General features: G+C 38.7%; 4 protein-coding genes and 1 pseudogene across 4 annotated transcripts; 3 read left to right on the top strand and 2 right to left on the bottom strand.

The window, feature by feature from the left end:
- Window positions 1-12,130: 12,130 nt before the first annotated feature.
- LOC121990396 (transmembrane emp24 domain-containing protein p24delta3-like) lies at window positions 12,131-14,169 on the top strand. Its single transcript, XM_042544533.1, has 4 exons — window positions 12,131-12,375; window positions 13,536-13,748; window positions 13,831-13,907; window positions 13,980-14,169. The coding sequence occupies exons 1-4, from the start codon at window positions 12,151-12,153 to the stop codon at window positions 14,122-14,124; spliced, it is 660 nt and encodes a 219-aa protein (XP_042400467.1). The 5' UTR covers window positions 12,131-12,150; the 3' UTR covers window positions 14,125-14,169.
- Window positions 14,170-15,114: 945 nt separating this feature from the next.
- LOC121992988 (probable BOI-related E3 ubiquitin-protein ligase 2) lies at window positions 15,115-18,638 on the top strand. Its single transcript, XM_042547651.1, has 4 exons — window positions 15,115-15,305; window positions 15,379-15,461; window positions 15,553-15,854; window positions 17,900-18,638. The coding sequence occupies exons 1-4, from the start codon at window positions 15,220-15,222 to the stop codon at window positions 18,419-18,421; spliced, it is 993 nt and encodes a 330-aa protein (XP_042403585.1). The 5' UTR covers window positions 15,115-15,219; the 3' UTR covers window positions 18,422-18,638.
- A 2,461-nt stretch (window positions 18,639-21,099) lies between these two features.
- On the bottom strand, window positions 21,100-23,936 carry LOC121992989 (uncharacterized TPR repeat-containing protein At1g05150-like). The gene has a single exon (XM_042547652.1). It carries the CDS (start codon window positions 23,881-23,883, stop codon window positions 21,361-21,363), a length of 2,523 nt encoding a protein of 840 aa, XP_042403586.1. The 5' UTR covers window positions 23,884-23,936; the 3' UTR covers window positions 21,100-21,360.
- A 1,355-nt stretch (window positions 23,937-25,291) lies between these two features.
- LOC121991215 lies at window positions 25,292-31,716 on the bottom strand (annotated as a pseudogene).
- Window positions 31,717-35,481: 3,765 nt separating this feature from the next.
- Window positions 35,482-39,686, top strand: LOC121992990 (cold-regulated protein 27-like). The gene is made up of 5 exons (XM_042547653.1): window positions 35,482-35,774; window positions 37,096-37,305; window positions 37,405-37,603; window positions 38,978-39,093; window positions 39,197-39,686. The coding sequence occupies exons 1-5, from the start codon at window positions 35,676-35,678 to the stop codon at window positions 39,359-39,361; spliced, it is 789 nt and encodes a 262-aa protein (XP_042403587.1). The 5' UTR covers window positions 35,482-35,675; the 3' UTR covers window positions 39,362-39,686.
- Window positions 39,687-72,089: the final 32,403 nt, after the last annotated feature.

Consider the following 72,089-nt stretch of genomic DNA (forward strand, 5'->3'; position numbering starts at 1 on the left):
CGATCGAATAGGTCCCGATCGGTCCCCGATCCGATTCAGTAACCGCCGCCGCAACGCCAGATTTCTTCCGTTTTCTTCGCCGCTATGAAAGGGCTGCGAGCCAAACGGTTTTTTACTGCTCTTCTTCTGCTGAATCTTTTCTGCTTCCTGCTGAGCTTTGGTTGAGCTCTCATTGTGCTGAGTTCTGTTGAACTCGTCGAAGCTCTGCGTGAGTTTCCTGCTGGTGTTCTAGCTGCTGGATCCGAGAAGCTGCTGCTTCATCAAGGTTCCAGTCGACAACAAGAGGCAAGCAAGTGTATTACAATTTCTATTGTTCTTGTTTGTTTTCTCCATTGTTGTACTCCTTTGTTTGCTGTTGCAAAAGAGTGTGGCGAGGTTTCTCCACCCATAAGGAGTTTATATTAGCCGGTTCTCCGGGGACTCATCCACCGACGGATTGACCGGACTCGTCCACCTTACGGACACGCCGAGGAGTAGGAGCCCTAATCTCCGAACCTCGTTACATCCATCGAGTTTGAGGTTTGATTTCTTTCTTTGTCGCTTCTATTGTTTTATTTCCGCTGCGCTAACTCGACATTGTAGAAAGAATCGAACGAATTGGGGTCGGCTATTCACACCCCCCTCTCTAGCCGTACGAAAGATCCTAACACACGCGACGAGCTATTCACCCCCCCCCCCCCCTCTAGCTACATTTCGGTCCCAACAATTGGTATCAGACCGAGGTCGCTCTTCACCGGAACATCGCCGGAAGGGGCAAACAAAACAAGCAAAGCTAGAGGGTGAAAAAGTTGGAGCAAATTAATCAAAGTCAAAGAATTCAAGAAGCTCAACTTCAAGATGCAATTCCAAGATGGACTTAGATTTGACACACGGGTGGCTCCACCATACGTTTCAACAAGCTTCGATCTTTGGAAATCAAGAATCGAGAATTTCTTAATGGTGGAGATAGAGCAATGGTTTGCTCTCATGGAAGGTTTCGAAGCTCTAAGAAATTCAAAGGGCAAAGTTCTCAAGAGGAGCAAGTGGAGCCAAGAACAAATCCAAAGATGTGAGGCCAATGACAAAGGGACCAAGCTTTTGGTCAATTTATTGCCGAGCAACATCTTGGAGCAAATTGGAGAGTTTGAAGATGCCAAGGAGCTATGGAGCAAATTGGCAAAGATTCATGAGATCCCCTCCACTGTACCAAACCAAGAAGAATCCAAAGAGGGTGACTCATTGGATCAAGATCAAGAGGAAGAGGACTCCGAAGTTGAGAGATGCTCAACTTCCGAAGAAGAGGAAGACCAAGAAGCTTCATCTTCAGAGGAATGTAATGAAGAGGGCAAGGAGGGAGCATATTCCTTGTTCCATGTACAAGATGATGAAGCATCCACCTCTATGATTGAGGGGGAGTGTAGATCATTAACCCCGGAGCAAGAAGAAGTTTCTACATCCGGATCAAATGGAGAAGAAGAGAATGAAGTAGCTTCCACCTCCACAAGTCAAGACAAATCAATAGGAGGGAAATCAATTTTGGATCAAGGGGAAGCCTCTACCTCCGGATCCAAAGGAGAAAGTGCCAATCCTACACATGAAGGTATAAATATTTCAATTAATAATAAAAATCATATCATTTGCTTTGAGTGTAGGGAAAAATGGCATTACAAAAGTAAATGCCCTAAATTGGCCAAGAAGAAGGGCCAAGTAGCACAAAAGGGCAAGGAGAAGCCCAAGGAGACCGCTCCCGAAACAAAGAAGAGCAAGGAGCACATTGTGTGCTTCTCTTGCAATCAAAAGGGACATTACCGGAGCCAATGTCCTAAGGGGAAGAAAGCAGTCAAGGCTCTTGGAGGAAGCACAAATCAAGGGGGAGCTTCCAAGGTAAAAAGAAAGATATCATTCTAGGTATTTGCCTAAGAAGAAGAAAAATTAAGGTTTTAGTGAAAAACCTAAGGTTGAAGAATTATGGAGGGAAAATCAAGTCTTGAGGTCAAGACTTGACAAATTAGAGAGGACTCTTACAAAAATCACAAATATGACACAAGGGTCCAAGAGTCAAAATCTAGGTCTAGAAGTATCAAAGTCATCCAATGGTCATAAGGGTTTGGGATACAAATCTAAAACAAAGAAGGATGTAATTTCTTACCATAGGGTTCCATATAGCTATAGAACCAACCCTAGGCCTAGTGGGCAAGCCAAAAATACTAGGGAGGTCATCCCTAAGAGTATTTTTGCAACAAATATGACTAAGACTTCTAAGAAGTCTAAGAAAGTCACTAAGAAGGTCACAAGGGAAGTAATCCCTAGGGTTGACCTAGAAAAGGTGACCAAGGCTTCTAAGAAGCCAAACAAGGTCACTAGGAAGGTATCTAGGGAAGTTATCCCTAGTGAATACCTAGAGCATCCAAGGAGCACCAATAGGTTTTGGGTTCCTAGGAGCATTTTCTCTACCCTATAGATGGGTTAGAGAGTGTCAACTCTAAGAAGAAGGGTGGTTAACCCAAATTTGAAGAAATTGACACTCAAGGAGCATTTTCAAGGTTATTATTAACCTTTGAAAATGAAATAGATTTATCATTTACTCTTTGGAAGAGTAAAATGTGCCTGATTCCGGAGATATTGATTTTAATCTTAATTGGCACAAATTTGGGAAAATATAAGAAATACCAAGTTGGGACTTTGGTATTTTCTTAGTAATTTAAGGCAAATCTAAGCCTTAATTTAAAAGTGCTACTCTTGTGGAAAAATAAAATATGTCAACACTTGAGGAATATGCTTAAATTCAATTGACATAAATTAATCAAGAGAATTAGAAATGTCAATTCAATTGGCACTTTCTTGAAGCACTTTGGACAAATCTAGGTTAGATTTTAAGTTAGCTAAGATTAAGGATACTTAGATAGGTAATCTAGGTATTTTATTTATGCTAGTTTGCCATGTTTTGCTTGCCTATCGAATGTCATGACATCATATTTATTTATTTGTGTTTGCACTCATACCTTATTATGAAAAATACAAAAATATCATGTCATGTCATACATACATCATATAGTCATAGGAAATTTTCTTTTGAAAATTATTTTTCTTTTTGATGTATGTCATAACATCATCATGCATCATTTTAATTCCTTGTTTATTAAGGACAAATGATATTAATTAACAAGTAACATCCTTGGTGGATGTTCATAACCTCTAAAATACATAGATAGATATGCATGATCCCTAGATTAGGGCAAAACCAAACTTTACATCTCACAAAAGAAATATAAGGTGACTTGTATGTATTTTAGTACACATTAGATACAAGTGAGATGTTAGGATGATGAACAAAACTCAAGATATTGATTTAGTACATTCTTTTGAATTTTAAATTCATCAAAACACATAGTTATGTGTTTTCCCATCATTGGGAAAGTTAATATACAAGTCATGTGCATTAAGCCCAAGGAACATGGTGGGATATTGATTTTGAAAATCATTTTAAAATGCTTTTGGAAAACCTTGGTGAAGGCTATCTTTTGATAGTAATCATTATTGAAAAGTTAGACACAAACTAGAAGAAAACACTAAAGTTTTTACAAGTTCTCTAGTTTGTGTCAATCTTTGAAAATATGATGTATTTTCTTAGAAAACTAATTTTTCATAATAAAGTATACCCTAAATAATGTCTACACAAATTTTTATGATTTTTAAAATTTTGTAGATTTTTCTAGGGGTTTCTGAAATTCACTGAAAGTGAATTTCAGAACTATCAGGCCTTCAATCGATCACCCGATCGATTGAAGGGTCTCAATCGATCGGGCGATCGATTGAGAGCAGGCTTCTCGCGAACAGAAGCCTTCTGGATCGATCCACTGATCGATCCAGCCCACCTGAATCGATCAGTGAATCGATCCAAGCTGGTTCAATCGATTGGAACCTAACTCCAATCGATTGAAGATGCTGATTTTGGCTGGGAAAGCTTATTTTCAGCATTTTGAACCTATTTTAGTCTAGGGAACCATTCCTAACCCCTCAAAATACATTTCTATACATAAAAAGGGTGTTTTCATGTTGAAAATAAGGATGGATTGGTTGAGAAAGACTAAATTGAAGTTTAGGTTGAGATTTGGTTTCAATATTGAATTTATGAACCTCAAAACTTCTAAATTTGGGTTTCATAAAGGTTTAGGGATTCCAAGTCATTGTTGGTGCAATGACAAAAGGTACGACCATGTCTTTAGGGGGAGGTACTCTTTAAAGACATGAAAATTATTTTTCATACACCTTGGAAGGTGGTTAACCTTCTGTCGTGAAAATGCTCAAGGTTGGGCATTTGTCTAGATTGGGGGAGAATGTAGGGTTAAGGATAAATGAAAGGTATGTGACTTTCATTATCGTGTTGATCACAATGAGTGAAGTTGTGAGCAGCGATGAACAACTCTTCAGGTGGAGAGTCTCAAAGGGGAGAGTTTTCAACAAGTGAATTTGTTGATGTGTGCCAATAGGGGGAGAATGAAAGGGTGTAAGTTAGGCTTTCATTATCTAAGAGGGAGTTTGCCCTCTTACCCTCTGTTTGGGAGGAGGTGAGTAAAGGGGAGGGAAAGGTAAGCTAGGGTAAAAAGAATTTTTACACTTGTTTGGGAGAGAGTGAGCCATGAAGGGGAAGGGGAAAGAAGGGTAAAGCTTCCCCTTGCATGCTCGGGAATCAGCGAAATTCCTTACACCCCAAATTGGGGTGTAAGGAAGGGTAAGGAAAAATTATCCCAATTTTATCCTTATTTATATTTTCACATGTAGATTTATTAAAAAAATAAGAGGATATTTTAGTAAATTTGTATATTTAACCTTCATTTCCATCCCTTTGAACTTTTCCTCCCTTCCAAACAAGGGTAAGATAAATATATTACTTCCCCTCCCTTCCCCTCCCTTCCCTTTCCATCCCCTTCCATTAATGAACCTTACCTCACCCCATCCAAACAGAGGGTTAGGGGGAGAATGAAGGGTTTAACTTATGTATTCATTACCTAGTGGCATGAAGAAGGTTTAGTCTATGAGATTAGCCTAACTTACAAATGGTATTGTCAAACATCAAAAAGGGGGAGATTGTTGGTGCAATATCCCTCGGGTCAAGGTTGACCTGGTTGACTAAGCTTGAGTCTTGGTTTGAGTTTCGATGTTTGACAATACAAGACTTCGATGATATGGACAAGTGTAGGTGCAGTTGTTCATTTGGGGAGATTGTTTGGTGCAATTCCCCTCTGATCAGGATCTGATCAGATTGGTTGAAGAAGAGTCAAGTAGGTCAAGGTTGACAGGATACTTGACTGGGAAAGTCCTAACTGGGATGTAAGGCAGAAGAAAATCCCGGTGAGTAAAGTCAGGTGAAAATCCTAGTGAGTGAAGCTAGGTGAAAGTCCTGGTGAGTGAAGCCAGGCAGAAGAAAATCCTAGTGAGTGAAGCCAAGTGAAAATCCTAGTCAGTGAAGCTAGGTGAAAGACCTGGTGAGTGAAGTCAGGCAGAAGAGAAGTCCTAGTGAGTGAAACTAGGCAGAAGGGAAGTCCTGGTGAGTGAAGCCAGGCACAGGGAAATCCAGATGGGTCAAGGTTGATCAGACATCTGGTGAAAATCCAAGTAGGTCTAGGGAGTGAACGGATACTTGGCATGATGAAGAAAAGTCCAAGTGGGTCAAAGAGATTGACCGGACACTTGGCGAGGGAGTCCTAGCAGGTCAAGGGTGACCGGATGCTAGGCATGATGAACCAACAGGTCATGGATTGACCGGATGTTGGTTTGGGGGTTTGGGACTTGGTTTTGGGCAAAAACCAATGTCTGGATCGATCAGCCGATCGATTGGCTGATGCCCAATCGATCAGCCGATCGATTGGGAAGGTCCCTACGACAAGCCTCGAGTGGGCAAGTCGCAGAGCGCACAGAACGCCTCTGGATCGATCAGCCGATCGATCCAGAGCTCCAAATCGATCAGTGGATCGATTGGGAGATGGCGATGTCGTGCGATAAGCCCTGGATCGATCAGTCGATTGATCCAGGTGTATTCCTGAGAGCACAGAGGTGCTCTGGATCGATCAACCGATCGATCCAAAGCCTCCCAGATCGATTGGGAGCAATTTAATCGATCGGGATCCGACCCTTGGAGCAGATAAAGGCCATTGGCGTGCGTCTTCTTCGACAGAGCTCGCATAGTTCATCTTAGATCATCTCAGCAACTCCACAGCTTCTCCACAAAGTTCAGATCGCCAGTTTTTGAAGGTTCTTGGAGGTTTTCCTAGTCAAGAGGCGGATCTACAGCTGAAGAAGAAAGCTAGGGTTAGGGTTGTAACACCCACGAATTTTTATAAATACATGAGTATTATTCTCATTAAGAGCATGGAAATAAATAAAAAGAATAAGAGAAAAAGAAGAGTAAGAAACAAAATAAAAATAAGAGGTAGGAGGGCCTCCCCGATCGATCCAAAGCCTCCCCGATCGATTGGGAGCAATCTAATCGATCGGGATCCGACCCTTGGCTCAGATAAAGGTCATTGGCGTGCGTCTTCTTCGGCAGAGCTCGCATAGTTCATCTTAGATCATCTCAGCAACTCCACAGCTTCTCCACAAAGTTCAGATCGCCAGTTTTTGAAGGTTCTTGGAGGTTTTCCTAGTCAAGAGGCGGATCTACAACTGAAGAAGAAAGCTAGGGTTAGGGTTGTAACACCCACGAATTTTTATAAATACATGAGTATTATTCTCATTAAGAGCATGGAAATAAATAAAAAGAATAAGAGAAAAAGAAGAGTAAGAAACAAAATAAAAATAAGAGGTAGGAGGTGGAGGCCAAGGATTGAACCTTGAACCTCCCACCAATAATGGGGAAAGATTAATGGCATGATCACCACTAGGATAGAGAGTAACATATGCATAGGAAGGAATAAAAATGTTAGTTAAATGAGAGAAGAAAAAAATAAAGCAAAGAGCAAGAGAAAACCAAATTGCTCACCTCTTCTCCCTCTTGGTTAAGAGAAGGAACAAGAAGAAGGCAAGTTGTCTTCCTCACCCTTCCCTCTCCTCATTTTCACGGGAATCAAGAGAGGAGTAATGGATGAATTAAGGGAAAGATTAATGAAGGCATAAATTCCTCTCATGATGAATAAATAGAAAAATGAGAAGTAAATCTCTCATTTTCCTCATTCTTCCTCCTCCTTCCTCCTTTTCTTTTCTTCACCGAGACTAGGAGATCCTCCCACTCTTTGGTCCGAGCACTAAGTCAAGTTCTTCTCCAAGGAAGCTAATTTCCAAGAATAAATCTTCAAATTCTAGCCCTCCCAAGCAAAGGAAATCAAAGGAGGCACAAGAAGAAGAACCTTCTTCCTTCCTTAACAACTAGAACACTTTCCTCCTTAAGAAAAACCATAAGCGAAAGGATGTAAGTTCCCCTCACCTATGGTACAATAGCTATGTGATTGTTATGTAAAAATATTGCTTAAAAACCTAGGGTTGTTTCATGAGGATTTCGGCCAAACAAAAAGAAAGAGTTTAAAGAACCTTGAAAACCAACTAAGATATGTTCATGATGTTGCTTATGTTATGTACCTTATGGTAGGAGGGTTAAACTAATATTTTCATGCTAGAATGTTTGGTTAGAACATAAATTTATGAACTTAGATTTTCGGCATAGAATGAACAAAAGAACTAGAAGAGCTCTAAACCTAAACCAAGCATGCTCCCTTGTTCTTATGATGTGTACCTCATGATAAATGGTGTTGTTAATGTTTTTCCCCCTTGTATGTCAACTTAAACTTGATTCCATATTCATGTACATTCGGCCATGATAGAGTTGAGGGCATAGAAGGGCTTTAACCTAAAAATTTAAGCATGCTATGATTCTCATAAGACAAGATATGAAGTTAATATGACATGCCATGATCTTAGGTTAAGTTGAACAATATTTCTTATGTATATGATGATTCGGCCATTTTAAGACTTGAACCCTAGGAAAGTTTAAAGCAAGTCTAAGATACTTATGATCTACTTGATGAAGAGATATGAAATAAATTAATGTTCACATGTTGCTTGAAACTTGAATCCTTGTTCTTTAGCATTCGGCCACAATTATTTTTAAGACCTAGGATGCTTAAATTTCTAAACTAAGTGGTCCATGTTATTCTTCGAAATGAATGCTAGGAAAGTTCTTATGGTCTTCATGCTAATATGCCACTAGAAACTTAATTCCCATGCTTACAAGATTCGGCCACATTAGGTTAAAAGGCTTGAGAAGCTTGAAACTTAGACTAAAAGTACTTATGGTGATTCTCATGATATGTATTGATATGTTAGTATGAAGATCAACCTTTTCATGTTGCTTGTAACCTAGAAACATGTTGCTAGGGTTTCGGCCATGTTAGGGTTAAAGGCTTAGAGAACTTAGAACCTAAATCAAATATGCTCAAATGGTTGCTTATGGAATATGATATGAAAATTGTTAGGGTTGTTCATGCTTGTATGTTGTTAATAACCCAAAAGGAGGCTTAATGAGTTTCGGCCAGGTTATGAAAAGGGACCTAGAAAGCTTGGAACCTATACCTAACATGCTTAAGATGCCTCTTATGTCATAAGAAATGATAGATGTTTAGGGTTCACATGTTCTTTTGTTGCTTGATAACTTAAACCATCTCTACATTTTCGGCCACCACTTGTTACTAGGGTTAGAGACCTAATTGTGTTCCTCCATGAACTTCACATGCAATGCTTTATGATATGTGGAGAGTATGACATGCTGTGATGTTCATTTATATATGTTAGGTCCTATTCATGACATGCTGTGTGCTTGATTTCATGATATGTTATGTGCTCATTTTCATGATATGCTGTGTGTGCTAAATTTCATAATATGCTATGTGCTTATTTTATGATATGCTGTGTACTTGATTTCATGATATGTTATGTGCTTATTTTCATGATATGCTATGTGCTCAAATTCATGATATGCTATGTGCCTAAACTCATGATATGCTATGTGCTCAAATTCATGATATGTTGTGTGCTTAAACTCATGATACGTTGTATGCTTAATTATACATGTGTTCATGATATGCTGTGTGCTCAAAATCATGATATGTTGTGTGCTCAAATATACATGCTTTAAGTTATGCCTAAAAGAGTTGCTTCCCTATAAGTGGGATCAAGAGCACTCTTCATGATATGAATATGACATGAGTGATATGGACTATGTAAATATGACATGCTATTTTACTTTTAAGGCTTGTACCAAGGGTGGGCTCCATAAGCGCCCCGGGGTCGATGGACTAAGAAACGGACCTCGTTAGGGATGAGCTCCTAAGTGCCCCTAGGTCGATGGACTAAGAAACGGGCCTAGTATATGCCTTGTAGGGTTCAAGACTTCCTACCTTGGACCTACTAGGACGCGCGCATTTATGTACGTGGTACAAGCCGGGATCCCCTCTTATGTTGAGATTATGTTTAAGTATCTATACTATACGTTTTAACAAGACATGATGCATGTTTTAAAAGTTCACCTTGCATATACTTTTTGAATATGCCATGATGAGTATGATGTTCATGTTATGATATGCCATGCTACCTTGTGTTTATGCCATGATTATGCCATGATATCTATGATTGTGCTCATGATACGTATGATGATCATGTATGATATGCTATGATACTTTATGCTTTGATATATGCTTTGTGATTGTTGACATGCTATACGGATTTTGTGAGTAGGAAAGGAAACTTACTGAGTCATGAGTGCTCACAGCTTACTTTCTTGTACCACAGATAAGGGCAAAGGTTGGATGAACTAGGGGAGCAGCAGGAGGGGCTAGCAGGATGTGTGTGGTAGTGACTGGCTAAAGAAGAAAAGACCTGCTTTCATTAAATATGAATTGTGCTTAGTTGATATTTATTTTTATGATTGTAACTCCATGACATTTTATCATGTTAATTCCTATATGTCTTGAAATAATGTAAAGTATGACATATGGATTCTATGTTTCAAAAATTTACAAGTAAGACTTCCGCTGTAATAAATTAATAAGTTATTAAGTAGGGTAAAGTAACCCCCGTGGCCTTAGCAGGAGGGGCGGGGCGTTACAAGGGTTTCCCTGTAAGCTTGTGTTGTATTTTGTTTCCCTTTCCCTTTCTTCTTGTAGTGTAAACTTGTAGGGCTTCTCCGCCTTCGGTAGTTACCGAAAAAGAGTGTTTATTAGTGGAGGTGTGTATGTGTGGATCCTTGGACTAGTCACCTCTTGTGAGGTGAATACCAAGTAAAATCCATTTGTTAGCATTGTTGTAGTTGTTTCTTGTTTATTTCCGCTGCACATCTTTGAAGAAACAAGCAACGTCGACCACGAGCACGCGACGAGCTATTCACCCCCCCCTCTAGCCACATTTCAATCCCAACAGGTCGCACAAACGATCCTTGTTGCATGATTAGGTTACAATTAGTGTCACGTGTTGCAAGACTAAGAAGATGGTCGAAGAAGAAGATTATGATTACCTCTTGTTCCGTGGATCCGTACCTTGGTAGAAAGAACGCCAAAGAAGAAATCACGTGCAAAGAAGAGCAACACCAGAGAAGAAATTACGTGCAAAGAAGAGTCATGCGTCGATGTGTGCCTTGGAACCGTGAGAATAGATTTAATGGTCATTTAGGGTCCATGTCTCTTATTTTTTTAATATAATTAAAAAAAATGAGCCTTTCATTGGGCTGGGTCATGAGACGGTTACCTCTCTGACCTTATGAAAGTTACGGCTCTGTTGATAAATATTTTGTATAGAATAAGTGAGATTGAAATATATGGATATATAATTTAAAAAAAAAATTAATTAAGAAAAAACATGTGAGCAGCGCCTTGTTCTTTGCCAATTTCAAATCTCCATCCATATAAATAACAACTTAAAGATCGTGAAGTTAATATTAGCTTTTAGCTTGAATGAATTATTTATCTTAATTTAACTTCACTATTTATCTTAATTTCTTCAAGACATAGAATTGCTTAGTTTTTACTAAATAATGGAGCAAGTTGATGTAGGTGATAATTTCTTATTCGGATTGAACTAAGTGACTTTTAACCTATTAAGTTGAAATTTATTCAAATATTTATAATTGATTATTAGGTAAAACTGTAACAGCTCAGCCTTAGAAAAAAATATATCATTTAATTTTTTTTCGGAGGTCTGAAATAATTTTAGTCTTTTGATTATCTTTTATTTAAGAGTATTTTCATCTTTTATATAGTTAAGGTTTAAGCCTGTTTAAATATATATATTTAGTTGATTTTTTTAGTTTTTTTTATCAATAAGAATTTGACCTTCTTTGTTTTTTCTAAAATTTTAGATGTCCATTCCCTTGTATACTTTTAAATCAACGTATTTTTAATATTCATATTAAATAAATGTAGTCAATAATTTATGTTGCGTTACTAAATCGCTTAGTTTATTATGATCCTACAAGTCATTCGAGTTGGTATGTGATAGAATGCTTGACACATGAGATCGCGGGGTCGAAACTCAGGGTAGTCAGGGCGTAAATCCCCGGTCCCTGTGCAACTCACCCCACCTACCACATGCTAGCTCAGGATGCTGTGATTTACCTCCCTCGTGATGATCTTGAGTCGGGTACAACGAAAATGTTAGGAGCGAACGATTTCACCTTTTACCACATTATGAACCAATCTCAATCATATAATCTCTCCGCTATCCTTATGATGCCTCTTTTTTTTTTTTTCCAATAACAACGAAGACAAACGACGTCACAACAACAACGGTATAGTCCCAAGATGATTCATTATACACTAAAAAGTTATTATTTTAGTGTTTAATGATTTGATTAATAAATACAATTATCGTTTAAATATAATTTAATGTTGAGTGTGTTATTGAAGAAAGGGTAGTGCAATACGCATGGTTCATGATATGCACCAAAATGGAATTATTCTAACATTTTAATTCATTAATAGTTCGATAACCACTATGCAAAATATCATAAAACATTTGAAAATGTAATAGGCCAACAAGTAGTAAAGCCGCCAACAAGTAGTAAAGCCCAATTGTTCAACACTATGTATTATAATCAGCCCGGCCCGATTAACATTTCCGGACTCCCCGTACGCACATAAAGGAGCGTGCGGTCGAAACAAATATCGCTGCCGAGGAGAGCGCGCGAGAGAGATGGGGACGAGAGGCAAGGCGATTCCGCCGACCGCCGCGATGCTGCTATGCTCAGTCTTGATCCTAATCGAATGGTCGCAATCCGCCGCAGCGCTGTGGCTGAGCCTGCCGCCGCATGCGATGAAATGCGTGTCGGAGGAAATCCACGCCGGCGTCGTCGCCTTGGCGGACTACGCCATCGTCCACGAGGGCGATCCGCAGATGGCGCCCTCCGTCACCGTCAAGGTGCTTCCCTCTCGGCTCCCTTTTGATCATCGCCCCTTATTTGTGGGAAATCTTTGATTTTGATGCCTCTAAACTCGTAGCCAATTTGTTCGTCGCTCAGTCGTTTTTAGGGTATTATCTTGATGGAACACGAATTAGTCGCTCATAGCGAGACAGGACGGCATAGGGTTTGCTTCATACTATCAACTGGTTGAGATTTTAGATTGTCTTACATTTAGGTTTCTCACAGTTTTATGACACACATATAAGATAATGAGTGCGTGATTATGGAACTCGATTAACTATCTACACAACTTGGATCACATTTTCTACCTCTTTCCCAGAATATGGTCAAGATTCATTTTAGGTAATCATGTGAAAGTTTAATCTGTTAGGAAATGGCAATCACATATTATCATTTAACAATTAATACAATATGACTAAACACTCAATTTTGATGTGCATTTTCGTAATTGGACAGAGTGTTGGATGCGAGTACATTGAGGGTAGATGAAGAGTCCAACTATCTCTATCTGATAAGAATTGCAGCTGGTGATTTGGATGTTGAAATTTCTTTCTTATATGATAAGAATCACGACATTGCTTTTCATGGAAGAACACTGTATTACACCTATCTGCATTGTTCTATCCTAATCAGAAAAATAAGGAGGCTCAAATTAGTCACACTTCCTGACATGAAACTGGCAGAGTGAATTACAAGTTTGAGATCAAGCCTTGGTTCCTCAGAAACAGAGTTTGCTAACTTACTCTTGCTAGTTGCTATGCTATCCATTTTTCTTGTTTTCCTACATTACTTCTGAATTAATAGCTATGTTTGATAGTTATCCATTTGTAACTATTTCTTACTTTTGATTCATTGGCTACTGATTAGTAAATTGAATATGGGATTCAATGGTGGAATTTCCCTACAAGTTCTTTTAGTGGCATTACCATGTAATTCTTATAATTCAGCCTTCAGTTACTCATGGAAAGATTGTTTGCAGTTGCTCATTGGGCAAGTCTTCACAGATTAATAGAAACTGAACAAAACTGCTTCTCCATGTATCGCAGTTGCAAATGTTGTGGACTTCACCATTCTAGTATATGAACATTTGAAGCCTCAATTACCTGCAAATCAGATAATCATCGATATCAACAGATTTGCCTTTTTTTCATTTCAGGTAACTTCCCCGAACGGAGATATACTTCATCACAAGGAAAATGTTACAGCAGGTCACTTTGGCTTCACTGCCGATGACCCGGGCAACTATCCGGCATGTTTCTGGCTTGATCCTCATCACAGTGGAAGAACTGGAGCAAGCGTTAGCATCAACTGGAAAATCGGCATTGCAGCAAAGGACTGGGGAAACATTGCTAAGATAGAAAAAATTGAGGTCTGAGTTAACCGATAAACTGCTACTACGAACTGTCCTGTAGAAAAACTTCATTTTGAATAGTTCCACTTATTTTCCCCAGGGTGTTGAGCTTGAGCTGAGGAAGCTAGAGGAAGCCGTGGAGGTGATTCATGAAAATTTGTTGTATCTCAGAAAGAGGTAAACTCTGGGCCTTGAACTCATGAATTCTCTCTATTGTTGCATACAAAATCATGATTTTTTGTTTTTCAGAGAAGCAAGCATGAGGGATCTGAGCGAGAAAACAAATAATCGAGTTGCAACGTTCAGTATTTTGTCCCTTGGCGTTTGTATAGTTGTTTCTACATTGCAGTTGTGGCATCTGAAAGGTTTCTTTCTTAAAAAGAAGCTCATCTAATTATTTCTTTAAGCTCCATTCCATGTCGAAAAATAAAAAAAAAAAAATTTCATTTTGTTGGTTTCAGTATTGTTAATTTTAATCTTAACTTTTGTTTTGTCTATAATATGGCCTTGGAACACGCAATCACTGAGGTGTCCAAGTCCTGGGAAAACTGGCAGTAAACAATATATTGCGCATCGTTTGTCTCTTTCTGGGAATCTGGTTCTGTTTCTGGGACATGAAGTCTCTGTATTTCAGGAAATTAGTTGAATAAATTCAATGTCTATATTCTGAATTTATTCGATCAGGGAAAATTACAATAGATTCTTTTTTGGGATACGGGAGCCGGACTACAGATCTACCCACTCAAATATTTGGATTATTAAAAAAAAATAAAAGAACGAAGCTCCCGTAGATGCCATGAAATGATAAAGTATTTAAGGGAATAATTAAGAGGATTATAGTTTGATTCCAATAGGAAGGAATATTTTGAAGGTGAGCGAGTTTCGAGTATTTATATAAATTTGCTGAACTGAGAGTATCTCTCCACCGTCTGGCGCTGTGAGAGAGGGTTATTTTTTTTAATCCTCCAGGATATATTAGTGGCTAATGTGTAAGATTGTATTATTATAAAATTTAGGGGTCATAGTAGTCAGATTACCGCCCTCCTCTATGTATTAGTCATTGTTTGAGCTATTAGTTATCTGTGATTTATCTTCTCCTGGTTTAGGGACGAATTGACGGGAATGTTATCTTCTCCTGGTTTAGGGACGGAATGACGGGGATGTTGGAATGAGTCAATCACCTTTTGCCACGATATGAGAGGGATTTTTTTAATTTTTAATTTTTGAATTTAAATAAATTATTTTGGGTCGTCGTTTGGGCGAAGCAGTTTTGTTGGAGCAGATTGGGCCGGCCCGAAACGGGTCCGTGAGCTAGCAGCTTGACGCGTTATGCCGAGAGAATCCTGTTTGCTGTCCAACGCCGCACATCCTTGGTCATTCGCATTCATTCCCGTCCCCAACAATCGTTTCTTTCCTCTTTCTCTCCTCTCTCTCTTTTTCTCGTCGTTGTCGTCGTCTTCCTTTTCCTGCCCAATCGCTTGGCGTGCTCATGGCCTTCTTCTCCCACCACCACCTTCAACAGCCGCAGCCTCCGGCGCAGCAGCAGCAGCAGCAACAGCTGGGAATCCCATTCAGGTGTCCCACTTTTCCTTTCTTACTTTCATTTTTTCCTCATCGGCAACTCCAAGGATCAACCTGAAAATTTCAGGAATTTCGTGCCGATCAATGGCCAAATCTCCGCTCCTGTCGATTTCAGCTCCGCTGCCTTAGCCGATCCTACCCATCACGCTGGTACTCACGTTTCCTCTTTCCGATTACTAGGGTTTCATTATGGTTCATCCAGTGTTAAAAATCCTTCCTTTTCTGGGTTCTGCTTTGTCAGTCGGCCGTGTTATGGGCCTCGCCCCAGGCGCTGGGACGGTGGTGGATGGAGGATCGAACGGCTGGGAGCCCATGAGGAAGCGGATCAAGGAGCAGGATCTTCTGGAGAACTCCCAGATATCATCCATTGATTTCCTTCATACCGGGTCGGTGTCCACGGGATTAGGTCTCTCGCTTGATGATCGGAGAATTGCGGCTTCGTCTGGGGAGTCACAGCTTCTACTTCTCCCGACCTTCGACCAGGACATCAATCGCGAGATGCAAAGAATGGATGCAGATATGGATCAGTTCATCAAGCTTGAGGTCAGTATGTTTCATTGCCTGCTTCTATGAGTTTAGTACTATTTATGGTTCCAGTGGTTCATATTCATTTTCTCCTATATTTTCGTGGATTTTTTTTTTGAGCAATCTAATTGACTATTTGACTGCTCACTAGAGCCTGGTTGATGGAAAAGTTTTTTTATTCATATGATTCTGCACGAGCAACTTTATGTGACTTGATTGACTTAATGTTTTTCTTCAGCGCTGCACTTCACTGGCTGTTCCAATTAGAATTTATGGCTTATAGTTTCTTTAAATTAGAAATCTTAGTTTGTGAAGTTTGTACTGAGTAACTTGAAAGACGACCCAATAATTCAAGTTGCTAATTAATTCACTGAGTTGTTGCTATCATGATTCATTGTGAAGTACTTCTTTCTATTTTGTTTTTTTACTTTCATTTTGGTCTGATGGAAAAGCATATGGACATGTAATCTTTTCAAATCCAGCACTCGGAGGAGCTTATTAAGAGGTCATGAAAAAATTTCCTGATGAAGGAAACAAACTCTGACTGATATGCTTTTGATATTTCAATGAAAGGGAAATCCCTTTAGATGTCTGAAGTAGGAAATCTTCTACCGTGTAATAATTTTGTTGGCATGCGGCAAGTACCAGATTTTACTTGATCCAGTATTTGATTGTGAATCATGGAGTAACAGGTGATATTGGTGTTGTTGCTTTGATTTACAATCGGCTAATTTCTAATTGCATTTTGGATGCTTTCAGTTACAATTTCATCTGATTCCATAGGATAAGTTAATTATCAATAGATTTGATTGGAGATACTGTCCTCGAAATAATTTTGAAACGGAATGTGTTATACACCTTGACAGTTATTCCTCTCCAAAAGAAATTCAACGTAAGTCAATACTCGAAAAAGAGCTGATGGGTCATTGGTGAAATTGCCAATCCATATTGTAATCAGCTTTCCGGCCTTTGATTCTTCTATTTCTAGCTTGGCAAACTATAAACTCCTTGTTCATCTCTGTTTCTAGTTCACTTATTATTTTGTAATTTATAATAGTTTATCTTCTGGTGTATCATTGCATCATCAACTCAACTATTTAGGGTTGGCTTAATCAATTTTTCCCTCCATTGAGCTTTATGGAAGGCTATATCACTGGTAATATTCAGTTTAATAATTTTTTCATTACATCAATTAATATTTTCTTAGGCCTCCCTCTCCCCCTTGCACTTTTCTTACTGCCATTCTAATAGATTCAAACTCCTCAAACAATAAAAGCTATTTGTTATCTTTGAGCATATCAAAACAATCTCAATCTATTTTTTCTCATTTTATCATCTATTGGAATTATGCTTAATCTTCTCGTGTGTGTGTGTGTGTATATATATATATATATATATATATATATATATATATATTGGAATTCGCTTATGAGCATTTTTTTTGTTTGAAAATTTTTTAGACTCAATATCTTAACTCATAAACCCTAAAGCCAAACCCCAAATGTTGTGCACCGCACATGCACACACTTCGAGGTGCGCAGCATAGAATCGGGGTGCTCGGACCTGTGAGGGTTGCCCATGGGTGTGCAGGGTATATATATATATTACTCTAGCTTTTCTAGTATCTTCATGCGTATGCTTTCAGTATTCTCATATTTGTTATATAACTTGTTGTATGTGTTATTTTCTTTCAGTCCATAAGTATAGATGGTTGTACAACAACGTTTAATTTTTTTTCACTTAAGATTCATCTAGTGAGATAAGGCTTGGTTGTTGTTCTCGTAAGATTCATTAAGCCCTTTTCCATTTCGACCTTGCATTCTTTATCTTATTAACAATATCTTCATTAATATCGGTTCTTGTTGAATAATAGATTCAATTAATATTGCAGTACATATATCTGGCAAATTGCTAAGCTTGAAATTGAACAACTCAGTTCAATATAAGTGTTTTTACATTTCATACCCTCTTTAATCTGCAAAACTGCAGTTTTTAAGCAGCAACATTTGCATTCAGAACTGTCATTTGTAAGAATCCACTTGTACACCTGTCAAAATGTGCAGGGTGAGCGTCTGAAGAAATCAATAATGGAGAAGCTTCAGATGAAACAATTTCAAACTCTAGCTTCATTGGAGGAGAAGATCCGGAGGAAGGTAAGAGAGAAAGAATCAGAAATGGACGGCATAAACAAGAGGAACGCAGAGCTCGAGGAACAGTTGAAGCAGTTGGCCCTGGAAGCAAGCACATGGCAGCAAAGGGCAAAGTACAATGAGAGCTTGATAAATTCCCTCAAATATAATCTCGAGCAACTATACGCTCAGAGAAAAGACACAAAGGAAGGGTGTGGAGATAGCGAGGTCGATGATGCAGCCTCGTGTTGCAACGGGGACATGGGTTTGCAATTGATGTTGAAGCAGGACAACGATATGGAGTCTAAGGTGTGTAAGGTGTGCGGCACAAATGACATTTGCATGCTTTTATTGCCCTGCCGGCACCTATGCCTCTGCAAAGAATGTGAAGGCAAGCTTAGTTTCTGCCCATTGTGTCGCGCCTCTAAATTGATTGGCATGGAGATCTATATGTGATCAAAGGCCTCCTGGAGATGCTACCCACCTTGTCTGCAATAGTTGTGAATATCTCCATCTCCCAAATTAAAAGGACAACGATAAATCAGACTTTTATGCTCTGTTGTATTTAAATATGTTACTGTGGTGTGTTTCGTTAGAGTCGAACTGCGTCATTTAGTCTTGCATATCAAACTTGAGATAGAAAATTCTGATGTTTCTTCGGATGTGTTCTTTATCTGGTCATCTGATGCAGTTCAGCTAAATTGAGAATTGGTGGCCAAACCAATCAAAAATCAGAATTTGAAATGAGGTATCGACAATCCTTTATTGTTGTTCTGCATCTTTTTCTTGTGTAAACGTTGAACAGAATGATGGTTGTTCCTTTAACGTCTCTTCTTTCTTCCTTTCAACGTTCTTGTGCTGTCTTTATGTTTGGTTCCTTTTCAACAAAACATCATCCAAGATTAGCTTTCCTAACTATTTGAGATTAGTTGCATAAATTTTATTCTTTAACTAAGTTTTTTAGTTAGATTACAATCCACAAAGTCTCTACAGAGCCTAATTTTTTTTTTAAAAAATATAAATTATAAATTAATATTATTATATTTAAAATACTCTTTCTTAATTAGTTAAAATCATTTAAACTTTATCAATATTATTTTGATTAAAATCACTTTAAAATAATTATAACAGGTACATAAGTAGTTGCTACATAATTACTCTTGACGATTTGCATAATTTGAGACGGTATTTTAATTTTTACCCAAATTATTTCTCAATTTATCTCTTTCTAATTATATCAACGGAAGTAGCATGGAAAATAATCAGTGTTTGACAAGCGTCAAATCGCTCTTAGGATTGCCTTTCGCAGGTCCGTAGAAGTAGAACTAAACAAATGCCCTGGGAAATACGTTTCCAGAAAAAAAACAGAAATACTTTCAAAAATTCCTAATAGAAAATTAGAACCATTCTCAACACACACACAAACAAGAAAAAACAAGGTCGATACCAGTGTTTTTGTCTTCGTTTCCTTGAATCTTTGTTGTTCGTGTTTCAGATATTTGCTTATCCCAGGAAAAAAAATACAAACTGGTGATTAATTTATGCACACAAGAATTTTCAAACAGGCTACCACTCCAATAAGATACCTAGCCATGATACACCTTCACAGTTATGAATCAATATCATCTAACTTGCAAGTAAAGACAGAAGCAATATCGGAAAAAAAATGATATCATGAACAATCCACAAAGTTTCTACACAGAGATCAATGGCACTAACAGCAGACATGCTTAGTACACAAGTTAAAAGGAGTGTCTAATATATATACTTATCCTGTCCGAGCGCTGAGTCGACTGACGCTGGGGACGTGGCACGCTCCGCTGTCTCCAACTGGTGGTGTAGCTCTCCGATGAACCTGCAAGGAAGCCGAGCCGGGAGGGGTTTCCCTCCGACGGCCCTCCGACGGCCCTCCGACGCTCAAGTCACGCAACGAGAGAGGCAGCGTAACGAGACTACAGTAGAGATGTGTGCATACCTTCGTCGACGTCTGGGGTCTTTATATAGGACCCCGGGGAAGCGCGGGCACGTTTCCCGATACGTGCATGCTTCCCCAAACATACCTTAACAAGTCTGTGTCAGAAAAGTACCTCTGGCGCCATTCCGCAATCGTCCGAGCATATCCCGGATGTGACAGTGGAAGCTTCCGCCGTATGATTCTGTGTACGGCTCGGCCGTCAACTCTGCTGCTCGTCGGCGGCAGGTGTCTCGAGGATGATGTTATCCTCTGTCTCCTTTGTCCTCTTGCGTTCCCTGTCTGTTCCAGGGCCGAGCGGATCAGCCGCTCGGCAGGCATATCACTTATGCATCGATCATATGCTCGGATGAGACTGCCCCTGTTTGTGTTGCCTTGTGCGCCGGCCGAACGGACAGCCCGCTCGACCCTTGAAACCTTTTTACCTTGAGCATCGGAAACTCAACCCCTAGTCGGGTTGTCTCTCATTCGGTCCGGGGGATTCACGGCCGGTCGGCATTCGGTGCCCGGTCGGTAGGCCCGCTCGGTCCGGTCGGCAGGTCTCTGAGTTGACTTTCTTGACTTTTGATTTCCACGTGTCGTTGACCCTCCGCCAACGAAGATCCTCCGTCCTTATCACCGGATCATATGCAATTAAATATCAATCAATAGTAAATTATGAAACTGACATAAAAAGTTACTGGAATACAGCTTCTCTAGGCAAGAAATCAGAAATTTTCTAGTTGCAATATCTATATTTCTTTGCTGTCAGCTGTGACATACATACAATATTTTGTGATTCCAGATATTGATGATAAGAATGTAATAGAGAAGAGAGTATTAGAATACAAACTTCCTACCTTAAGATTTAGATGGCGTTTGATTAAATGATGGGAATGACTATGGGTATGGGTTTGATAATAAGGTGTAATGGCAATGAGAATGGAAATGAAACTCACCTAGTTATATGAGTTTGATTGATTCCCATAAATCTAAAAATCATTCCCAAATTATCATTCCCAAACCCACAATCCAAATACCATCTTTCACTATCATTCCATTCCCTCATTCCCAAACTCATCAACCAAACACCCCCTTAGCTCCAAAGGGAATACATCTAATGGGAATGCTATAGCAACAATAACAACAACCAAGAGGTAGAACAAGCATGAACACACAATGATGCTGTAATTAGGACATGAGATAATTCTTGAAGAAGGACAGGAGATGAATGCCAAACAATAATTGCATTGGTAACTGTCAAACATTTATAACCAAAGAATTACTAGTGTCCATGAACTAATAAGAAAGATATACCTACCTTAAAATACACTTAATTTACAAAGGACCACAGTTGACAGATGTAGATGCTCACAACTTAGTAAGAAATATGTAGGAACATGAGGTCAACTTCAATTACAGATTGTACAAAGATTTTACCTAATTAAGCATCAACTTGCAAGCTCGCAGAATGCATATTAAAACACCTACACATATCTTTCATAGCTTCGGATTCATTTCCGTACTCTTTAAACAAAAATTCTTCTTGCTTGAAATTTGATGGCACTTTCCCTTCACCGTAGCAACGGCTGCACAAGCTGAAATGAAGCTTTATCTCTGTGAATCTTGATCCTATTATTGGGTACTGGCATACAGAGCAGCTGCGCCGACCATGGCGTATTCGGTCACCAGCTTCAAGCTTAATCAATGTGTCTAAGATCCCAAAACCCCAATCTGGATCGTTGAACATCTCAAGAAACTCACAGTATGACACCATTGAGGGATCTGATTCTCCATGAACCTCCAACATGTCACTGACACCATGAGAGGGGATGTAAACAGCCCGTAGAAGTTTTATATAGGTAATTGCATCACTCCTCCTGATGGTTACCCCACCTTCATTGCTAGGCCTCCATAGAAGTGAATCAAATATAGCCCTCTTCCGCTTCTCAGTAGGACCAGAGAGAAGAGGAGCAAGGATGGCAAAGAACATCCCCAAATCCAACCTCCCTGAACCAGTGGCATCAAGTACAGAGAGAACCTTCTCGTTTATTGCTTTTATAGCTCCTTGGAATGTTTCAGGTTTGAGGAACTGAAGTAACCTTCGAAGAATGACTTCCAAGGCAGCTTTCCTGATTGATTTTTCAGGTTCCCCAGTACCAGAATAGGATATGGGAACATCAGTCTCATTCATCTCTTTCTTCAAGAGATCCACATCACAATGATTAAGCCTTGCAACCCTCTGGAAAGCCCTGATATCCAACGCAACTGCCAAATCCTGCCTTAGAACAGTCTTTCTCCCGGCCCTCTTGAATTTTGATGGCTCAATGACAAGGTATGTCCTTTCACTTTCCGTGCCACTCCCATTGGGCTTCTTCTTCTTCTGAAGAACCTTGAGATGTGCAATCGCATCATACACCTCGACCCTTTGTGTCATTTTAAATGCTTCCTTAAGCGCCCGCTTTGCTTCGTCCGACTCCCCAGCTCCTAATAATGCTACCGCCTTGTTTAACTGTGCCCGCCAGTGGTTTGGCCGCACGCTCAAAACTCTGGTGAACATCTCCGACGCCCTTGGAAATCGGCCTGCATCCATGAACAGGCCTCCGAGGTTATACAGCGCATCCACATGACCAGGCTTCAAATCAATGGCCTTCTGGAACTCCTGAGTCGCTCTCTCGTCCTCCCCCATGGCATGAAGGGCAGAACCAAGATCACAGTGCGCGTCTGCATAGTCCTGCTGCAGGAAAATTGCCTCCTCCAAAGCCTTCTCGGCAGCACGGTTCTCTCCAACACCGAACAGTGCACTTCCAAGAAGCTTCAGGGCCCTGAAATGGGTGGGACAAAGTATAGCAGCTTCCCGGTAGTGCTCGCAGGCACCCAGGATCATGCCTTCTGCTTCCATGGCGATGCCGAGGTTGACATGGATCTGAGGGAGGATTTCAGCGGATTGGGTCCCCCCAGCCTCGGCGGCCTCCAAGGCCAGTAAAAATTCTTCTTTGGCATCAGCGTGGCGGCCGATGGCATAGAGAGCATTTCCAGCGCGAAAGTGGGCGCGGGCATCAGTGGGACGGAGTTCGCAGAGGCGGCGAAAGCTAATAAGAGATTCACGGAAGAGCTGGTGCTCGTAGAGTCCCCGGCCGAGGACCATGTGGTTGTCAAAAGCCTCCTCCCTGGATCTAGCGGCGTCAGCACGGCCACGGAGGAGGGCTACCTCCTTTACAAAAGTAAGGTAATCGCGGCTTTTATCGTCCCACGAGATCCGCCGCTCAGAGGAATCCGAAGGCCCGCTGATCTCCCGCGACCACCCAGCCTCGGAGAAGGAGTCAAAGAGGCTATTGTTGTTGTTATCGTTGCTGCCGGCGCCCCCAGTAGCGGCCCTCTGGAGTTGCTTGGAACGCAGACGCTTGACGAGGATCTCAAGGTCATCTAGGAGGGTCCACGAGGAGTCAAAGGCGATGCCATGGTTGGCGGACGCCGCCCATGGAGGCGCGGCAGCGTGAGGCGGCGGAAGCTTGGGAGCGGAGGCGGAAGCCAGGAGACCATCATCGAAGAGGATGCCAGCGGCAGCCGGGGGAGTGGAGGAGGATGCCGAGGCCACAGCGGCGTCAGAGGCTGCACCAGCCGAGTCGCTTTCTTCACCTCCCGCATCAGCCGATAGGCTCAGCCCCAAGGCGTCGAAGTCACGGTCAACGTCGCCCGCACCATCGTCGTAGGTTCGGATGAGGCCAGGGAGAGTGAGGCCGACGTCCTGGGCGGCAATGAAGTCCGCGTAGGTGCGGAAGACCTCATCAAGGATGGCGGAGATTTGGCCATCGCTGAACTTTACACGGGGATTAACAGAGACCACCAACGCCGCCATCTCCTCGCGATTCAACCCCCCGTCGCCATTAACATCGAACCGTTCGAAGATCCGCCGCACCTTCTCCGCCCGCGTTCCTCGTCCACCGACGCCGCCAGCCGCCGCCATCTCTCGTCACCAAAACCCCAAAATTTGAGCTGCCTTCCCACCCCCCCCCCCCCTCTCGCCCTCGCTCCCTCCTTTTTCCCGTGAAGCGAGAAGAGAAGAGAAATGCGAAGTGGAATGGATTGGATTACTTGGAAGACATCCAGATTTAATTTTATTTAATTCTTAATCAACATTTTAAGTAATTTAAATCATTTTGCCAATTATTACGGAACTTAACCGTTTTACCAAAACGAAAATTCTCGGACATTATATCCTTCACGTACCCAAATTACTTACCCACACTCGTACCTTTTTCTCATTGAATGGACTTCTTCGCGATTCCCGGGTGCCACGTTCACTAAATTGACCTATTGAGGCGGAGGAGCGAAGGATATGAATCATGACAGCTATAATTAAAGAGCTAACCACACGGCGTACCTACATCTCGACGCACAGTTAAAGGCCGCAGGGATTGGATCGACAGGTGGGACCCAGGAATAACAAGTGACGGGGTAAAAGAAAGGACATGCTGTTGCAGGATGATGTGGGCTGTGTAGTATTATTTTTTAAAAATTTAAAAAAAAAAATAAACTTTGTGTTCTATGACATTATAATTTTAAAATACTTTTTAAATATTTTTAAATGAAAATTGAATATAACGAAAAGGAGGTTGGCGTCGCCTATGGATTGAGCCACAACAAATCGCGTGCGGGCGGATTGAGAAGTGGGGGGAATTGCCAACCTGTTGTTTTCGTCGTTTTCGATCGGGTCATTTCGTTCACGGAATGCACGCTACCTACGCTTTTGCCTGTCTGTGTTTTTTTTTTCTTATTCCTTAACTTGGAGTTTTTCTTTGCTATCCCTTTGAACTAATTTCGAAAAATATAATTAAATTTGGATAAAAATTAAAAGAGCACTCCCAAAATCGTCCGATGAACCTTCCATTTCTAATTAAAATCCAATGAAGGTCACATTTAACACAAACTTACTAAAATATTTTTACATTATCTAATGACTCAATCGGATAGAAATTACCATGTAGCTTATACAATAGGTAAAAGTTGATGTATAAATTATATGTTAGTTTATACTATGTGTAAAACTTAATTACTAGCTTCTAAAAAATTAGTTGCTGACTTCTATTATAATAATTTTATATTATTTTAATTTTATTTTTGAATAATAATTTGATTAAGATAATATTTTAATGAGTAAAATAAACTAACAAAATTCTATCACATCTGATTGATTATATAAAAACTAACAATATGAAAGAATAATATCACATGTAAACTTTGCAAGACTTGCAAGTTCAACTAGTTTCTGGAAAGGGTGGTCGACACTTAACTATCACACTCCACTTTTGTTTGGGGACTGCATATCCTCATAATGCCTATAACTAAAGAGGAAACTAAGAAAATGAAATGAGTTAACGTGAATAAATTCTGCGTTTACAACAAATTTGAAAACTATCCATCCGTGTAGCTACACGATAAGCAACATTCTCATCCAAGATATGTTTAGCGTTCCATATCAAAGAGTGATAGCAGATGAGGAGCTCACAAGACGGGAATTCCATGTATATCTTTAACAGCTTAACAGGAAAATGCTGCAGAACTTGGTTCGGCTCCTCTACCTGGAACCAAATGTCCAGATCTGCATAACGCAAGTTCTGTATTGCTTAACAGAGATTGCCAAAAGATGCCAGTTACCTTGGGGAATGAGATCGAGAATGTGACCGTGATCTCGAATATTATCTTCTTGGGCTCCTGCTTCTACTGTGGCTTCAACTATGGCGCCACCGACTGCACAAGGTGGAGCAAAATAAGGAAAATTCATGAGAGAGAATTGTAAACTTATTCTTCATTGGTATTAATGGGTTTGTTTGTATCGGGAAAAGGGAACATAAGCATAAAATCACCAATACTAGTCTGAAACCCACCGAGAGGGGAAACGTAGCCTCAAATGTAGGTTGTCATAACAGAATATTAAGACGACAATGTCTCTTTGAATCATCATTCAAAGTTGGCCCACAAGTAAACAATCATTCAGTCCAGAACCAGTTCAATGGTAAGAAGGGTAACGAACACATCAAAAGCACAAATACAGAATTCTCAATACAATTTCATACTCAAAATCTAGTTATCAATAATGTATAAGTACCTTGGTGGAGAAGAGCTGTAACTTCTACTTCTACAACGACTATGATGACCGTACTGTCTTATCCTGCTTGCTTCAGCAAGCTTTTCCTGTCGTTGTCTTTCCAGCTCTCGCTTTTTAGCCATCTCAGCAACAGTGTCTTTCCGAACTACAGTAGAAATCCATGAGCAGCCACATCATAAAGTTCTAGTATAATATGGATAAAACCTCAGTATTACAGTAAAGTCATTAATCATGAAATGATGAAAGTAATATGTTTTGAAGAAAACCCAAGAAGGAAAGAAATATATTTCAGAAAACCCAGGTAGCTCTGGCACATGAGTCAGAAACCTTACTTTGTTTATTGAGTTGTTTACTCGGGAAAATTTTTAAAATAGGTATAAACAGTAAAGTTATTAAAAAATAGATAAAATTAAAATTTTTTACAAATTTAGATGAGAGGACTTGGATTTAAATCCCGGTTCTTATTTTTTTTTTAATTTCTTTCCTAATATTCCGGGATTTAAATCCCGGATATGAATGAATTACCAGGATTTAAATCCCGGTAATTTTTTTTAATTTTTTTTACAAATGATTTCTTTTTTTCATTTGCTTAAGTTTTATTTTTTTAAAAAAAATTAAATTCGTAATAATTGTTTATAATTTCTTTTACCAAGTTAATTTGTTTTATTAACAAATGTTTAAATAATAATAATAAATTATATTTATATTTATTAAATATATTATAAGTTATATTAGAAAATAATTTCAATAAATTGAAAATAAAAGATATTATGAGATTTAATAAATATATTTAAGATTATCACATATAAATATAAGGAAAATCGACATTTATATTATTGGTAGAAAGATTGTCACGTCTAAATATAAAAATATTTATGCTACAAATTATATACAATCGGTATCACATCTCGGACGTCGACGATTTCGGTGTGGAAGGAATCGTCTGAGAAAAGGAATTCTACCACCCATATTCTGCTCATGTGATTGTTGGACTATAGCGTCGTTATGTGCATCATTTCCAGCCTCTTCGTCATCCCCATGATTGTCCTCTTATGGATCATCATCATTAGCTTCAGATAAATGAGAACGCATACTAGATATATCTACTGATTGGAGGTTAGACATTGTGGACATGCGTTCCATTTGAAATGGAGCAAAAATATTTGTAGAAGGAGTAAAATAATCAAGTCCCAAACTACCTTGAAAATAAGAGCCTGATTCAAACATTGAAAATATGCATGGAGCCGCGTCATGCAAATGAAACTTTAGCTTTGTAATAGGACCATAGCACATGGGCACAACATAAAATTAATAATTATAATTTTTTTTAAAATAAAACTTAAGCAATGAAAAAAAGAAACCATTTATAAAAAAAATAAAAAAAAAAGTTACCGGGATTTAAATCCCGGTAATTCATTCATATCCGGGATTTAAATCCCGGAATTTAAGGAAAGAAATAAAAAAAATAAAAATCGGTATTTAAATCTCGAATATGAAGTCCTCTCATCTATATTTGTAAAAAGTTTTAATTATGCATATTTTTTAATAACTTTACTGTTTATACATATTTTAAAAATTTTCCCTGTTTACTCATTATCCTTTTGAGTCGTTCTGGAGGAGTTTCCTCTTTCTTGCCTAGTTGAATTTTTGATAAACCCCGAATAGGGTTTTTGCTGAGTTTTGCAATTGCTGATGACGAGGAGTTGCTGGAATAAAAAGGAATAAACAAAAACAAGAAGTCAAACAATAAACCAGGACAGATTAGCGTCTTTTAAAATATTTATCCACCTACTTACGGAAGACAAAAAAGATAAAACTCATCGTACTGATGGCCTTAATTGCCTTAGTCCAATTACTTTCATCTTCGAAATATACTGCTAATTTGAGAATGCATGCCATTGTCAGACTATAGTAATTGATCCTATGGTTCACATGAGGGCAGACAATAGTTTGCCTACGCTAATAAGAATCATCACCCACATCTTCAGACTGCTACAACATGAAGTTAGATAACATCCTATCTCATTGTTGATGATTGTCACAATATTTTAGTATTATTTTCTTGTTCAAGAGACAAAGAAGATGCAGGATCAACATGAAGTGTGATGGTGTCAGTCAAGGGATAGGGCCCGACAGTGCGATCTTGATGAAGCTGTTTGACGGAGCTTCGGTTTTAGATTGTAACAGTCTCTGGTGTTGTATGTCGTCACCCGATAAATCGAGCAGAAAAGCTGTGCCCATTGTCATCTTTCGATAGATCTTCCTTGCTTAGCCTCCACATATTGGATCACGTGTGTACGAGACTCTTGGTGTTGTTGTGCTACCCCCGCTAGAGGCCGCTTTGGTGATGGATTTGAATGGGTCGTTCAACGTTCCGGGACTACTGCTAGCTAGGGATCGGTTCCTCCCTCTAAGTCGTCTGGGGCTCTTGAACATTGATGTGCTCGATAGCTCTCAAACGGAAATGAAAGTGTGTTTTTCTCCTCCAACTCTTGGTGAACATGTTGCAAACCATCTTCATCAGAAACTGTAGAGAAATTCTTTATTATATATTTGACCGTATCCTAGGGAATTTCAGATTATATTAAAAAAACCCAAATTAATATAGACATCAGAATTTTTAAATTAACTGTAACATAACAAAATCTTTAAAATCATGATATGGGAGAGCCAAAAACTACAGACATCCTCTACGCTGAAGTTTAATTAAATCCCGGTAACGCTCGAAATTAACAAACTCTTCTACTTCCTCCTCCTCAGTTTTCTGTTGAAAATGATTATTACGGGAACTATGATCTCGAATAAAATCAAGCAGTGCTTGGCCATCAAATCTGCACAGAAAAAAGAAGAAAAAAGGTCTATCATGACTGGCAAACATTGTGATTAAATTCATGAAAGTATTCACCTATCAATCAATACATCTTGCTTCCCATTCCATGGTATCCTACAACAAGAACAATGATGGAAAAGAAAGATTAAGTAAAAGAACTGGAATATTCAAAGAAACCCGTAGAAATACAAATACATCAAGATTCCAACTAGTGAAGTAGCTATGTTGCAACTAATCAAATAATGGACAGCAATGACAGTAGTGAATCAGTAAAAAGTTCTCTCCCCAGTTATTACCTAACAAGCAGCTGTTCTCGCATTTGGACCCAAGCAGTAAAATCTCTATTCTACCTTTAACATCAATCATCACAAATTAGACTCTTGCATCAAGAGCATAGAAGTCATAACAAGTCATCTAGATTTGGTATAATAAGCAATCAAGTTTTGGAGAGACGCCAAATGTAATAGATCTGTGACATATACACATTGTGAAATCTAAAAGCTACCTAGGAAACTGTAACAACTGGGAGACGACATTGGACTTTAAAACTGCAAGACAAGGAAAATGTTGGGGATTCCCTGTTAAGCGCTCATTGAATGCGAGAGTTGGAACATTATTTCTAAGCACAAAGTGAAAGCACAGGCTTTAATAAGCCATTCTATGAAGAATAAAGACGATGATTTTTAATATGGAATCTTATAACTAAAACAGGATCGCTAAATTGAGTTGTCAAATCCAATAGAAAGTAAATAGAGTTTCTAACATGTGGTTATTGCAGTAAAAGGTGAAACTCTCGACCCCAGGGCCCCCACCGACCGGACCCACGGTCATTATGAAGGAGGTAAATCGCAGCACCCGAGCTAACATGGGACGGACCGGGTGGGATACAGGGATAGGGGATTTATTCCCCCGTTGTCACTGAGTTTCGATCTGGTGACCTCATTACAATAACTTCCGCCCCATGCCATCTCGGATGACCCACGGGGTCTTCTAACATGTGGTTATTGTTGCGCCTAAAGGATATCGACATATCTCCACAATGACATGATATTGTCCATTTTAGGCCAAGACTCTCATGGCTTTGCTCTTGGGCTCTCCTCAAAAGGCCACAAGCCAATGGAGATATCTTGCATCCTTTTAACTTCATGATCTTTACCAAATCTTTCCAATGTGGGACTTTAATTGAACTCAACAATCCTCCCCTCAAACGAAGGACCACAATTACTCTTATGGTCCGGGGCTCTCCGCGAGCATCTGGTCGCTCTGACCTGCTCTGGGCCTCCCCGCAAGCATCCACACCCGGTCACCTTGACCTACTCCGGGCCTCCCCGCGAGCATTCGACCACCTTGACCTGCTTCGGACCTCACTGCGAGCATCCGGTCACCCTGACCTACTCTAGGTCTCTCGCAAGCATCCAGTCATCCTGACCAGCTCCAAGCCTCCCCGCAAGTATCCGGTTATCCTGACCTACTTGTTTCCGCACAAGTATCCGATCACCCTGACCTGCTCCAAGCCTCCCCGCAAGTATCCGGTCACCCTGACCTATTTGTTTCCGCACAAGTATCTGATCACCCTGACCTGCTCCAGACCTCCCACGAACATCCGGTGACCCTGACCTACTCTGGGCCCACCCTCAATTTCGTTCAAGGCCAGCCCAACAATCCTCCCCTCAAACGAAGGACCACAATTACTCTCATGGTCCGGGGCTCCCTGCGAGCATCTGGTCGCTCTGACCTGCTCTGAGCCTCCCAGCAAACATCCGCACCCGGTCACCTTGACCTACTTCGGGTCTCCCCGCGAGCATTCGACCACCTTGACCTGCTTCGGACCTCACTGCGAGCATCCGATCACCTTAACCTGCTCCAGGCCTCCCGCAAGCATCCAGTCATCTTGACCTACTCCAAGCCTCCTCGCGAGTATCCGGTCATCCTGACCTACTTGCTTCCGCACAAGTATCCGATTACCCTGACCTGCTCCAGACCTCCCATGAACATCCAGTAACCCTGACATACTCCGGGCCCACCCTCAACTTCGTTCAAGGCCACCCCACATGGTATCTGATTCGTATCATGGCTCTGATACCATTTGTTGCGCTCAAAGGATGTCCACATATCTCCACAATGACATGATATTGTCCACTTTGAGCCAAGACCCTCATGACTTTGCTTTTAAGCTCTCCCCAAAAGGCCTAAAGCCAATGGAAATATTTAGCATCCTTTTAACCCCATGATCTTTACCAAATATTTCCAATGTGAAATTTTGATTGAACCCCAACAGTCATGATTTAGAAAGAGCAGACAACATGAAGGATGCCGCGCTAACAATATTCATAAAATAGTTATCTATTGGGAGAAGTTAATCTCAACAACTTCACAACATCGCAAAATTAGCACTCCTAGAAGCAAGAAAAATAAGTTAATGCAATTCCTGCTAATATCAACTATGGCAATTAAAATGGCAAAGCCTAATCTAATCGATCACAAAGGCGGCGCTTTCCAGATCACACCGCGCAGATTAAATTTTTGATGCAAAAGAGAGAAGAAGTTGCATGCCTCTAAATTACATTGAAAAACAAACATTACACATGAAAGAACCAAAGAATCAAACCAAACGAATAATACGAATCAGAGGAAAGGTGCGGAGAACATACCGTCCCTGCTGATCCTGCGCAGCTTGGTACAAGCCGTCATCGCGGTGGACGCGGCGCCTGGTCCTGGCTACCTGAAGCAACTGCTGGGAATCACCCCGACGCTTGGCGAGGTAGACGGCGCGACGCTGAGCCCGCTTGCGGGCCGCGTCCATCAGGCCATGGACCTTCCTTTCCGACCTCCGCGCCTCGTGCCACATCCTTCCTCTCTTCCACTCCAGCGCACCGCAGAAGCTCCCAAGAGACCTGAAAACGAATCCTACAAAAAAGACTAGGCCTGGATCGGTACGATATATCGTACCCAAAATTAAATACCGTATACCATACCGAAAAAATCGATATTTTAAGAAATGATACTAATACCATACCGAATTCGGTATACCGAAATGTCGGTACGATATCGGTAAAATACTATCATGCCGAAATTATATGTATATTATATATAATATATAAAAAATAATTCTCTTGTAATGGAGGCAGTGATCATATAAGAACAAGAGTTGAGATTTCGGACCCAAATATACAAGATTGAAGATTAAACCAATAGCTAGTGGTCCCAGGATGATGGCTCGCCGGAGACTTGTCGAAATTTTGCCAGAAATAACTAAATGCTAGCTGGAAAAATAGGGGAAGCATATAGGCTTCAATCCCTACTAAAAATATCATAAATCCACCAAAGAAATAAAAGCTAAAATTCACCGGAAAATCGGGCAAGAATTTGCATAAGTATAACTCTCAGAACAGAGCTCGGTGATTAGATTTTTTCAGATTCAATGAAGGGAAAAAAAATTAGGGCTGGAGAAGAAGTTTCTAAGTTGTTGTGCATCTTCTCCGACGACTACGTGCGGTGGTCAACTGTGGAAGGAAAGAATCGCGAGTCGTAATGTGTGCACCGACGATGCAAGGAGAGAACATGGTTTGGGGCCGTTTAGGATTTGGTTTAGTCTTTAGGGAATCTAAATTAATCATTTAATCTATAGTTACTCGGTATTTTGGTATATCGAAATATTTTAAATCGTTACCGTTACCGTTACCGTTACCGACAAATTCGGTACGGTATAATACCGTACTGAATTTTTCGGTATACCAAAAATTTCGATATATATGATATTTTTTCGGTACAATTTTTTAATATTTCGATATTTTTTTCCAACCCTAGAAAAGACCCCGTGGAATCATGACGATGATGATTCGAAAAGCATTGCATCTAGTTTAGGCGAACGCAGGCTTCCCTGTCACAATTGGAAGGCAATAGGCTTTACTGGGCTGGGCTTTCAATCTTCCGACCAGTGGACTAAATTAGAATGAGAGAAAATCGAAAAAGAGCATTTTTTTTATTATTTTTCTAAAATTTATTTTACACTTTTTTAATTATTCCTGTTCTTATCATCTGCCGAAGGTTGTTGGCTCTCTAAAAATTGGTTGGATTAATAATTTTAAATCCCCTTATATTTTATAGTAGGTTGTATTTTGTCCCTCTTTATTTAAAAAATTACACTTAATTCTCTTTGACATAAGTAAAAAAGAAAAAAAAATAAATGATCAGAATAACCCAAATCTAAATTAAACTTTTAGAAGAAAATGAAAAATAAAAATAAAAATAATTTAGCAGGGATATGAATTTTTATAAATCATCGAAGGGTCTTCATTTTATTTTTTAATGATAAATTTTACTCTATCTTTATTTAATTTTGATTTATCAATTTAGAATTCTAGTTCTTTTTTGTTTGGTGGAATGAGTTTTTGACTGATTACCTTTTTAGAGTTGCTATTTTTCTGTTATTTATGCTGGTGCATGCGTAAATTTTGTGAGAATATTTTTTCTAGGAATAAGTGAGATTTTTGGGCCTTTCAACGAGATTATTTTTATTTTTCATTTTTTCTAAAAGTCTGATTTAGATTAGGGTTATTTTGATCATTTATTATTTTTTTTTTACTTATATCAAAGGAGGGTTAAGTGTAGTTTTTTAAATAGAGGAGGGGGGGGGGGGGGGCAAAATAGAACCTGCTATAAAATACAAGGGAGTTTAAAGTTATTAACCCAAATTTTTTCACCAAGGTAATCAGAGAGCGCAGGTGGTCATGATGGACGCCATAACGTCACAAATAACCTGAACTCCCAAGTGCAAGATGTAAGGTACGAGTCCTCTACCCATGTCTATCCCACTGCTTAATATCATACTTGTTGGAGCAATCCTAATGGTCCATGTGATCATGTGTTTTGATGTTTGTGCAAAGGGTTTAAGTTAGCTTTACCCTTATTATTTGATATGTGTATGTGAGTGTGCAGGTTTGCAGGGTACACACATGACTCAGCTTAATGGCTTCGGGTCCGGTGAAGGATGGGGCATTCAAGGGACCGTAGACAAGGCAGCAAGGACAAGCGCCGAGGGAAGCAACTTCGAGGCATACGCGAAGGATGACATTAAGGGACGAGCCGTGGGCTTGGATGCATCCGAGGGACGAGAGTTAAAGGAAGTAGGTTTGAAGGCAAGAAGTCAAGGCTGCAAAGAAGAGTCAAGTGAGTCGTGAGGGTACGAGCGCACGAGAGATTGTACTCGGGAAAAAATCCCGTGGGGGGGACTGTAGCAGTCGACTGATGTACTGTAGCAGTCGATTGGTAGAGAATCGTTGAGAGAGCCGTTGGGCTAACACCAGTCGACTGGTGCAAGGACCGGTCGACTGGTAACGAGCAAATCAGCTTGTTGATTTCTTTCAAGCTCTATAAGAAGGAGCTTGGGATGGTCGGCCAAGGTGACGAAATTAGACTTGGTAAAAGCCTAATTACTAGTCACCAAAGTGCTCAAGGTCTCTTGTGTCAAAGTGTTCTTGGTTGGTGTTGTGGTGAGGTTTCTCCACCCACAAGGAGTTGCTTGAGTAACCGAAGTTTGCCGGGGGCTAATCCACCGAAGGATCGGGATCGTTCACCTTACGGACAACCGTGGAGTAGAAGCATCATCTTCGAACCACGTTACATCAACGTGCATTGGTTTGCTTGTTCTTTTCTTTGTCATTAGCTTTTGTATTCGTAATTAGTATTTGTATTTCCGCTTGCGCACTAATGAATACGTAGGAAGCAAGTAATTGGGGACACCGTCCATTCAACCCCTCTTCTAACCGACTGTAAGATCCCCTATAATACTCTCATAGAAAATTTATTTTATATATTTTTTAATAATTCAAGTATTCAGGTCTTGTGATCTAATTAATATTGAAAATAATCGATCTGATATTAATTTTTTTTTATCAATTATTAAGATAAATTAAAAAATATAAATTAATTTTAACCAATCCAGTCTCATAAGTTTTTAAAAATTTTGAAGTGTAATGTCACCGGTGAAATTTACACATTGGTTGCCTAACGAGCTCATCCCATCTTTTACCGTTCTACTATAGTTGATAAAAATCAAAAGGATGTCTTATTTTCAAATTATTAAAAAAAATCCTATTTTAATTTTTAATCAAAAGTACACTTCATCCGGTGTAATTATCTATATTATTTTCAGTCGTTACAATTTCCGATTTCATAACTGCTATCAAATCCTCGAAATTTACCGTGGGAGCAAGAGATAAAATATATTAAAGCATCTCCAATGTAAATTTTTTTAGAGATTTGTGAAATAAAAAAATTTGAATAATTTTTTTAACCATTATAGTATAATGTCTGAAGTTTACTATTAAAGAACAATAGTAAAATTTTAAAGTTATTTTTTATTTTAAAATTGATGTAATAAATTAGACCATACAAAAATTAACTAGAGCTCCAACTATTAGAATGTTTCCTTGTGTTTCTTAAATTTATTTGGTGGAATATAAAATCGCATCGTTTCAGAATCAGTAACCGGTGAGACCTGGTAAAAAAAAACGTTAATTGAACAGACGGTGGGTGACCGTCCTCGGCGCAGCAGATCTTTTGGCGACCTCAAAAATATCTCCCCGAACAACTGCAGAGAGCACGTAACGTTAGTACGTCTGCCATTCCACGTGGCAGATCCGCGCCACCCATGCCAAAAAACCGGGCCCCACGTCTCGCCGCGGCACAAATATCTTCTGTTCAGCTGCCGCTCTGTTTCGATCTATCGGTGCCTCTCTTCCCTTGTCGAAGAGGCGATCCAAAAGCGGCGGAGTTCTAGGAAGCATTTTTGTTTCCGTTTCTTCGCGTTTGAGTGAGGATGAGGAGCTCCTGGGGAGGAATTGCTGACCGCATGGGCGAGAGTTCTTCCAATCGGCCGGATACAGGAGAGACATCGAAGATGGAAAGCCCTAGCACGGTAACTGATCCTTACCCTCATTGCAGTGCATTCAATTCGTAGCATGGTTTAAGTTTACCTGACGTCTGGATCGGCCTGGGTGAGCGTTTGATCGTAGGTAAAAGTTAATCTTTAAGTCTTGTTTTTAGAGAATTTGTAAGATTGTGGTGATCTTTCAAGATTATTTTTTATTTATTTTGGCAATATACTGGTACGATTTTTCTAGTTTTTGAGAAAAACTGCAGTTGTAAAATTCGCGAAGAAAAGAATTGCTTTATTACAAGAACTTCGTACCCCTAATACCGCTAATGGCACGAAAGGGGCGATCTGTGTTTTCTCAATCGCTAAGTTCGTTCCATAGAGATACATGCCATCTTACGATCAGTTCAAGTTTATTGAGTGCGGGTTCTTTTATTAATATATGCATCCAAGAGCCTATGGTAATTCTTAAATTCTGCAGGATGTTCGGATGAGGTTCCGTCCATGGACGGTAAGGTGGTCCTCTAGACAAACATGAAGGTAAAGGGGAGAAGTTTACTCGGTGCAATATGAAGCAACCTGTAGTATTACTATCCTTAGGGTTGGGGATCTTTGTTTAGCTCCTGTTGGTTGGAAATCTCCTGTTCATGTCCAGAGAGGTGTGCAGATGACCTGTGTCTGGATGAGTACAATGGGAAGGCAGAATATCTAGAACTTGATCTGATCATACTTGTTTGCCCATCTCTTTCATTGTGCCCTTAATTTCATCTTTTGGAATATGATGAGAATCTTTAATAGATGTGAATCTGTTCTCTATGAGCAATGCACATTCAACTTCTAGTTCTTCTTCATTATTTAGTTATCTAGATTGTCATCCTGAAAGGTAGAGAACCAAGCAGATGGATGCCATATAACATAAGGAGAATACCTGTTATCTGAGTGTGAGTGCAGGTCTCTAGTGGGAGAAGCAAGCTAATACAAAAGCAAGTGGACAAAAGACATATGATTGTTGTGGCTTTTGTGCATTTTTTAGGTGTGGTGATGTCCTTTCTCAAGTAAAAATATCTATTAAAAAAACTTCTGGATGATGACTCCTTCCTGTGATCCTATCTCATCTGATACACTGATAAATAGTGATTGGCTGTTAAAAAGATTAGTGCAAATCCAACTGTCCTCACTCTACTTTATTGGTTAAGACCGGTAGTTATTTGCTTGTCTGTCATGTTCCACCAAAATATAGCAGTTTACCATTTGGTAAGGTAACATTGACTTCATAAAATTTTCTACATCTAGGTCTCAAAGCTAAGATGACTGGCATTTTTCACCTCTTATATATCATAATGACATCTCTCTTACTTTTCAGCACTGTCAGTTAGTGGATTCTCTATCAAAAGGATGGACAGATGAAAAACATACATTATTTCTGAATTCCATTGAGTCTTCTTTTGTTAATGAGCTACACAACGGGGAATACAATTCTAAGGCATTTTATGGTGGGATATCGAGGACAAACACACATAGAGGTTCTTGTGGACAATATGAAAAAAATGAAACTGATCTGAAATCTGGTCAGGTTGTAAAATTTTTTATTTTCATTGAACCTAAATCCCTTTCCATTTTGTATTTTTTAATGTTCATCTTTTTGATAAAGCACGCCCTTTTAACTCTGCAGTTCAAGGTATTATATAAGGAGAGCCTTGTCTACAATAAGGGCAAGAAGAATGCACAGCTTGAGATTGGTTCTAAAACTTTATCTGCAAATCCCTGGATTAGACATTTTAGATCACCTTGTGTTGTGACGAAGAGGAATTCTCAGTTCACTCAACCTTCACCTCATATAGCAAGTGAGGGGCATTATGGAGAAGGAACAGGTATAAGGCGAAACTGTTGTCATGATTTTGCTGCTAACAATGCTGGTACTTTAAGCAAATTTCATGGGTACCTTGCTCCATACCTTTTCTTAGCTTGGTCTTGAAGTTTTATTTATTTCTGAGTTAGTATTCTAATATGTGGCCATCTATCAACTTTCTCTATCTGTCTCTCTTTCCACTTTTAAAGTTTTCTTCAATTTACAGACAATAACTAGTTCCATTTTTTGTTTTGTGCTAATTATCCTGATGTTTGTTGGCCAGAATGATCACAATCACCACATTCAAGCTCATATAAAATGTTGCAGAAGGGAATGTATATTTGTATTATTCAAAATGAAACTTAAATTATTAAAAATGCTACAGGATTATTATCGATAGAAAAACACCTATATAAAGTGTTTCATAAAATATTTATGTTTTATCAATCTTTCTTTCTCGAAAAGGTAAAAAAAAAAACAGGAAGCTCACTGAGATCAGCATATTTGTGCACATCAAACAGAATACCAAAAAAGAAAGAAAACATTGGCTCCATAAATCAAAAGCTAGCAAAAAAAAAGACTAAAAACTTTAATCATCCAAGCCATATCATTCAGCCAAAACAACACTCCTTGTATACCAAACCATTTAAATTTCACTGACTTATTGCTTCCTATGATTTGCTAGGGATGTCTAAAAATAACTAAACCCACTTATGCACTTCCTCCACCCCCCTACATCTGCAGGAGCATTTGTGTCTGACTTGTGTGGAGGATCACACATGTCATTGAAGATAGAATCCTTCCTCATTCTATGCAGTTTGTAAAATCAAGCTTGCATCACAATTTTTAGGGAGGGCAACAGGACATTTTAGATTTGCAGATAGCCCTTCTTCAAACAATAATGACCTCCAAGTTCTGGAGCATGTGAACAACCCTTAGGTAGTACTTGCCAAGCATGTTCCTCATATAGACAACTGGCATACAAGTGATTGCAACTTCCTGGTGAGCCATTGAAGGATCCACACTTGTTTCGATCCAACTAAACCTTTTCCTTACCGAATTTTCTTGTTGTTAAGCTTGTTTGTGAATATTAGCCAGCTGAGGATATTATATGGGATAAGCAATAGCCAGATCAACTTACCGATAGTTCCCCAGGCTCTATAATTTCACTGTGCGCAGCAACTTTCCACCCCCATTTCTTGTGGAAGTCAAATGGAGAAATGTTCTGTTTTACATTTTCACTTCAGCTTGCTCTTCTTTCTATCCAACCTTGCTGCTTTTGCGACTCAGCCATTTTACATTTTCTTCAATAACGCTAATCCATATTACATTATAGTTCTATTGGTCCTTATTTTGTTTTTACCTAACAATGAAGTACTCAAACTTCATCTTGCAGAAGTGTCGGATCAAAACTTTATGGATGATGGGCCTATATCTGAGAAAAGGTCAAGTATCATTGGTGGGAAAAGGAAGTTGAGGGCTGCAATGATTCATGATTCAATCAACGATCAAGTATGGGCAAGCATCCTATTCATCACCTGTGCATTCAAATTGTAACACATGTTCTCAAGTTTTCCAACTTTCAACTGATGTCTTCAATTTGTTCACTTTTCAGCTTGTTCCATCTAGGAAACCATTAATTATGCCAATTTCTGATGGGAACCATACTCTGCTCTCAACAAATTCAGAATGTAGCAGCCAAACATCAGAAGTCATTCCAAACTCATTGCGTTCAGACGCTAAAGAACTGCTACATGATGATGATGAGGTTAACAGTTGAATTTCAGCACACTAAATGAAGCTTATGGTATACACCATAGCAGTATACAAGTATTGCTTCCTGGTTTCCAGATAGTTTCATTCAACTTTTGGAGGTGTTGAATCAAATCAATACTGAGATAGTTTTTAGCTTCCAATTCGGAAGCTTCTATGTTTGAGTGAAGATTATCTGGTTTCAATTTCTGATCTTTATTTTTGTATTCCCATGGGGAAAAAATCCTTGTCTACTTATGCATGTTTTGGTTTCTCCGAAGGAATTATGTTTCTTGCCTGTCGGAGTCCTAAATAGCAACTCTTAGTTACTATGCACTTCAGTTCTCTTGTAATGTTGCATTCTTTTACGTTTGTCCGTAGTGTCTTCCATTAACCTGCCGGACTAAACATATCTCCACTAATGACAGTGCCTCGTGGAGTATGTTAGCATTTCCCCATTGAGCTCGTAATCATTGAAGAAATTATATTTTTTAAGTAGTGTAACAATTTGCAGCTCGAAGGAAATAGAAACCTGGGCTTTTTGTTTTTTTTGGGTAAACTGATGTAGAAGATACAAGTTTATATTATCTGTAGTTGTAATATGCAATTGTATCAGGTCTTTATTCAGATGATTATGTATGAGAGATTAGTTTAAATTATGTAGGGTTTTAATTGATTTATAGTACACAATCGTTAGTGACATGTGCTTCTATATGTTTAATCAATTTATTATGAATGTAAAACTAAAAAAAACTAAAATGTTTGAACTCTCTCCCTGTCTATATCTCAAATGTCTCTATTATAATCTTAGTAATTTTCTTTTTGAAAAAAAGCATGACATGAGTGCTCATTTTTCAATTTTTTTTATAAAAAAAAAAACAAACACTCACTACAAACAAAATACCTAACCGAAACCGCCTTAGCGATGGAAAACAAAATTTCATTGCTAATTAATACTCGTTATTATGGAAAAACATATTATGTTTCTAAGTTAATATGTTTCTAAGTTCTTCTCTATATGAAGCCCTAAATCATAAATTCCGTAATTTTACCCTGAGTTAGTGACGGAATTTAGGGTTTTTCGTCGGAATAAAAACAAATGATGGCTTATTTAATCTGTCGCTACTAGTGATGAAAAATATATTCTGTTGCTAAGTCCTCTATTTAGTCAACGAGAAGCTCTAAATCCTAAATTTCGTGATTTTGCGATGAACTAGCGACAAAATTTAAGATTTTCTATCGTAACAAAAATGAGCGACAGATTATTTAATCCGTCGCTATTAGCGACGGAATCAGTCGTTATTAGTAACGGATTATTTAATCTGTCGCTATTAGCGACGGAATCAGCCACTATTAGTGACAGATTAAATAATTCATCAATAAATTTGGGATATAAGGGCTCGTATGCCCGATCTTCCCATTATGCGATCTCTCCAACTTCCCCTCCAACGACCTCTCCTCCTCGGGCGTTCGAGTATTTTCCTCTTCTCCCTTTTCTCCCTCTCCTCCTTTAACATCGAGAAGTGCCGCGGTCGACACTGCTCGACCGGGCCGGCAGTGCTTTGTCGTGCCTGGCAGTGCTCTATCGTGCATGACAATCCTCGGCTGCCGCCATAGCAAATGTTGAATAGTAGATGTTGCAAATTATGGTTAAACATCAAAACAAGCTTGTAACTAGATTCATCTTCTTCGTGAAGTTTGTTTGCCTTGATTCATAGCTTAAGCCTCTGTATTAAGATATAGTAGTTGTCGTTATAGGTTGAACTTGGGATGACATCCTATTTACATAGTTTGATAACTTGATAGATAACTTCGATATTCTTATTTACCTTTCAATATTTCAGTTAAGGCCACCTTAAACGAAGTTAATCTCCTTGAGCTCATTGTTGTTTTATCTGTTCGACTTGTCTTGATCACTTTACAAGATACTATGGTTTCCGACATTTATGTTAGAAGAGTGTGCTTAGTTTCATGAGATCTAAATGATTTAAATATAATCATGCTTAGTTTTGTTGGGATAATTTTTCAGGTCAAGGTTGACCAATTTGACTAAGCTTGAGTTGAGTCAAGCTTGAGTCAGGATTTGAGTTTTGATGTTTGACAATATAAGGAGATTGCTGGAGCAATCGTCAGGTTATGGAGATGGTCAAAGGGTTGACCATGTTGTTGAGAATACAAGTCAAGTAGGTCAAGGTTGACAGGAGACTTGACTGGGAAAGTCCTAACTGGATGTTAGACATTTGGAAAGTTCTAGTGAGGAACTAGGCAGGAGAAAGTCCTGGTGAGGAGCCAGGCAACGAGAAAGTCCTAGCGAGGAGCTAGGCAGGAGAAAGTCCTGGTGAGGAGCCAGGCAATGGGAAAGTCCTAACGAAGAGCTAGGCAGGAGAAAGTCCTGGTGAGGAGCCAGGCAACGGGAAAGTCCTGGTGAGGAGCCAGGCAATTGGAAAGTCCTGGTGAGGAGCCAGACAAGTGGAAAGTCCTGGTAAAGAGCCAGGCAGTTGGAAAGTTCAAGTGTGAACTTGGCAAAGGAGAAAGTCCTGGTGAGGAGCCAGGCAATTAGAAAGTCCAAGTGTGATCTTGGCAAAGGGTGTAAGTCCAAGCATGTGGTCTTGACAAAGTAAGTCCTAGTATGACTTGGCAAGGAGAACTCGATAACTAGGATGAGGCCGAAGGAAGCTCTTGAAGGTAAGGCGTGAAGGATGAGGAGATATCCGAGGGACGCAAGGCTGATGGAGGAGGCTAGAAGACTAGTTCGAGGTTGGTCGAGTGTGGTGGTATAATCCGACAACTAGGATGAGGCCGAAGGAAGCTCCTGAAGGCAAGACGTGAAGGATGAGAGATATCCGAGGGACGCAAGGTTGTTGGAGGAGGCTAGAAGGCTAGTTCGAGGTTGGTCGGGTGTGGCCAAATGCTAGGCATGGAGACCCAACAAGTCACGGTTGACCAGGAGTTGAGTTGGAGATTTTGGACTTGAGTTTGAGTCAAGTCCAGGCTGGTCAATCGATCGGGCGATCGATTAGAGTATGCTACGATCGTGGGAAGGCTCAATCGATCGGTCGATCGATTGGGATGTGAAATCGCGAGCATAGGGGCTTTCCCAATCGATCGGGCGATCGATTGGGAGCTGCCAATCGATCAGTCGATCGTTTGGGCAGCAGGGGGCAGCAGGAGTTCTCGCGCGATCGCGAGAACACAGAAAGCATCTGAATCGATCAGTGGATCGATTCAGACTGTCCCAATCGATTGGTCGATCGATTGGGATTCGACCGTTGCGCAGGATGCAGGTGATGGACGACTGCGGAGGAGTGGTGCTGACGTGGCAATCGATTGAGGATGAATTCGATCGATTGGGAGCACTGTTTAAAGCTTGGGCGGAGCATTTTCTTCGTAAAAACTTTGCATTCTTCTCCTACAGTTCTCTGCGATTTTCACCAGCGATCTTCTCCGAGATTCTTGCCAGTTCTTGGAGTGCATCTCCAAGATTTAAGAGGCAACAACAATAAGCAACAAGTAAGTAAGAAGAAGGGTGTATTTCAATTGTATTGTTGTATTTTCTTCTTGTGTGAGTGTTGTAGTGTTGTGTGTGTTTATACGAGGTTTCTCCGCCTCCGACTGCGACCGAGGAGTATTTCATAGTGGAGGAGTGAGTTGGTGTGTGGATCCTTGGATTAGTCACTTCTTCTTGAGGTGGATATTAAGTAAATCTACTTGTTAGCGTTATGTGAGTCGTGTATTTCATTTCCGCTGCATATCATCATCAAGACGAAGCAAACTGACGAGCGCGCGACGAAACGCTATTCACCCCCCTCTAGCGGGCACATCGGTCCTAACAAGTTTGACATGATTAACCATGTTAGAAATTTTATTCTCATTATGATATAATGTATATGAATAAGGTTTAAATGTACAATATGTTATACAATGAATTTATCAGTCAAAATTTTTTACTAGGGTTGTAGAGTTTGTGAATATCGCTAAGTCTCATCTAGAATGTTTGAATAATGTCAAGTTAAAATGTTTATATAATCAGCACAGATGTAGAAATACAACTTTTCGTGATGAGGATACGGTGAAAACACATATATATAAGTATAAGTTTATTTCAAATTATTACAACTGGTATTGTCATAAAGAGTCATATGTATTTAACCAAATTGAACCTTCCGTTGCTTTATCATCCTGCCTGATTGCTCCAGAGGAATCATCAAGACCTATGAATCCAATGAAATCAAAGCTTTACGACGCAATGAATGGATATGATCAATTGAATATAGAAGGAACACCTATGCCCAAAGTTCAGAAAATGTATAATATGTTGAAGGTTAGTGAAGAAGAATTGTGGGAAGACATTCCTTGTGGTGATTCTCAACTATTAGCTACTGTAAGATTACAGAATAGGAAGATAGTGTTGGGTTTTTCGGACCGTGAAAACCGCTTTTCGCGTCGCGGAAACTCTGAATCTCCCTAGCAAACGGATCCGTGCGAAAAATAAAATTTTTCGAAAAACTACGAGTACGAGTTTACCTAGATCTACACTTAGATCTACAAGGGAAAAAGGTTATACCTTTGAAGCGAAGCCCTTCGCGTTCCCGCTCGTCCAAATGGTGCCGGATCTCGAAGTTGTCAACATAGACAACTCTCTATATGTATCCACACAAACAACTCAATGGAGAGAGAGCCTTAGAGTGTGCTAGCACTCCAAAGGGTCTCGGCAATGGTAGAGGAGGAGAGGGAGAGCTTGAGGAAGAGGATGAAGTGAATGTGCCTTGAATGAAAAATTCATTCCATCCCCTCACAATAGTGGCCGACCACTTTCAAAAAATGTAACCCCCATTTCCACATTAAGTGCAATTAATGTGGAGCCATTAAAGTGAAGAATTGTAACCTCCATGAGGTGACATCTCACTTAAGTAACCATGATGATGTGGAGCATCATCATTGGTCCATATCTTTCCAACTCACTAATGATGTGGCAAAAAGTCAAGTCAAACTTGACTTTTCCTCTTCCTCTCAAGTCAAGTCAAACTTGACTTAATCTCTTTCATGGTTGATCTAATCCAACCATTTAATTCAAGCCAATTTAATATAATGAATCTAATTCATTTAATTAAATTGATTCAATGAGTCATAATCTAAATTAGACTCATTGAACACATGAATCAACTTGAGTCCAACTCAATTAGCCCAATTAGGATTACTCTTAATCCAATTTGATTCATCAAATGAATCTAATCCTCTTGGTTCATCATATGAACCTAATCTCCATCTAATTGTCCTTAGTGTGTGACCCTATAGGTTCTTGTAACGTTGGCAATGCCCTAAACCCATTTAGGAGCATAAGTAATGAGCGGTATCTAGCAACACATCATTACTACCCAAGTTACAAGAATGTTGAGATCCAACATCACCTTGTGACTACTAATTGTGACTCCTCACAAAATATGACAAGTGTCTTTCTATCCTAGACATCTAGATTGATCAATGTGAGGCATAGACCGTGTCATCCTCTGATCAATCTAAATCCTGAACTCCAAGTAGACTCACTAAATCAAATGAGCTCAATATCTCATATTGACTCATTTGGGCATGACCATGCACTTCGTGGTATCACTCTATCAAGAATCACGATGTCCCTCTCATCATATAGGAGGGATAGATCCCATCTACATCACTCACATCCCTCCGCATAATTTGTTATATACCCAGTAATCGCCTTTATAGTCCACCCAGTTACGGGTGACGTTTGACGAAATCAAAGTACATAACTCCTTATGTAGGGAACCATGGTGACTTCAGGTCTAAGGACTAGTAGTCATACTAATAGCCACATGAGAAAGTATATGACACTCATATAACGATCCATGATACTTTCTCATGGCGGGTCATTCAGTATACATTCTCTAATGTATACCCATGTGTCAACTTGATATCTCTATATCCATGACTTGTGAGATCAAGTCATCGAGTTGACCTACATGCTAGTCTTATTGCATTAACATTGCCCCTGAATGTTAATACTCGACTAGGAATGATTAAGAGTAGTGTTCCCTATATCATCTCACTATCGGTTCAACTAACCGATTGATATAGGTGAGAACCTTCTACTCAAGGACGCTATTATACTTAGTTTATTTGACACCAATACAAGTAAGTATAATAACCAAAACAAATGCTTTTTTTTTTATATAGAATATGATACAACAAGTCCATAATACAATCATCAAATGATTGGCTCTAGGGCTCTAGCTAATAGATAGAACATCATTTCTCTAAACGATATTACAATAGCATGTGTCAACTGATGCAGAGTTACTTTCCACTAATAACTGCATGGTTAATAGCTTTTATAATACAAAGAAATTGATAAGATATTTGAATTTGCCAATAGAGAAGATTCATTGTTGTATCAATAATTGCATAATCTTTTGGAATGAAGATAACGAACTGATACAATATAGAATGTGTAATCACCCTCATTCTAAGTAGAGTAGTCGCATGCCTGGAAAGAAGAAAAAATATTTCTCTGAAAGTCATGCATTACTTCTCCTTAATTGCTAGGCTCCAACACTTGTGTGCATCTACTGCAACAGCAAGTTATATGAGGTGGCATCAAAACCATGTACACGAAGGAGATATAATGTGTCATCCTTGTGACTCCTTTACATAGAAACATCTTAATACAATATTTTTTCTCCTTTGCAATGAAACTATAAATACTCCAGGTTAGTTTTGATATAATCAAACAAGTTAAGTTATGTTTACAATTTTGATCCCTTATGTCTAAGTGTCCAAGGACTTAGGATACAAAAAGTCTAGCGGAAGACGAAGCGAGCTAGAAAGATAACACTGGAAGCGAGTCGATGGGCTCGGTGCATTCGAGGGACGAGAAGCTGTGGAAGAGTACACCAGCAATGAGAAGGATGTGTGCAACGTTTCTGAGGGACAAGCCGGAGAGGAAGATTGCTCGAGAAGAAGGCCAAAGTTATGTTTGGGTGAGCTCAACTCTGGATAGTCTGAGAATCACCCATGCGACCAGATGAGAAAACAGTCAATTTCGAAATTGATCATGTCTAGGCACTTGACCAAGTCCAGACGCTCGGACCAAGTCCAGGAACTCGGATCATTTTAGTCACGTCAGCAAGTTGTTACGAAGAAGATTAACAATAGAGTCCACATCAGCCGACTCCAGGCGCTCGGACTGGGTCCAAGCTCCCGGGAAAAGATAACCTTTAGAAAGAAGTCATTGTGGAGTGGATTGAGTCAATTAAGTCCAAGCGCCTGGACCAGGTCTAGGCGCCTGGGAGGTTTCATGTCAACCAATGACTAATTTTGACCAATGGGCTATAAATATAATAATGGTGCTCGAAGTTCAATACAACAACACACTTTGTACTTGATTTTCATTTCTCGTTTTAAGTGTTCATGTTTCACTTTCTGTAAGAGATTACTCTACCTATAATGAAGGAGAATTTTAATTAATGTGTATTTTGTCCTTGCTAAGCTAGATAGCAAGAGAAGTGCTAATTTTATTGCAAGACTATTCATCCCCCCTTTAGCTGACCTACCTGAACCTACAAATGGTATCATAGCCAAGTTTGCTTTAGAAGGACTAGCCGCCAGCTAAAGCAAAAGAAAGATGGTAGGATCAAGTATTCACCATCCATCGAAGTTCGAGGGAGAGATTTCACTATATGGAAAAAGAGAATGGAGGTATGCTTTAAAATGATTTCAAAATTTTGTTAATCATTAAATATGGTTTTGTAGCACCTAGAGATTAATATGAAGAGAAAAAAGAAGAACATCTCTGGAGAAAAAAAAGCAAGCTAACTTTGTGGCCAATAGAAAAGCAGAATTTCATCTGCTAACCATATTACCACCTCAAGAAGTCAACCGTATAGGTAAATACAACTCAGCCAAAGAACTCTAGAAGAAGTTTCTGGAGATTTATAAAAGAACATCGGAGCTCAAGCGAACAAGACAGGACATCCTTTGAAATTAGCTAACAAGTGTGGTTGGAGGAAAAGAAACATATTTTGGAAGTTGTTATATTGGAAGTATTTACTCATTCGACATAATTTAGATGTGATACATGTTGAGAATTTTTTTTTTTTTGATTACATCTTCAATACTATGATGAATTCATTGGACAACAAAAGATACAACAAAATCATATGAAAAATTAAAATAATTAGTAAGCAAATCTGAGTTGTATCAGAATGAAACAACTGATAAATATATGAATGCTCGTTATACATTGAATAAAGAAGATAAGCAAACATTATGTACTTGGTTGAAAAGTAATCAAATTTCATGATGGATATGCCTCGAATATGTCTCATTGTGTGGATACAAATAGATTAAAAATGTTTGGAATGAAGAGTCACGATTCTCACGTGTTCATACAAAGACTAATTCCAATAGCTTTCCATGACCTACTTCCTAATAATGTTTCACAAAGACTTACAAAATTGAGTCTCTTTTTTATAGATTTGACTTCAAGGGTTATTATGACATTCGATACAATTCGGCTTCAGACTGACATTCTAATGATACGTTGTAAGCTTGAGCGAATATTTTCACCTAGTTTTTTTAATTCAATGGAGTATCTACTTGTGCATTTATCTTATGAAGCACAACTAGGTGATTCTATGCAATACAGATGGATGTACTTATTTGAAAGGTTTTTGAGGAAATTAATGAATAATGTGTAGGACCGTAAATACGATAGAGAGGGGGGGGGGGATAAATAGCGTTCGTCGAAAATCGCGAGTTAAAACTGTTAGCTAGAGCCCTAGAGCCAATCATTTGATGATTGTATTTTTAGACTTGTTGTATCATATTCTATATAAATAAAGATATTTGGTTTTTGGTTATTATACTTACTTGTATTGGTGCCAAATAAACTAAGTATAATAACGTCCTTGAGTAGAAGGTTCTTACCTATATCAATCGATTGGTTGAATCGATAGTGAGATGATATAGGGAACACTACTCTTAATCATTCCTAGTCGAGTATTAACATTCAGGGACAATGTTAATGCAATAAGACTAGCATGTAGGTCAACTCGATGACTTGATCTCACAAGTCATGGATATAGAGATATCAAGTTGACACATGGGTATGCATTGGAGAATGTATACTGAATGACCCGCCATGAGAAAGTATCATGGATCGTTATATGAGTGTCATATACTTTCTTATGTGACTATTAGTATGACTATTGGTCCTTAGACATGAAGTCACCATGGTTCCCTACATAAGGAGTTATGTACTTTGGTTTCGTCAAACCCCGTAATCGGGTGGACTATAAAGGCGATTCGGGTATATAACGAATTATGCGGAGGGATGTGAGTGATGTAGATGAGATCTATCCCTCCCATATGACGGAGCGACATCGATATTCTTGATAGAGTGAGACCACGTGTCTATGCCCAAATGAGTCAACATGAGATGTTGAGCTCATTTGATCGAGTGAGTCTACTTGGAGTTCAAGATTTAGATTGATTAGAGGATGACACGGTCTATGCCTCACATTGATCAATCTAGATGTCTAGGATAGAAGGACAATGTCATATATTGTGAGTAGTCACAAGGTGATGTTGGATCTCAACATTCTTGTAACTTGGGTAGCAATGATGTATTGCTAGATGCCGCTCATTGTTTATGTTTCTAAAGGAGTTTAGAAACATTGCCAACGTTACAAGAACCTATTGGGTCACACACAAAGAACAAGTGGATGGAGATTAGGTTCATATGATGAAGCAATTGGATTAGGTTCATATGATGCACCAAGGATTGGATTCGGATTAATTCAAATTAGACTTATTGAGTTAGACTCAATTAGATTCAATTGTTGAATAAGTCTAATTTAAATTTGATTCATTGAGTCAATTTGTATTAATGAATTGAGATTCATTAAATTCAAATTGACTTGAATCAAAGGTTGGATTTAACTCAACAAGGAAGATAATTGGTCAATTTTGACTTGACTAAATGGAAGTTGAAACATCAAGTTTGACTTGATGTATTGCCACATCATGAAGGTTGACTCATCCTACATGGCATGACTAACCTTGCCACATCATTTCCACCTCATAATGGTGTGCCACCTCATGGAGGTTACACATCTTATACCACTTAATGTGGCCGGCCACATTAAATGAGGGGGTTACATTGTGTGGCCGGCCACACTAATGTGAAGAGGGGGTTTTTATTTTGTGGCAATTATGTATGATGAATGTTATCTTCTTCCTTGGGTCTTTTCTTCCTCCTTCTCTTGCTGTTGCCGTGGGTTTCAAGAAAGGGAGAAGGTGTGTGAGTTGTGTTCCAAGAGAATAAGGGAAAGTGAAGGTCACAAAGGAGGATACTACTAATGAGTGTATAAGATTCCTTTTTGCTTTATCTCTTTTCTCTCTTTTAAATCCTACCTGAGAGCCCAAGAAGTGCTAGCACACTTGTGGTGCTCTCTTCTCCATCCTTGAGTGTTAGAGAACACTTCTTGTTCGTGTGGATATCACTAGAGAGTTGTCTACGTTGACAACTTCGAGATCCGGCGTACCGTTGGACGAGCGGGATTTGCGAGGGCACGCTTCAAAGGTATAACCTTGTCTTCATGTAGATCTAGGAGTAGATCTAGGTAAGAAACTCGTACATGTAAAATTTTTTGTTCTATACTCTTCGTACGGATCCATTGGCTAGGGAGTTTCGGGGTTTCCGCGACGCGAAAAAGCGGTTTTCGCGGCCCGAAAAACCCAACAGTGGTATTAGAGCCACGTGCGAAGACTTGTACGAGTTTAATTAGTAATTTTATGAAAAATATGCATACTATAACATTCTGTGGATTTGCTAATTTTTATGATTTTATGGGTATTTTTCTCGTAGAAGCGAAGCACAAGTGTTTTGACACTTGTAGGCTTCTACTACCGAGAAGAATTTTCTGAAACGGCAATGTTTCGACCCAAATTGTTTTGGGACAGCGGACTTAGGCACTATAGGATCGCTTAGGAGCAACTCGCGATGGTAAGATCGCGGGTAGGGGTACTGCCCCTAACCCCGCAAGGGGATTTGCTCCGCGATTGCGCCCGAAATCGCTAATCGGGACCGCCGGGAAAAATTTACTCATAAAATTGTAAAAATTATAAAAAATTACAGAAAATTATGAAAATATATAATTTTGAATTATATATTAATTTTGTGATAGTCATGGCCCAAAAGACCCAAATTGGATTTGGAAATGTGTTGCAATTCATAATACGGCCTGCGTGCCGTTATGTGATGTGCGTGCTGTATTTTATTTTTTTTTATTTTATTTTTCGCGACCTGCGCGTCGTGCCTTTCTTTTATTTTGGTTGTAAATTAGATTTAGACTCGAATGTAACTCGAGTTTCAAAATTGTAATGTAAATTTGGAAGCGGTGGAAGGTCCACACGAGACGGAGTTACGAGGAGGGCGCGAGCAACACATGGTGGTCAAAGGAAGAAGCTTGAGAAGCTGTTGACCTTAGGTTGACCATCCGATCTTCTCATTGGCTTGAGAAGATCGTAGTAGGGCCATGACACAATTACAAAATAATTTAATTAATTGCTTATATGTATGTGATGCATGTTTAATTAAGTAGTTAATTAGTGCCTAGCGATTAGATTAGATCTAAATCGTGCACATGATGCACCCCACGATTAGATTAGATCTAAATCAAGTATTTGATACGTATCATCATTTAGATTAGATCTAAATCACGTCAACTCTAATGCCTACCGTGCCGTGATACGTACTACTACCTCGATCACATGTCGTTGTTGAATCTGCTAAAGCAGAGCAACACATATTATTTTGGTAGGGTACGGAGGGACAATCTTGGTCCCGCTTATCAACGCATGGGCGAGTACAAACTCAATTAGATTGAGTATTCCTAGTTTACTCGGTTGGATTGAGTACAACTATAGGCATTCTTCCAACGGTTGGAAAGATAGGTCAAAATCACATATATATTAACTCTCGGGCCTATTAGCCAAAGCTAACTCGAGTTTTAATATCAATGCGGATCTTGATCCTATAAACAAGAGTTGCATAGAGATGTAATTGGTAATCGTTACCTACCGATCATACTAAAACTTGGGCGTATTAGCCAAAGCTAACTCAAGGGTTAGTATGGTGTGGATCTTGTCCCACTTGAATTATAGAATTCAGTGGGAGCATCATTTAGTTAAAGGCCTAATTAAATGATTAAGAATATGATATTTATTTCTGCATTTATTTCTGTTGTAGATTACCATGACGTCGAATACGAACATCTTCTCCCTGCGATCTGTCCTCGAGAAGGACAAGCTCAACGGAGCAAACTTCCTGGACTGGTACAGGAACTTGAGAATAGTTCTCACCCAAGAACGTAAACTATACGTTCTGGAGCAGCCCATTCCGAAGGCTCCTCCTACCACTGCCACGCGAGCAGACCGAGATGCTTACAAGAAGCATCAAGATGACGCATTAGATGTGTCCTGTCTTATGCTCGTGACCATGAATTCTGAGCTTTAGAAGCAACATGAGTTGATGGGCGCTTACGATATGGTTGAACATCTTTGTCACCTATATCAAGGACAAGCAAGGCACTGGAAGAGGAACTCCAAAGAATACCTGGAAGACCTTAAGAAGAAGAGAAATAAGATTTCTACTTCAGGTATACATGTTATAGAAGTCAACCTCTCTATTTCTTCATCATGAGTATTAGATACCGGATGTGCTTCGCACATTTGTACTAATGTACAAGCGCTGAGAAATAGCAGGGCATTGACGAAGGGTGAGGTAGACCTACGAGTAGGCAATGGAGCACGGGTTGCTACTATTGCTGTAGGAACTTACTATCTATCTCTATCCTCTGGGCTTGTACTAGAATTAGATGATTGTTGTTATGTGCCTACCTTGACTAAGAACATAATTTCAGTTTCTTGTTTGGACAAGAAAGGATTTTCGTTTACAATAAAGAACAAATGTTGTTCCGTCTATTTAAACGATATGTTCTATTGTAGTGCACCTCTGATGAACGGATTCTATATTCTAGACCTTGAGAGCCCTATCTATAACATAAATACCAAAAGGTTCAAGTCAAATGACATGAACCAAACCTACCTCTGTCACTGTCGCTTAGGTCATATAAATGACAAGCGCTTATCCCAGCTCCATAAGGATGGTTTGCTGGACTTATTTGATTTAGAATCATATGAGATATGCGAGTCATGCCTACGAGGCAAGATGACCAAGACTCCCTTTAGTGGGCACAGTGAGAGAGCGACTGATTTGTTAGGACTCATACATAGTGATGTATGTGGCCCTTTCAATGTCGCTGCTAGAGGTGGTTATAGGTACTTCATCACATTTACTGATGACTTCAGTAGATATGGTTATGACACATAAGTCTGAATCCTTTGAAAAGTTCAAAGAATTCAAGAATGAAGTACAAAACCAGCTAGGTAAGAGTATTAAGATACTTCGATCAGATCGAGGTGGAGAATACCTTAGCCATGAGTTTCGTGACTATCTAGCAGAGTGTGGAATCCTATCCCAACTCACTCCTCCTGGAACACCACAGTGGAATGGTGTATCCGAAAGGAGGAATCGTACCCTATTAGATATGGTACGATCTATAATGAGTCACACAGATCTTCCGACATACCTTTGGGGTTATGCTCTAGACACGACAGCTTTTATACTCAACTGAGTTCCATCCAAGGCCGTGATAAAGACACCATATAGGATATGGATTGGGAGAGATGCCCAGGTGTCTTTCATGAGGATTTGGGGTTGTGAGGCTTACGTTCGACGTCAAGTCTCAGGCAAGTTAGGACCCAAATCTGACAAGTGCTACTTTATTGGATATCCCAAGGAAACTAAGGGATATTACTTCTACATTCCCAGTCAGCACAAGGTAGTTGTGGCAAAGACTGGGGTCTTTCTAGAAAGGGACTTTGTTTCTAGAAAGACTAGTGGGAGCACGTTCGATCTTGAAGAAGTTCAAGATGCGAACAATAGTACTGATGCTTCGATGGAAATTGAACTGGAACCACAAAGTGTTGTGGATGATGTTGTTCCACAAGGAGTTGAGGAACAACAACCAGTTCAAGTAGACATACCTCTTCGCAGGTCTGATAGGGTACGTCATCAGCTTGAGAGATACTTATTTCTCTTGTCTGACCATGATGACGTTGTGCTCATAGAGGATGAGCCTACCACCTATCAGGAAGCTGTGATGAGACCATATTCCGAGAGATGGCTAGAAGCCATGAGATCCGAGATGTAATCCATGTACACCAACCAAGTATGGACTTTGGTTGATCCACCTGAAGGGGTAAAACCCATTGGGTGTAAGTGGGTCTTTAAGAGAAAGACTGACATGGATGGACTTATCTATAAGGGTCGCTTGATAGCTAAAGGTTTTAAGCAGATTCATGGTATTGACTATGATGAAACCTTTTCTCCAGTAGCGATGTTTAAGTCCATTCGGATCATGCTTGCTATTGCAGCCTACCATGACTATGAGATATGGCAGATGGATGTCAAAACCGCGTTTCTGAATGGAAACCTGCTCGAGGATGTGTACATGACACAACCTGAGGGTTTTGTAGATCCACAGCATACTAGCAGAGTATGCAAAGGTCCATTTATGGACTAAAGCAAGCTTCTCGGAGCTGGAATCTTCGATTCGATGATGCAATCAAACAGTTTGGTTTCATCAAGAACGAAGATGAACCTTGTGTCTACAAGAAGGTTGTAGGGGATATAGTTGTCTTCCTCATATTGTATGTGGATGACATACTACTCATTGGGAAGGACATCCCTATGCTTCAGTCTGTCAAGACCTGGCTAGGGAGTTGCTTCTCAATGAAGGACTTAGGTGAGGCATCCCACATTCTAGGGATACAGATCTATAGATATAGATCTAAGAGATTGCTTGTCCTAAGTCAGAGTACATACATTGACAAGGTACTCCTACGGTTTGCCATGCAGAACTCCAAGAAGGGATTTCTGCCGATGTCACATGGCGTGAGTCTTTCGAAGACTCAAGGTCCCTCTTTTAGAGAGGAGAGAGACCGCATGGATCAGATCTCTTATGCCTCAGTCATAGGATCGATCATGTACGCCATGCTATGTACTCGACCTGATGTCTCGTATGCTTTGAGCATGACGAGCAGATACCAGTCAGATCCAGGTGAAAGTCACTGGATAGAGGTCAAGAATATTCTTAAGTACTTAAGAAGGACTAAAGAATATTTCTTGATATATGGAGGCAACGATGAGCTAGCTGTAAAGGGTTATAGTGATGCCAGCTTCCAGACCGATCAGGATGATTACCGATCGCAGTCAGGGTTCGTATTTTGCATTAATGGTGGTGCTGTCAGCTGGAAGAGTTCGAAGCAGGACACAGTAGCTGATTCTACAACAGAGGCCGAGTACATTGCTGCATCAGAGGCAACAAAGGAGGCAGTTTGGATTCGCAAGTTCATCACTGAACTTGGGGTGGTTCCTAGCATTGCTGACCCTATTGAGCTCTATTGTGACAACAATGGAGCTATAGCACAGGCGAAGGAACCTCGCTCACACCAGCGGACCAAACACATACTACGACGCTTCCATCTCATTCGAGAGATCATCGAGAGAGGAGATGTGAAGATTTGCAGAGTACCTTCAGAGGCTAACATCGCAGATCCCTTGACCAAGGCTTTGGCACAGAGGAAGCATGATGGTCACACTAGGTCATTGGGGCTTAGAGCCTACACTGATTGGCACTAGTGCTAGTGGGAGATTGTTAGCTAGAGCCCTAGAGCCAATCATTTGATGATTGTATTTTTGGACTTGTTGTATCATATTCTATATAAATAAAGGCATTTAATTTTTGGTTATTATACTTACTTGTATTGGTGCCAAATAAACTAAGTATAATAACGTCCTTGAGTAGAAGGTTCTTATCTATATCAATCGATTGGTTGAATCGATAGTGAGATGATATAGGGAACACTACTCTTAATCATTCCTAGTCGAGTATTAACATTCAGGGACAATGTTAATGCAATAAAACTAGCATGTAGGTTAACTCGATGACTTGATCTCACAAGTCATGAATATAGAGATATCAAGTTGACACATGAGTATGCATTGGAGAATGTATACTGAATGACCCGCCATGAGAAAGTATCATGGATCGTTATATGAGTGTCATATACTTTCTCATGTGACTATTAGTATGACTATTGATCCTTAGACCTGAAGTCACCATGGTTCCCTACATAAGGAGTTATGTACTTTGGTTTTGTCAAACGTCACCCGTAACTGGGTGGACTATAAAGGCGATTACTGGGTATATAACGAATTATGCAGAGGGATGTGAGTGATGTAGATGAGATCTATCCCTTCCATATGACGGGAGCGACATCGATATTCTTGATAGAGTGAGACCACGAAGTGCATGGTGTAGGACCGTTAGATTCGATAGAGGGGGGGTGAATATCGATTCGAAAAGTCGAGTAAAAATACGCAGCGGAAAAGTAAATGAACACAGTTGTTTTTACTTCGTTCGGAGCCTGTGACGACTCCTACTCGAAGGCCCGTGGTCCTTGACCACTTTCGTTGGGCAATCACTAGCAATTCGAATATAATTACAAGATGAATACAAGAAATGCTAATGAAACAAAGTAATACCGACAAGGAAATTAACTAAAAACCGAAGGAGCACTTTGTCGGAGCTTTGTTGGCGTCGCAGCAGAGCAGCAGGACCAGCAGTAGAAGAGTTCTCAGATTGGGGCTTCTTTTATATGTTGCTCCGGGCGCCTGGATTCCTTTCGGGCGCCTGGAATGTGACGTAGCTCCTCAAACCGTAATGCTCCACGTGGCGACGACTTGGCTGGATATAATTTGCCTTCCGGGCGCCCGGACCACCTTGTTCCAGAAAACTCCCTTTTCCTGCAAAACAAAGTTAGTCCGAGGCAATATATAACCTGCAACATAGATTGTTAGCACATTTTATAATAGTATGAATTAGCACAAATAGTATGACTTAGATTCCGTCTTTCCGAGACCGGAATCTAGTCACGATCTCGACTTAGATATCCGAAATGGATCTAAGCCGGATCGACGCCTAATGTTCCCTTCCCGGGAACGCGTCCTCGCAGTCACTCCCCTCCAGTGACTTACCTCACTTACCTGCCAGACGTCCGGTCAGCCCTTCGACCTAGCTGGACTTCTCGCCAAGCGTCCGGTCAACCCGTCGACCCGCTTGGACTTCTCGCCAGCTATCCGGTCAGCCCGTCGACCTAGCTGGACTTCGTGCCAGACATCCGGTCAGCCCGTTGACCTGTCTGGACTTCTCCTGCACACTCGATCAAAGTGTCAGATAACAACAAAACTAACTTAACCTATTTGTCATTCATCAAAACCTAGGTTAGACCGTTAGTGCTACCCGCACCAACAATCTCCCCCTTTTTGATGGAATGACAACCTGGTTAAGTTAGTGAAAGAACGCAAAAAATAGGTACATCGGTTTTAAAGTTAGTTTTAGTGTTTTCAATTTGGTTTATCTAACTTAACTGCCTAACCCTCCCCCTTTGGCATTCATAAAAAAAAACAAGGGTAAACAATCATAGTGTAGAGTTACTGAAAAAAATAATAACAGCTAATCTTGAAAAATTTTTAAATCCAAGAAAAAAAATCAAGTTGACTTGGGGGAGACAAGTTGAATTTTGAAAAGTATAAATTTAAAGTTAATCAAGTTTTAACTTTTCAAGCGTGTAAAATTTTTAAATCAGGTTTTTCAACTTTTCAAAAGGTAAATTTTCTTTTCAGGTTTAAGTAACATTTACTTTTCAAAAGGTAAATTTTCAACTTCAATTTTTCAAAACAAAGCATAAATTAAACAAGTAAGATTAAATTTGCCAAAATAAATTTTTAAGGCTAATTTGATAAAAGCTAAATTTGGAAAGTTTAATTTTCAATAGTCAATTTTTAGTTTTTCAAACACTTAGTTAAATTTAACTTTTTGTAAACTAATGTTCAAACATAAGTTAGTTTTAAAAAACATTTTTCAAACACACAAAATTAATTTCTCCCCCTGAACTTGATACTTAAATTTAACCAGCTGTCTAACTAATTAGGTACTAACTAACTATCAGAAGATAGTAACTTTCACTTGGTTAGTCAGATTAAGTTGATTATAAGCAGTCAGTGTTTGATTTGACTGATGAACTTAACCTGATTAATATCTGAGTTGTATTTAACGTCCAGACTTATGTTGATGCACTGAAATAAGCATCTTAAGTCCAGACAGTTGGCCTATGCATCTCACCCATTTCTATGTTTGTCAAACACAAGCAAGGTAAACCTAAGGTGTTGGTGAGATGCTAAAAAACTAGTCCTATGAGTACATGCTTTCTAAGGATTCAAAACTAGTCTAAGGCCAAAACTGTTTTTGAAAATCTAAAAATGGAAAGTTTTGAAAACAAACAAGTTTAACTTATAATTTGATAAAACCATTTTTGAAAGTATTTTTGAAAAATCCTAGTCTATTGAGCACATCCCTAATTTTTGACGTAAGTTGCTAAACTCACTTTCAGGGAGTGGTTTTGTGAAAATGTCAGCTAAATTTGATTTAGACTCAATGTATTTGAGTTCAATATCACCTTTAGTAACATGATCCCTGATAAAGTGGTGCCTAATTTCAATATGTTTGGTTCTTGAATGATGCACAGGGTTCTTGGTTAAGTTAATTGAACTTATATTGTCAATTAATACTTTTACATTTGTGATGTTTAAGTTGAAATCTTTTAGAGTATGCATCATCCATAATAATTGTGCAACACATTCACCTATAGCTATGTATTCTGACTCAGTTGTAGATAAAGCAACACAATGTTGCTTTCTACTAAACCAGCTAACAAGTGATGAACCTAATAATTGGCATCTACCACTTGTACTTTTGCGGTCTAATTTACATCCAGCATAATCTGAGTCAGAATACCCTACTAGTTCAAAATTATTGGTCCTAGGATACCAAATTCCTACATTTGTTGTTCCTTTAAGATATCTAAAAATTCTTTTAACTTGTGTCAAATGGGATTCCTTAGCACAAGTTTGATATCTAGCACATATACTGACTGCAAATAAAATATCAGGTCAGCTTGCAGTTAAGTACAGTAGGCTACCTATTGCACTCCTATAATATTTTAAGTCAACTGATTTTCCATTTGGGTCATTATCTAAGATTGTGTTTACTGCCATAGGTGTTTTTATTTCTTTTGTATTTTCCATTTCAAATTTTTTAAGTAATTCTTTAGTGTATTTGTGTTGATAAATATAATTTCCTTCATTTGTTTGTTTGATTTGTAATCCTAAGAAATAAGTTAATTTTTCTACTAGGCTCATTTCAAATTCTTTTTCCATTAGATTAATAAATTCCTCTAAAAAATCTGAATTTGTTGAACCAAATATTATATCATCTACATATATTTGTGCAATAAATATGTCTGTATTTAATGATTTAACAAACAAGGTTGGGTCAATTTGACCTTGGTTGAATCCTTTAGATGTTAAGTAGGATGTTAGCCTTTCATACTATGCCCTGGGTGCTTGTTTAAGTCCATATAACACTTTCTTTAACTTAAATACATAATCAGGGTGTTCTAGACTTTCAAACCCAGGAGGTTGACCTACATAAACTTCTTCTTTAATTAGTCCATTAAGAAAGGCAGACTTAATATCCATTTGGTATAGTTTGAATCCCTTATGGGTTGCATAACTTAGTAACATTCTAATGGATTCTAATCTGGCTACTGGGGCATAGGTCTCATCATAGTCAAGTCCTTCAACCTGACTAAACCCTTTGGCAACTAGTCTAGCTTTATTTCTAGTAATTTCCCCAGTTTCACTTAATTTGTTTCTAAATACCCATTTTGTTTCTATTATTTTCTTATTCTTAGGTGGTGGTACTAGGTCCCAAACTTCATTACGCTCAAATTGGGCTAGTTCTTCTTGCATGGCTATAATCCAGTCTGGGTCTAGTAGGGATTCATCCACAGTTTTGGGTTCTATTTTTGAAATCAGGGAGATTTGACTCAAGTTCCTAAAAGATGATCTGGTTTGAACCCTTAGGTCTGGGTCACCAATTATTTGATCAGTTGGATGATTGAGATTTACTCTTATAGTTCTAGGGGGTTCATTTTCTTGATGTTGTTCCTCTTCTTCATGACTTAGAGTCTGGTTGGTTTCTGGAACAAATTCAGGTGGTTGTGTAAGTTCTAAGTCTTGTTTAGTTTCTTCAAATTTTACATTAGTTGTTTCTTCAATTTTTAAGGTAACCTTATTGTAAATTCTATAGCCTCTACTATTTAGGGAATATCCTACAAAAATTCCATTTTCAATTTTAGAGGAGAATTTTCCTAAGTGTTCTCTTGTATTTAAGATAAAAACTGGGCACCCAAATACTTTAAAATATTTTATATTTGGTTGTTTATTATAAAACATTTCGAAGAATGTTTTGTTATGGGTTTTATTTATTGTTGTTCTGTTCTGTACATAGCAGGCTGTACTAACGGCTTCTGCCCAAAAGTATTTAGGTAGGTTATACTCATTTAACATTGTTCTAGAAGCTTCAAGTAAGGTTCTATTTTTTCTTTCTACAATCCCATTTTGTTGGGGGGTTTTAGGGCATGAGAACTCATGATGGTAACCGTTTTCAAGACAAACTGTTAAAGTTGTGATTTTTAAATTCTCCCCCGTTGTCACTCCTAATTCTTTTAATTTTAATATCTTTTTCGTTTTCAATTTGTTTGCAAAAATTTGTAAAAATTTCAAAAGTTTCATCTTTATGTTTTAAGAATTTTACCCAAGTAAACCTAGAATAATCATCTATAATTACTAAACAATATAAGTTTCCATTTATAGATTTGACTCCATGGGAGTCAAAAAGGTCTAAATGTAGAAGTTCTAATATTGAGTTAGTTTGTGGCTGATTTGTTTGTTTGTGAGTGGATTTAGTTTGTTTGCCTTGTTGACAAACATTACATATGGTTGAATCTAAGTTAGGTAATTTTGGTAAGCCTCTCACAAGTCCATTTAGTTTACTTATATTTCTGAAGTTGGTGTGAGACATCCGCCTATGCCATAACCAAGTTTCTTCTTTTTGTGTTAAATAACATTTAATGGAAGAAATGGTTAAGTTGATGGCATAGATGTTGTCTTTTCTAAAACCTTTTAGGCTTATGGTAGGATTATCTAGATGTTTGATTAAACACTCTGTGGATAGAAATTTAACCTTATACCTAGTATCACACAATTGACTTATACTCAGAAGATTATATTTAAAATTTTCAACAAGTAAAACATTTGTAATTATAAAGTCTAATTTTAATTCAATATTACCTCAATTACCTTGAGTTTGCCGTTGTTTCCAAAGACAACTGTTCCTAAGCTTTTGTAAGTGAGTTGAGTGAACTTGGTGTGATCTCCAGTCATATGTTCGGAGCAACCACTGTCCAAAATCCACTTGGTTTCCTACAGTAAGTAGGATTTAAAGTTAGTCTTTTTGAGTAGACATTATTTAAGTTAAATTTTAAAGATTTGAAATTAATTTTTAAGTTTAAAATTAAAATTTTGAAATTAATTTTTAAGTTTAAAATTAAAAATTTGAAATTAACTTTTAAGTTTAAAATTAAAATTTTGAAATTAATTTTTAAGTTTAAAATTAAAATTTTGAAATTAAATTTTAAGTTTAAAATTAAAATTTTGAAATTAATTTTTAAGTTTAAAATTAAGATTTTGAAATTAACTTTTAAGTTTAAAATTAAAATTTTGAAATTAATTTTTAAGTTTAAAATTAAGATTTTGAAATTAACTTTTAAGTTTAAAATTAAGATTTTGAAATTAACTTTTAAGTTTAAAATTAAAATTTTGAAATTAATTTTTAAGTTTAAAATTAAAATTTTGAAGTTAATTTTTAAGTTTAAAATTAAAATTTTGAAATTAACTTTTAAGTTTAAAATTAAAATTTTGAAATTAATTTTTAAGTTTAAAGTTAAAATTTTGAAATAAACTTTTAAGTTTAAAATTAAAATTTTGAAATTAATTTTTAAGTTTAAAATTAAAATTTTGAAATAAACTTTTAAGTTTAAAATTAAAATTTTGAAATTAATTTTTAAGTTTAAAATTAAAGTTTTGAAATTAATTTTTAAGTTTAAGATTAAAATTTTGAAATTAACTTTTAAGTTTAAAATTAAAATTTTGAAATTATTTTTTAAGTTTAAAATTAAAAATTTGAAATTAATTTTTAAGTTTAAAATTAAAATTTTGAAATTAATTTTTAAGTTTAAGATTAAAATTTTGAAATTAACTTTTAAGTTTAAAATTAAAATTTTGAAATTAGTTTTTAAGTTTAAAATTAAAATTTTGAAATTAATTTTTAAGTTTAAAATTAAAATTTTGAAATTAATTTTTAAGTTTAAAATTAAAATTTTGAAATTAATTTTTATGTTTAAAATTAAAATTTTGAAATTAATTTTTAAGTTTAAGATTAAAATTTTGAAATTAATTTTTAAGTTTAAAATTAAGATTTTGAAATTAACTTTTAAGTTTAAAATTTTGAAATTAATTTTTAAGTTTAAAATTAAAATTTTGAAGTTAATTTTTAAGTTTAAAATTAAAATTTTGAAATTAACTTTTAAGTTTAAAATTAAAATTTTGAAATTAATTTTTAAGTTTAAAATTAAAATTTTGAAGTTAATTTTTAAGTTTAAAATTAAAATTTTGAAATTATTTTTTTTAAGTTTAAAATTAAAATTTTGAAATTAATTTTTAAGTTTAAAATTAAAATTTTAAACCTTATTCATCTCACCCGATCTATATTATCAATCAGGGAATCTTATGATTTTGTGAGATGAAATTAGATTTTTTTTTTACTTATGGAGTTTTGGTTTAACTTGTGTTAGATTAAGATTTAGCTTTGGTCTCCACAAATAGGCATTTTTCGGATAAATTTCTAAGCTTGGTGAGTCACATGGACATCATTAGAAGTAACCAACCTTTCGAGATTTTCTGAATAGTCCTATCCACGGAGCTTAGTACTAAATCTTGGTCTAACTGATTAGGATCCATTTAAGGGTAGCTTCGGTCAGTTCCACTTGGCCAAATGCACCAGATCGAAGCCATATCTTTCTAGACATGCGATGCCCAAGCTTCCCTAACGTACTATCATCCAAAAATTTCACCAGTACCATGATTCAAGTTAAACTTGGTCTCTAATCCTAATTACCCTGCCGGGTTAGTTTGTTTTGGGTTACCCTGTCGGGTAAGTTAGTTTTGGAGGTGCCAGCTATTCTGGAGCCTCCCCCTGAATTATTGGCCATTAATTTAAATTTTGGTTTTAGGTTTGTGTCGATTCTTTTTATAGTTATGGTTAACTTGGTGATAATTTTGTTGATTTTTAAAGTGTTTAGATTTTGAATTTGATTTAGGTTTGTATTTTGGATTTTGGTTTGGTTTATTCGATTTTATATAATGTATTTTTTCTTTAGGTATATAATATTGATTAAGTCCTACTTGCGTGGTCAGACACGCTTTTGGAACCCAAGCTTGATTAGTTGATTTGTATTGAGTTATTAATGACTTAAAAGTTTTATTTGAGTTTGACTTGTATCCGAGTCCGGTTTTATTATAACATGATTTTTGATTGTTCAGGATTAAGTCAAGATTTTTTGATCTTGTTGTGAATTTTTCTAACATTTCTTTTAAATTGTTAATCTCATTTTTTAGTGATAAATTCTCCTCCTCAAGTGTTAGATCTTGAGTTGGATTTGAATTTTTGATTTGTTCTTTGAGGTTTTTATTTTCCTCAATAAGTGACTTGTTTTCATTTTCTATTTTAATTAATTTACTATTTAAACAGGAAATAATTTTAAAAATTTTTTTGTTTAAATTAAAATATACCTCATTCGGGCCTTCGGAAACGAGTACGGACTCGTGGCTTGTTTCAGGTTCAGACCCGTCTTCATCTTCCGACTCGTCTTTTGTTTCATCTTCGCGGGCCATCAGTGTGAGGTGGCTCTGATGTTTCTGCTCTTCTTCCTCCGATTCGTCCGAGGAGTCGTCCCACATTGCTTTGAGTGCCTTCTTTTTGGTTGGCTTTGGTTTGTCGAACTTCAGTTTTGGGCATTCGTTCTTGTAGTGTCCCTTTTTATTGCAGCCGTAGCAAGTCACGTTCTTTTGTTCTGAGGGAGAACTGATCTTTTGAAGGTCCTTTTTGCTGAAGCCCCTTTTTCTCCTGGTGAACATTTTTCTTACCAAGTTCACCAGGTGTTCTTCGTCTTCAGAATCTTGGTCGGAATCTTCTTCAAATTCAGGCTTGCTTTTCTTTTCTTTGGTGGAACCTACAAATAAAGCTATACCTTTCTCGGCTCCAGCATTAGTTTGTTCATGTAATTCTAATTCACAGAAAAGCTCATCTAACTTTAACTTAGAAAGATTTTTAGAGATTTTGTAGGCATCCACTATTGATGCCCACAAACTATTACGTGGAAAAGCATTTAATGCGTACCTTATTAAGTCTCTATTTTCCATCTGGTGGCCTATCGCATGAAGCCCGTTGAGGATGTCCTTGATCCTCGCATGGAGCTGATTCGCCGTTTCACCTTCCTGCATTTTTATATTAAAAATTTTATTTAAGAGCAAGTCTCGTTTGGTTACCTTGGCGTCGCTCGTTCCCTCATGCAGCTCGATCAATTTGTCCCACAGCTCTTTAGCGTTTTTGTGTGGACGGACTCAGTTCAGTTCTTCTCTTGTCAATCCGCATTGTAGAGTATTGATCGCTTTATTTTCTGTTGATGCCTTTTTCTTCAAGTCCGCTGTCCAGTCTTCAGGATCCAGTAGATTCCCGGAGTTGTCCACTGGAATTTTGTAGGGTCTCGTAATGCTCATCCACTGGTCGAAGTCTGTTTTGAGGTAGACCTCCATCCGCTTTTTCCAGTACGGAAAATCGTCCCCGTTGAAGAGTGGAGGTCGTACTGTGCTGAATCCTTCTGTCTGAGATATTTTAGTCCTGCGTACAGACGAAAGAAACAAAAAAAATCCCAAGACTTGGTCTTGGATTAGTAGTGCGGGAAGAGAGAGATAAGTAGTAGAAAAAAAATCTAGATTCGTGTTGCACCAATTTAGATTAATTAAAAAAAATATTAAAGTAATGATACACCAGTTTTAGAATTAAGCGTCGAACTGAAAACAAAAAAAAGAAAAAAATTTCACCCCCAGTCTGATTGGTGGTTGCACCAAATCAGAGCGGTACCTGCTCTGATACCACTTGTAGGACCGTTAGATTCGATAGAGGGGGGGGGGTGAATATCGATTCGAAAAGTCGAGTAAAAATACGCAGCGGAAAAGTAAATGAACACAGTTGTTTTTACTTCGTTCGGAGCCTGTGACGACTCCTACTCGAAGGCCCGTGGTCCTTGACCACTTTCGTTGGGCAATCACTAGCAATTCGAATATAATTACAAGATGAATACAGGAAATGCTAATGAAACAAAGTAATAACGACAAGGAAATTAACTAAAAACCGAAGGAGCACTTTGTTGGAGCTTTGTTGGCGTCGCAGCAGAGCAGCAGGACCAGCAGTAGAAGAGTTCTCAGATTGATGATTGATTTTCTGAAGCTCCTGCCTGGGGCTTCTTTTATATGTTGCTCTGGACGCCTGGAATGTGACGTAGCTGCTCAAACTGTAATGCTCCACGTGGCGACGACTTGGCTGGATATAATTTGCCTTCCGGGCGCCCGGACCACCTTGTTCCAGAAAACTCCCTTTTCCTGCAAAACAAAGTTAGTCCGAGGCAATATATAACCTGCAACATAGATTGTTAGCACATTTTATAATAGTATGAATTAGCATAAATAGTATGACTTAGATTACGTCTTTCCGAGACCGGAATCTAGTCACGATCTCAACTTAGATATCCGAAATGGATCTAAGCCGGATCGACGCCTAATGTTCCCTTCCCGGGAACGCATCCTCGCAGTCACTCCCCTCCAGAGACTTACCTCACTTACCTGCCAGACGTCCGGTCAGCCCGTCGACCCGTCTGGACTTCTCGCCAAGCGTCCGGTCAGCCCGTCGACCCGCTTGGACTTCTCGCCAAGCGTCCGGTCAGCCCGTCGACCCGCTTGGACTTCTCGCCAGCTATCCGGTCAGCCCGTCGACCTAGCTGGACTTCGTGTCAGACATCCGGTCAGCCCGTCGACCTGTCTGGACTTCTCCTGCACACTCGATCAAAGTGTCAGATAACAACAAAACTAACTTAACCTATTTGTCATTCATCAAAACCTAGGTTAGACCGTTAGTGCTACCCGCACCAACACATGGCCATGCCCAAATGAGTCAACATGAGATGTTGAGCTCATTTGATCGAGTGAGTCTACTTGGAGTTCAAGATTTAGATTGATTAGAGGATGACACGGTCTATGCCTCACATTGATTAATCTAGATGTCTAGAATAGAAGGACAATGTCATATATTGTGAGGAGTCACAATTAGTAGTCACAAGGTGATGTTGGATCTCAACATTCTTGTAACTTGGGTAGCAATGATGTATTGCTAGATGCCGCTCATTGTTTATGTTTCTAAAGAAGTTTAGAAACATTGCCAACGTTACAAGAACCTATTGGGTCACACACAAAGAACAAGTGGATGGAGATTAGGTTCATATGATGAAGCAATTGGATTAGGTTCATATGATGTACCAAGGATTGGATTCGGATTAATTCAAATTAGACTTATTGAGTTAGACTCAATTAGATTCAATTGTTGAATAAGTCTAATTTAAATTTGATTCATTGAGTCAATTTGTATTAATGAATTGAGATTCATTAAATTCAAATTGACTTGAATCAAAGGTTGGATTTAACTCAACAAGGAAGATAATTGGTCAATTTTGACTTGACTAAATGGAAGTTGAAACATCAAGTTTGACTTGATGTATTGCCACATCATGAAGGTTGACTCATCCTACATGGCATGACTAACCTTGCCACATCATTTCCACCTCATAATGGTGTGCCACCTCATGGAGGTTACACATCTTATACCACTTAATGTGGCCGACCACATTAAATGAAGGGGTTACATTGTGTGGCCGGCCACACTAATGTAAAGAGGGGGTTTTTATTTTGTGGCAATTATGTATGATGAATGTTATCTTCTTCCTTGGGTCTTTTCTTCCTCCTTCTCTTGCTGTTGCCGTGGGTTTCAAGAAAGGGAGAAGGTGTGTGAGTTGTGTTCCAAGAGAATAAGGGAAAGTGAAGGTCACAAAGGAGGATACTACTAATGAGTGTATAAGATTCCTTTTTGCTTTCTCTCTTTTCTCTCTTTTAAATCTTACCCGAGAGCCCAAGAAGTGCTAGCACACTTGTGGTGCTCTCTTCTCCATCCTTGAGTGTTAGAGAACACTTCTTGTTCGTGTGGATATCACTAGAGAGTTGTCTACGTTGACAACTTCAAGATCCGGCATACCGTTGGATGAGCGGGATTTGCGAGGGCACGCTTCAAAGGTATAACCTTGTCTTCATGTAGATCTAGGAGTAGATCCAAGTAGAAACTCGTACATGTAAAATTTTGAAATCTATCCTTCGCACGAGATCCAGTGGCATGGGTGATTAGGGGTTTTCGCGACGTGAAAATGCGGTTTTTACTGCCCGAAAAACTCAACAAAAACCTGGACCGACTCTGGGGGCCCGGACCACCTTCGGGCCCCCGGACCACTTTTTGTCTCTTTTATTCCCTACAACAAAAAGTTAGTCCAAGCATAGAAATCACCCTGCGAAATAGAGTTAGCACAATACAGTAGATAGGAGTAGTAATTAGATTATATCTTTTTGAGACTAGGATCTAGTCAAGGTCTCAACTTAGATTTTCCAAATTGATCTAAGCTGACGCCTCTAGTTCTCTCAACCGAGAACACGCCCTCACTGAATCTCCCCTCCAGCTGCTTACCTCTATTTACCAACTGCAGTCGCTTGACTTGTCTTTGACCCACCAGGTCTTCCTACCAGTTGTCAGGTCCACATACCCTACTGGATTTCGATCGGTTGTCAAGTCCCATGGACCCAACTAGACTCCCCGCTAGATATCGGGTCCCACAGACCTATCTGAACTGTCAACCAGCTATCGAGTCCCGCAAACTTAGCTAAATTTCAGCCTGGTGTCAGGTCCTTCAGACCCGTCAACTATAATGCATATTAGTGTTAATTGTATCAAAATATAATGTTCGTAACAAAGCAAGAGTTGAAGGATCAATATGTAATGCATATTTGGTTGAAGAAGTAACTTTCTTTTGCTTTTATTATTTTACTGATAATGTGAAAACTAGACACTGTAAATATTCTTGAAATTCTGATGATACTCAACAAACATACTAGAGATGCTTTATATTTTTAAATTTCTTGGTAAGGCAATGAGTGCAACTATTTCTAGACCATTAAATGAATAAGAATATCATAAGGTCAGGACATATATACTCTTGAACTGTGAAGAGTCAAACCATACATAAGGTAATAGTTCAAGTATATATATATATATATAGTTTTTTTTTTGTATATTTGACATGTTATCTAATATGTCTTCAAATTACCTTCTTTGACATTTTATATGAACAACAACTATACCTAAAAAATTTATCAATAAGTGCAAGTAAGGTACAGACCAAGTTAGAGGATAAATTTGCATATTGGTTTCAAATTTATGTAAATTAGCAATTAAATTATTTATTACAGTGCAAATTTATTATATATGCATCTAATTTATATAATAATCATTGCTATATGCAAAGGACCATAGAATATCAAATGTGCAAGATGAAAGACTTAAAAAAATCTTGCATTAGGATCTCTCCATAACATAACAGTCTACTCAGTTCTTTATATTAATTGATTCAGATTTCATGTTATCCAATGTGATTTATAATTCTTGTGTTTGCATAAAAGGATCCACAAACAATAATGATACTCAATTTGAATATTATGGTAGACTTGAGGAAATCATCAAGGTTGAGTATTCAGCTTTACCTTTAAAAAGGTGTGTAGTGTCCAGATGTTCATGATATGATCCAACTCCAAGAACAAGTACCAGAATACGTCATTTCTATAATTTAGTTAAGGTTAACACAAATAAAATATTTAACAAGTTTGAGCCTTTCATCTTTGCAGCACAAGCTAGTCAAGTATTCTATCTTAAGTACCTAACAAAGAGAAGAAGATCTAGTAAATGGTTAGTAGTGTGTTAGATAAAGTCTTGATCAACCATAGAAATGTCGAACACCATAACTACCCAAAATCATGATGCATATCAAAATGAAGAAGTCGAGATATACTCAGTTGATTCAGAAATACAATCCACATCATAATTACTTGTAGATGTTAATGCTACTTATGAGGAAATATATGATAGAGAGATGTCTAGCAATGAGGAGGTTAATGTACCAATGGAGTCTACTGTCTAGTGATGAGAATTTACAAAATGTTAATTTAGTTGATTAAAAATGACATAGATGATTAAAAATTAGTAACAATGTCATGGTATATTGTATGATTTTTTTTTTAAATTTTTTTTTCATGTCCCTAGTTAAAAGACATTATTATTTCAAATGTGTATATCTTATACTGTGATTTTACATATATAGTCATGTAGCCAGGACATAGAGCATATGGTGACCAAATTATTTTGAGAGTGGTTAGTGACTAGTAAGTAGTTATATATTTAGTAATTATTTCAGTAGTTAGTGTTGGGGCAATTTCCCTAGGTCAAGGTTGACCAGTTTGACTAAGCTTGAGTTGAGTCAAGCTTGAGTCGAGATTTGAGTTTTGATGTTTGACAATATAAGGAGATTGTTGGAGCAATCGTTCGATTATGGAGATGGTCAAAGGGTTGACCAAGTTGATGAGAATACAAGTCAAGTAGGTCAAGGTTGACAGGAGACTTGACTGGGAAAGTCCTAACTGGATGTTAGGCATTTGGAAAGTCCTAGTGAGGAGCTAGGCAGGAGAAAGTCCTGGTGAGGAGCCAGGCAACGGGAAAGTCCTAGTGAGGAGCTAGGCGAGGAAAAGTCCTGGTGAGGAGCCAGGCAATGAGAAAGTCCTAGTGAGGAGCTAGGCAGGAGAAAGTCCTGGTGAGGAGCCAGGCAGTTGGAAAGTCTAAGTGTGATCTTGGCAAAGGGTGTAAGTCCAAACATGTGGTCTTGGCAAGATAAGTCTTAGTGTGACTTGGCAAGGAAGACCCGACAACTAGGATGAGGTCGAGGGAAGCTCCTGAAAGCAAGGCGTGAAGGATGGGGAGATATCTGAGAGATGCAAGGCTGATGGAGGAGGCTAGAAGGCTAGTTCGAGGTTGGTCGGGTGTGGCTAAATGCTAGCCATGGAGACCCAACAAGTCACGGTTGACCGGAAGTTGGGTTTGGGACTTTGGACTTAAATTTGAGCCAAGTTTAGAGTGTTCAATCGATCGGGCGATCGATTGAACAGGGTCCAAATCGATCGGTCGATCGATTGGACTGTGCTGCGATTGTGGGAAGGCCCAATCGATCATCCGATCGATTGGGATGTGAAATCGCAAGCACAGAGACTTTCCCAATCGATCGGGCGATCGATTGGGAGCTACCAATCGATCGGTCGATCGATTGGGCAGGAGAAGCTCTCATGCGGGCGCGAGAGAACAGAAAGGTGCTAAATCAATCTGGCGATCGATTCAGGCAGTCCCAATCGATCGATCGATCGATTGGGAAGTGACCGTTGCGCAGGATGCAGGTGATGGACGGCTGGGATTGTGCGGAGCTGACGTGGCAATCGATTGAGGTTGATTTCAATCGATTGGGAGCACAAGATATAGTCGTTGCGGAGCGTTTTCTCCGCAGATCTTTGCGATTTCTTTTCTGCGAGCTTGCAGAGATCTTCAGCGACTTTCTCCGATCTTCACCGCAAGTTCTTGAAGGCTCTTGGGAGTGTTCTCTCAAGGTTCAAGAGGCAACAAGTAAGCAAGAAGAAGTAGTGTTTTCATTTGTATCTTGTACTCTCTTCTTGTATTTTTGTTTGTGTTGTTGTGTGAGTTTGTACGAGACTTCTCCACCTCCGGTTGTGACCGAGAAGGAGTGTTTCATTAGTGGAGATAGCGTCGTGTGTGAATCCTTGGATTAGTTACCTCATCTTGAGGTGGATACTAAGTAAACCCTAGGTATTAGCATTGTGAGTGTTTATCTTCGAGTATTCCACTGCACAACAACAAGACGAAGCAAATCAACACAAGCACGATGAAATACTATTCACCCCTCCTCTAGCGGGCACATCGGTCCCAATAGTTAGTTTTATTTTTATTTATCACATATCTCATACATGATATTTTTTCATACAACTTTATCCTAGATGGTTACGAGATCGCATCCTATATATCCAAGAGGTTTAGAGAACGATTGCCCCCAGCTAATACTACATGATGGCTTGTAGAACAGGACATGAAGAACTTTTATTACGGTGATGTTTTGTAAGTATTTTGAATATAAAACATATTTTGTAGTTACAAATTAACATGATACTAATTTTCAAAATCTATTATTACAGAAGAGATATGTCTGGGAGGACGACCATGAGTCGAGTTTAAACAAATTTAGAACACCTATTGTTCTAAACTGTATAGGGATATATTGTACAGGTGGAGACCATAGGGGCACCAAGGCATCCAAGATCCCCAATGCAATTTGGTAGTCTTGGAGAGCCATTTGGATTGCCCAACATTGGTAGGACAATTCAGCGATTGCTCGGGGCAATCGTAATTCAGAGTCTGCTCGAACGAGCACCAGATCCACAAAGTATTCTACTAGATTTTGTTCTATTATGGAGCATGCCTCTGACTTAGTAAGTTTAAAATTAAGTTATATAAAAATTTCTTACATATGTTTTTTAATTAGTTTTAATGTACTTGGATTATTTGTACGTAGGTTGTTAAATTACAGATATCTGCCACTTGTTGGGAGGTATTTAACAAGACTCATATATAAGAAGATTGATAGATCATTTATCAATCGACGATCTTTAGCAATTAATGTAAGAATATTAAATTTCATGAATATATTTGTAGATTTTATGTGGAGGTTAATAAAATCATTATTTTGACACAGGAAGTAATGCTCACTAGAGTTGCATAGGCATCTCAGCCTGGTGCAGAGGGAGAGGGGCCACAACTTCTTTCCATCGATAAAGTTAATGACATTTATTATGATGTTGTTGGTGGAAGAAAGAAAACCTCCCTCTACGGATTTAACTCTCAGACCAAAATTGTCTTTGACCGGATGAGAGCTCTAGGGATTAAGGGGTGTACTAATTCCTCCTCCTTATCTAGTGAGATACAAGCATTGCGAGAGGAAAATCAGGATTTGCGGACTAAACTATCATCATTGAAGGAGATGATTGTTGGTGCAGTGAGCACCAGATGATCGAACCTGAGTTTTGATTATGGCAAAGGGCTCAAAGTTAAGTGGTGGTGTTATCTAACAAAGTTCATGGAGCTTGCAGGAAAGTCCTAAGTGATACTTAGGCAAAAGTCCTAGCTGAGGTTAGGCAGGTGAAAACCCTAGGGGGTGGTAACCCTAGGTCATAGGGGGTGGTAACCCTATGCGGAAAGTCTTGGCAGGTCGATGGCTTCAGGCAAAAGTCCTAGGGGGTGGTAACCATAGGTGGAAAGTCCTGGTGTCGCGAACCAGGT

This window comes from Zingiber officinale, chromosome 6B (assembly GCF_018446385.1).
Source record: "Zingiber officinale cultivar Zhangliang chromosome 6B, Zo_v1.1, whole genome shotgun sequence".
Taxonomy (NCBI): domain Eukaryota; kingdom Viridiplantae; phylum Streptophyta; class Magnoliopsida; order Zingiberales; family Zingiberaceae; genus Zingiber; species Zingiber officinale.

Excerpts from the sequence above, each read along its gene's own strand:
- LOC121990396 (XM_042544533.1), top strand. The coding sequence starts at position 12,151 with ATGGGGACGAGAGGCAAGGCGATTCCGCCGACCGCCGCGATGCTGCTA. Across the intron at positions 13,749-13,830 it reads CTAAGATAGAAAAAATTGAG|GGTGTTGAGCTTGAGCTGAG; the intron begins GTCTGAGTTAAC and ends TATTTTCCCCAG. Across the intron at positions 13,908-13,979 it reads TTGTTGTATCTCAGAAAGAG|AGAAGCAAGCATGAGGGATC; the intron begins GTAAACTCTGGG and ends TTTGTTTTTCAG.
- LOC121992988 (XM_042547651.1), top strand. The coding sequence starts at position 15,220 with ATGGCCTTCTTCTCCCACCACCACCTTCAACAGCCGCAGCCTCCGGCG. Across the intron at positions 15,462-15,552 it reads CGATCCTACCCATCACGCTG|TCGGCCGTGTTATGGGCCTC; the intron begins GTACTCACGTTT and ends CTGCTTTGTCAG. Across the intron at positions 15,855-17,899 it reads ATCAGTTCATCAAGCTTGAG|GGTGAGCGTCTGAAGAAATC; the intron begins GTCAGTATGTTT and ends CAAAATGTGCAG.
- LOC121992989 (XM_042547652.1), bottom strand. The coding sequence starts at position 23,883 with ATGGCGGCGGCTGGCGGCGTCGGTGGACGAGGAACGCGGGCGGAGAAG.
- LOC121992990 (XM_042547653.1), top strand. The coding sequence starts at position 35,676 with ATGAGGAGCTCCTGGGGAGGAATTGCTGACCGCATGGGCGAGAGTTCT. Across the intron at positions 35,775-37,095 it reads AGATGGAAAGCCCTAGCACG|CACTGTCAGTTAGTGGATTC; the intron begins GTAACTGATCCT and ends CTTACTTTTCAG. Across the intron at positions 37,604-38,977 it reads GCATTATGGAGAAGGAACAG|AAGTGTCGGATCAAAACTTT; the intron begins GTATAAGGCGAA and ends TTCATCTTGCAG.